General features: G+C 43.1%; 2 pseudogenes; both read left to right on the top strand.

Moving 5' to 3' along the window:
- Positions 1 to 31,566: 31,566 nt before the first annotated feature.
- LOC147722262 (28S ribosomal RNA) lies at positions 31,567 to 32,596 on the top strand (annotated as a pseudogene).
- A 14,363-nt stretch (positions 32,597 to 46,959) lies between these two features.
- LOC147722261 (28S ribosomal RNA) lies at positions 46,960 to 47,992 on the top strand (annotated as a pseudogene).
- The last annotated feature ends 24,097 nt before the right edge of the window (positions 47,993 to 72,089 follow it).

Genomic DNA, 72,089 nt, shown 5'->3' with positions numbered 1-72,089 from the left:
TGCTAAACATGTGGTCACAGTCTACACTGACCATAGGAATTTCAAATTTTTGAAGTCTGCAAGAACATTAACTCCCAGACAATTGAGTTGGTCCTTGTACTTTGCTGTATATGACATCGTTATTACTTATCGACCTGGTGCCCAGAATGGTAAGGCTGATGCCTTGTCCAGATTGGGCACAGAAAGAGTCACAGAAGAAATTCAAGATCAAACGATCATTCCAGTGTAGAACGTAATTGGCGCAGTTTTGCAAGAAACTTTAGGAGAAGAACATCAGAGTAAGATGTCAAACGAGGAAATGACAAATTGGGTTAAGGAAGATCCAAGGCAAGAAATTCGAAAAGGTTTACTGTACCACGATGGAGCACTATTTTGCCCTCTCCAGAACTGCAACAAAAGGCCTTAAAGGAGTGTCATGACAGTATACTGGCTGGACATAAAGGTATCACTAGAACCTCGTGAGAAGGCGTTTTTGGTGGCCAGGCATGATCAAGGATATTCGTCAATATGTAGTCACATGTGAGATCTGTGCAAGGGGAAAATCGGAGCGGCAAGCTCCTCAAGGGTTATTGCAACCTTTACCAACTCCACCTTTTCCATGGCATACAGTTACACTCGATTTGATAGTGGACCTACCCTCCAGTCATGGTTTTGACACCATTTTGGTGTGTGTTGATGCCTTTACAAAGATGGCCCATTTCATACCTTTAAAGTGGGTGCCCAAAGCCAAAACTTTGGCATGTACCTTTAGTCAACACATAGTTCGAGCACATGGTATTCCTAAAGTTTTGATATCCGATAGAGGCTCCCAATTTTTGTCTCATTTCTGGAAGGCTTTTACTAAGAGGTTGAATATAGAGAACAGATACACCACAAGTTACCATCCCGAGTCTGATGGTCAAACTTAGCGAGTTAATCAAGAATTAGAACAGTACCTTAGATTGTGTCTATTAGATCAAGAGGGAGATTGACCAGACTATTTGTGGGCAGCAGAGTTTGCGCATAACAACACTAAGAATGCTTCCACAGGATTTACCCCTTTTTTATTTAAACTCTGGTAGACATCCACATCAAGTTTTAAATTTTCTGGAAGTAGATGTTTCAGCAGTTACAGATCTGGTAGAGCACATGACTCGAGTACATAGTTTAGCCACTGAAAATCTAACTCAGGCAAAGGCAAAGTATAAACTTTATGCAGACAAAAAGAGAAGGGTGGAACCCGAGTTATAGGAAGGAGATAAGGTTTGGCTGAACACAAAAAATCTTAGACTCAAGGGAGTTAGGAAACTGCAGCCACGCTTCATTGGCCCGTACCCAATTGAGAAGAAACTAAGGGCCAGATGTAGGTAGCCCTTTACCGGTCGGTAACGGCCGAAAATCGGTAAAATCAGCCGTTACCGACCGGTATCCATGAAATGAGATGTAGGAGCTGAATATTTACCGAATCGGAAAACATGAGTCGGTGAAATTACGACTCGGTAAAAATGAGTCGGTTTTTACCAAAGCGGATTTTACCGATTACATATTTACCGAATTCTTATTTACTGAATCGGTAAATAAAAAACGGTAAATAAATGGCCATGGAGATGTAGGAAACACGAAAAATACAGAATTCACGGAAATTCGGTATTTATGAGTCGGTATTTACCATGGAATGAATGCAGGTGGTAACCAGGTGAAGGCTATAAAAAGAGTCCCAAAATGCAACAGTGGTTTCAGAATGGCAGCTTTCTACGTCATTGCAAGGCGGTTGAGACTACAGGCAGCAAAAGAGAGGGAATGGCAAAGGGAGGAACAAGTGTACAGGCAGAGGATAACACTGTTCCAACTGACAGATCCTGAAATACTCCATAGGTACAGGCTACATCCCTAAACCATCATGGACTTGATCAGAGACCTACACCCACTCCTGGAGCACCCAGCACCCAGGGCCCACGCCATACCACCCCATGTACAGGTGCTGTGTAGCTTACACCTGCTTGCCTCCGGGAGCTACCAGAGTGTGATAGCAGCAGTGGGTGGTGTGTCCCAGAGCTGTTTGTTCCGCTTCTTCAGGAGGTTCTTGATGCCATGATGCAGAGGATGGAGCATTATATATCATTCCCTGACACACCTGCGGAGCTTGCAAAAATCAAGATGGAATTCTATCAACTGGCACACTTCCCTCACGTGATAGGCTGCATAGATGGAACTCACGTACCGCTCTGTCCATCTGCAGCCACAGAACACATATACAGGAACCGCAAGTCAACGCACTCCATCAATGTCCAGGTCATATGCAACGCTGGCAACATCATCACAGACATCGTTGCTAAATTCCCTGGGAGTACCCATGATTCGTACATATTCCAGAACAGTGGAATATACACACGCCTAGTTGCTGGAGAATTTGGAAATGGATACCTACTAGGTAAATTACATTGACACACCCTGATGCCCACAGCAGATCATTGCATCATGTACATGCAACTAATGTCAATCTTTCTCCTCCCTAGGCGACAGTGCATATGCCCTGCGGTCCTTTGTGCTCACCCCCTACCTCAACCCATCCACCAGGAGTGAAAGGCAGTACAATGTGGCACACAGATCCACACACAACGTTGTAGAGCGCACATTTGGACTGCTCAAGAGCAGGTTTCGCTGCCTCCACAAGAGCGGAGGGGCACGACAGTACACTCCAATCCTGTGCTGCAAAATCATAGCGACCTGTGCAATGTTACACAATCTCACCACCAAGGAAGGCACAGAGGTGGAGATCACACATCATGAGGACATTGATGATGACACAGAACAGGCAGAGGCCCATGGTACAGTAGCGGCACCTGCCACAGATGGGAGACTGAGACGGGCGGAGGTCACACAGCAATATTTCTGAGTAAGTAATGAGACACAGACAGGCATAAATAATGACGTACGTAGTTTAATTTACACTACGCAAGTGCAATGATACCACACTATGGTTAGAGGAAATACGAATGTCCATGACTGTGTGGTCACAGTTAACACCACCGTGACCTGTACCTTGGGTGGAGGGCATTGTCAATGTTTACGTCCATGGATCACAGGGTGGGACTGATGTGGCTGTGTGTCATGGGTTACAGTGTGGCCTGTCTCTGCCGAATGACGCCTGCCGCTCCTACGTATCTCAGGGGCAGGAGTGCTTGCGCCACTCCTGCTGGTGTACTCCTCACTTTCACCAACACATGTGTCGCCTCGAGTGGCAGTCTGTTGTGCGAGCAAGAGCTCCATGGCAGAGGTCATTCTGGCCATTCCCACAGATAAATTGGTGCAGCACTGAACTACAGCATACTGCATCGCCACTGACAGTCTGCACAGCAGGGAGGTTGCAGTCGCGAATCTATTAAGGGCTTTTGTCTGCTGCCGCACATCAACACGGGCCTTGTGCCTCCCCAAATGTTCCCTGTCCAACTTGTCGCACAGGACAGTCATGCACTGTGTCATGTCTGTGATGCCAGATGCCATTGACTGCATGCTCTCTGATAATTCCCCTATGCCCTTGCCTATGTCATCCAGCTTGTTGTTGGTGGTGCGTGCCTGCCTCTGAACACCCATCATTGCTTTTGCCTGCAGGTGCTGGACTTTGACCATGGTGGCCTCCAGACCGCAGAAGATCCCCTGACCGTGATGCTCTTCAGCTGCCTCCCGTGAGCTTCGTCCACGGACACTGGCCCGCACAGCTCTAGGAGTGGGCAGCTGCTCAACGTTGGCTGACACTAGTTGGTTGCTGGGCATGTCACCCTCATTCTCTTTTTCCTCTGATGTTTCCGGTATGCGGGGGGGGTCACATCAAGCCGCCTTGACCTTTCCAGCACTGGGGATGGAGTTGTCGGGGTGGGGGACTGTGCAGGCGCTCCTGACTCCTGACTCTCAAACATAAGAGGAGACTGTGGCTGTGGTGGTGTTATGTCCTCAGGTGACTTGGCTGCCTGCTCTTCATCCTTCCCTCCGTGTGCTGAGCTGGGACCAGCTTTTTCCCTCCTCTTCTCCCTGTCATTCGCTGTGCTGCGCGATGACTCTCCTGTGGAGAGACATGGACATTGTGTCAGTGGAGTTGTTCACCTGTGTTACTTGATTAAACACACTACTATCGCACATTTGCCTGTCCCTCATTTGCTTATGCTAGTACTGTGTTGCATCCCTTGCTGTATGGTATGCTGACTGCATAGAGGTATCTACCTATGACTACATCTCCCATGATGCATTGCTGGGCATTGGTAAAACCTGTTCAGAAGTGTGATGTAGGCACACAGAGTGTGGAAGGGGATTCGGGAAAAGGGATGATGTCAATGTACATGCATCTTACCTTGTTTCTTTGCAGCTCTTGCGGAGCTGTCAGCGTCCCCAATGCCATGGATGGATTCAGGCTCAAGGGTGGATTCCACCTGCTCCTCTATGTCGGTGAGTCGTGGTGCACGGTTCCTTCCTCCCCCTGTTGCTGCAGCTTCTTTTCAGTGGGCAGCTAGTTTCTTTCTTGTTGTGATGCGGAGATCATACCACCGTTTTTTCAAATCGTCTATTTCACGGTGGGTGACACCAATGGCATTTACCTTTCCTTGTATGTCAATCCAGGTAGTGCGCTTGATGGACTCAGCAACATGCAGTGATTGTTTCCCAAAGATCTTGCTGTAATGTCTGACAGCCTCTGCAACAAGCCCCTCCAGTTCTTCAGGGCTGAATTTAGATTTTCTTCTGCGCTCAGCAGCATCCCTCTGTCCATCCTGATTCTCCATGTTGTAGTACAGGTAAGCTCAGGGAAGCCTGCACCCCAGTCTGTCCTCCTGCTCTCCTGACTGTTGGTTTCTGCACCTGCATGGGCGTGGCCACTCCCAGGTACTGGGGAGGGGTGCTTGATTCTGATTGGTTGATTCCACTGAACCTTTGGGTTTGGGTGTAGTTGGTGTTCCTGATTTGTTCACAGGCTCACATGTTTGTCAGTTTCAAATTTCCGATTCGGTATTTTACGATTCGGTATTTACCGACTCGGTATATTCCGATTCGGGGATTCCCATTCATTCCTATGGGCCATGGGCTCGTTGGAATGTATGGGTTTTACCGAATCAGAATTTACTGAGTCGGGAAATACCGATTCAGTGAATACCGATTTCAGATTCCGACTGAGTCCTAATCGGTAATTTTTACCGATTTTTTACCTACATCTCCTTTTCCGATTCTGACATACCGATTCGGTGTGAGTCAGTATTTTAGAATCGGTAAAAATAAATTACCTACTAAGCACCTTAAACTATCAGCTAAAGTTACCTAAGGCTTTGCAGGTTCATCCGGTATTTCATGTCTCCTTATTAAAGAAAATGACTACAGGATTACGAACTTGCAAACCCCCCAAATCAATTCAAACTGAGAAGTGAGAAGAGTTTGAGGTACAGCAGGTTTTGGACTCTAGAATTCGGAAAGGACAGTTGTACTATCTGTTAGATTTGAAAGGTTATGGTCCTGAGGAGAGGTCTTGGGAATTATCTTTGGAAATTCATGCTCCACAACTAATAAGAGAGTTCCATCTAAGATTCCCAAACAAACCTCGAAAGGAAGGAAGCACCTTGAGGGAGGGTACTGTCAGGACTGTAAGAACCAGCGGCAGAATAAGACAGTCAGTTAATGTAGTTTTAACAAAGTTTGGCAGACATAATAAAAAGAAATGCAGGGCAGTTAAAATCAAACCACAGGTGGACCCTAAGATGGCGGCCAAAGAGCGAATTGAGAATAGTCAGGTTAGAGCACTAGTTTCCAAGCCCAATCACAGAGATGCAGGTGAAACGCCCGATGTGTGGCGCACTTCACCTGAGGAATGAGGAGGATAAGATGTTCGAGTACGGAGCACCGCGAAGATAGTTAGGAGAAATCTTCGTCGCGCCTAAAGGATTTATTGTTGCCGAGTGCGAAGCTCGAAGGTTGCAGAAAAAAGAAGTAAGACTGTTCCGGTATCATTATCCAGAGGCGGTTTAGTGAGAGTCTGTGCATTGTCAAGTGCACATATTTACGAGGCCGCGCATTTCTTTAGTGTACTTTTTTCCGAGTCTGCGCAGATAGAATTAGGAGCCCGAGTAATGCGCAAGATATAAGATACAGTGTGTCACGGGAGCAGTGCCTGACAAATACATCGTCCGAAGTGAAGAAAAAAGAGTCAGCACAAGTTCGAAAATACAGTTTTCAGTTGAGAGAGAGCATTATCTTTTAAATTAAGTTTCATAGTACATAATTCAAGTTCAAGCCAGACAACTACGGAATAATTAAGTAGCTACCGAGTCAAATATGATATATTTATTTGCAGTGCGGTTAACTGCAATACTTACTCATTTTTAAAGAAAAAAGAAGCACAGAAAAGAAAAAGGGTTACCAGACAAGAAATTTAGTTAGAACCAGGTGAAGAACAATACATACCAATAATCAGAATCCACGTTAGAAGCAGCAGCTGTGACAGGAATAGGTGAGAACCTGTGGGAGGCATTAAGAAGTATAAATTAGAAAACAAAGATACAATTAAAATAACCAGTTAACTTCTTAGTTACAACATACAGAACAGAAGAACATAAACAACAGAAAAGAAAAGAAGAGGAGCATAGGTCACACCAAGGCTAGTTAGGGTGATTAGGAAAAAGTTAAACATAGGAACACTTGAAGACTAGAAGGGAGAGTAGTACTTGTACTTCTTGTTGCAGTGAAAATTCCATCAGTAGCCAGAGAAGAAGAAAATAAAGAAAGAACAGAAAAAAGAAGTCAGAAGACTAGAAGAAATTAAACGCAGTGTGGCAATCTCTTCTCTGTCCCATCCCCTTTCCCCCACGGGGCTCTCCTGGCCATAATGTTAAACTAGCGTGTGGCTGGGGAGTTCTTGGAAGGAATTGGAAACTTGCGACATTCTGCTCCTGTGCGAATAGAAGAGCATGCCCTTGACAGTTGGGGCTGACAACAACTTGAACAGGGAACACTGTTAAAGCAGAAACAGAAAACACCAACATAACACAAACAACTGCGAAGCATCAAGTATGTAGCCGGGGCAAGTGCAGAGGTCACCCAATATTCAATCAGAACGGGCCACGACTTGTGGTGCACTGAGGTAGGAGCACCAGAGCTGAGCATGCTCATGTGAAGAAATTGTCAATGATTGTGTCCCTTTGGGATATTCCTGCTGCAGCTGCAGTGGGGTGTGTTACATCTGCCTCATCTTCATCATCATCGTACCAGGTCTTCCACATTGCCTGAGGTGACATTGTTGCGTCCGCAGTCCACAGCACGTAACTCAATCATAAAGGGTCCATGAGTTGTGGTGCACAGAGCTAGTGGCACCTGAGGCGCTCAGGGGGTGTGCGGCCTCTGATGATGCATGGTCTGGGTTGGCTGCACTGGTAGCAATGTCAGTGGCATGCTGGCCTGTGCCATGAATCAATCAAGACTGGATTCGAATTGTGAGCCCTGCTGACCGCAGTGTAGGTCGAAGGCAGTAGTCAGCACAGACATAAATCTACGGTGCTGTGCCGCTGGGGGCCTGTGTCACGGATGCCTGCAATCGGCTTAGGAGGCCGGCAGTCACGGAGGCGGCCCTGGCAGGGTGAGGGGCGCCGCCCTGGCAGATGCATTGGCAATCCGGAAGTGAACCATGCCCAGAGCCCCGGCCTATTTTTTCACACTCCTACACTGGACTGGCGTACTCCAGACCAGCCCACTCCACTATTGCTTACAGGGCGGGATGACACAGCTACATGACCGAGGTCTTCCTCACAGCCTGAGGTAACATGGTTGCGTCCACTGTCCACAATACTGCAAACACCAGCAGTATGTGTCCACATGGACACGTCTTTGCTCTTCATACTGAGGTCTGTCCAGCAAATCCCCGCCACACTTGGCATTGTGTGCATTCTTATTAATGGGTGATTTGCCTCCTTCACACATACTTGGTTCCCACCTCTCCCCACATTCTATTATTGTGTGGCTGAAGGGTCATGCCGTTTTCGGAACACCAGCTGTCCTATTCTGCGCTGCCTCAGTGGTAGTCGGGTGAGAAGGGTCCGGGGGAGTATGGGGGTGGTGGCGGTGGGTCTTTTGGACATCTTGGGCCTCCGAGCTGCATGATCAGTGTCTCCATGACATGTGTTGGTCTTCAGATGTGGCTCTGGGCTGGACTCCCTTTCATACTGCAGGTAGTCATCCTGCTTTACACCAGTCAAAAGCGGTACAAAAGGGGGTGGTGATGGAAAGAGCATGTGAATCAATCAAACACTTACACCCAGTCAAAAGATCTGGGTTTAATCCATCACCATTCTTTAGCCCACTCTGCCACCCCAGTTCAGACAAGGCTATATGCAAATCAGTCTGAACCTGTGCCTCATGGGAACAGTCCAGCCCGAACTGCCAAGCCATGTCTTCCCTGGACCGAAAACAAGCGTCCGAAGACCGGTTTCTGGCATTCCAGCCGTCTTCAACCCAGCTTGCTTGAATCCAGTGGCAAAGTGAGCAAGGGACTCACGTCTGAGCATACACTGCCACACTTATGGCGGCCAAAAGCGGTACAGAAGGGGGTGGTGATGGACGGAGCATGTGAATCAATCAAACACTCACACCCAGTCAAAAGATCTGGGTTTAATTCATCACCGTTCTTTACCCCACTCTGCCACCCCAGTAGAGACATGGCTATATGCAAATCAGTCTGACCCTGTGCCTCATGGGAACAGTCCAGCCCGAACTGCCAAGCCATGTCTTCCCTGGACCGGAAACAAGCTTCCGAGAACCGGTTTCTGGCATTCCAGCTGTCTTCAGCCCAGCTTGCTTGAATCCAGTGGCAAAGTGAGCAAGGGACTCACGTCTGAGCATACCCTGCCACACTTATGGCGGCCAAAAGCGGTACAAAAGAGGGTGGTGATGGACGGAGCATGTGAATCAATCAAACACTTACACCCAGTCAAAAGATCTGGGTTTAATCCATCACCGTTCTTTAGCCCACTCTGCCACCCCAGTTCAGACATGGCTATATGCAAATCAGTCTGACCCTGTGCCTCATAGGAACAGTCCAGGCCGAACTGCCAAGCCATGTCTTCCCTGGACTGAAAACAAGCTTCAGAGGACCGGTTTCTGGCATTCCAGCCGTCTTCAGCCCAGCTTGCTTGAATCCAGTGGCAAAGTGAGCAAGGGACTCACGTCTGAGCATACCCTGCCACACTTATGGCGGCCAAAAGCGGTACAAAAGGGGATGGTGATGGACGGAGCATGTGAATCAATCAAACACTCACACCCAGTAAAAAGATCTGGATTTAATCCATCACCGTTCTTTAGCCCACTCTGCCACCCCAGTTCAGACATGGCTATATGCAAATCAGTCTGACCCTGTGCCTCATGGGAACAGTCCAGCCTGAACTGCCAAGCCATGTCTTCCCTGGACTGGAAACAAGCTTCCGAGTACCGCTTTCTGGCATTCCAGCCGTCTTCAGCCCAGCTTGCTTGAATCCAGTGGCAAAGTGAGCAAGGGACTCACGTCTGAGCATACCCTGCCACACTTATGGCGGCCAAAAGCGGTACACAAGGGGGTGGTGATGGACGGAGCATGTGAATCAATCAAACACTCACACCCAGTCAAAAGATCTGGGTTTAATCCATCACCGTTCTTTAGCCCACTCTGCCACCCCAGTTCAGACATGGCTATATGCAAATCAGTCTGACCCTGTGCCTCATGGGAACAGTCCAGCCCGAACTGCCAAGCCATGTCTTCCCTGGACCGGAAACAAGCTTCCGAGGACCGGTTTATGGCATTCCAGCCGTCTTCAGCCCAGCTTGCTTGAATCCAGTGGCAAAGTAAGCAAGGGACTCACGTCTGAGCATACCCTGCCACACTTATGGCGGCCAAAAGCGGTACAAAAGGGGGTGGTGATGGACGGAGCATGTGAATCAATCAAACACTCACACCCAGTCAAAAAATCTGGGTTTAATCCATCACCGTTCTTTAGCCCACTCTGCCACCCCAGTTCAGACATGGCTATATGCAAATCAGTCTGACCCTGTGCCTCATGAGAACAGTCCAGCCCGAACTGCCAAGCCATGTCTTCCCTGGACCGGAAACAAGCTTCCGAAGACCGGTTTCTGGCATTCCAGCCGTCTTCAGCCCAGCTTGCTTGAATCCAGTGGCAAAGTGAGCAAGGGACTCACGTCTGAGCATACCCTGCCACACTTATGGCGGCCAAAAGCGGTACAAAAGGGGGTGGCAATGGACGGAGCATGTGAATCAATCAAACACTCACACCCAGTCAAAAGATCTGGGTTTAATCCATCACCGTTCTTTAGCCCACTCTACCACCCCAGTTCAGACATGGCTATATGCAAATCAGTCTGACCCTGTGCCTCATGGGAACAGTCCAGCCCGAACTGCCAAGCCATGTCTTCCCTGGACCTGAAACAAGCTTCCGAGGACCGGTTTCTGGCATTCCATCCGTCTTCAGCCCAGATTGCTTGAATCCAGTGGCAAAGTGAGCAAGGGGCTCACGTCTGAGCATACCCTGCCACCCTTATGGCGGCCAAAAGCGGTACAAAAGGGGGTGGTGATGGACGGAGCATGTGAATCAATCAAACACTCACACCCAGTCAAAAGATCTTGGTTTTATCCATCACCGTTCTTTAGCCTACTCTGCCACCCGAGTTCAGACATGGCTATATGCAAATCAGTCTGACCCTGTGCCTCATGGGAACAGTCCAGCCCGAACTGCCAAGCCATGTCTTCCCTGGACCGGAAACAAGCTTCCGAGGACCGGTTTCTGGCATTCCAGCCGTCTTCAGCCCAGCTTGCTTGAATCCAGTGGCAAAGTGAGCCAGGGACTCACGTTTGAGCATACCCTGCCACACTTATGGCGGCCAAAAGCGGTACAAAAGGGGGTGGTGATGGACGGAGCATGTGAATCAATCAAACACTCACACCCAGTCAAAAGATCTGGGTTTATTCCATCACCGTTCTTTAGCCCACTCTGCCACCCCAGTTCAGACATGGCTATATGCAAATCAGCCTGACCCTGTGCCTTATGGGAACAGTCCAGCCTGAACTGCCATCACCACCCCCTTTTGTACCACCCCCTTTTACACCAGTCAAAGGCAGGTGTTAAATCCCTGCTGCTAATGGGAATATTGCGAAGTGGTGTTTTCATGTGTTCTTGCACAGGAACACCTACCCTGCATATCATCAGTGTTAGTTGTCGCTCCCATCCGTGGTGATGTTTTTTGCGGAAGCTATCGCTGGAAAACTTTCGATTTCGGCAGTTTGCACCAGTTTGAGAACGGGGCAATAATTCTTTCACCTCTTTTGCCGCGCTAAAGTGCCGATAATTTGGCGATAAGTCATTGAGAATATGCCCCGGTGTGTCTATACTACAGCGTTTCAAGAAGGTCTTCTCTGTGCGTCCCTTAAACACATGAGGTGCATTGAATCTGGTGTCCATATAGTCAGATGTACCAAGTAAATTATCTAGATATTCATAAACAAATGTGAGAGGAGTTAGCGGAAGGAAAGGCAGAACCACAGCAACTGTGTACTTCAGGGTTCTCATTTCCATATTACGAAGTTGACGAGAAAGGTATGATTGACGACGCTCCAGTGTTTTCCTTCAGCGGTGCACTCTGGCTCTGAAGACCTAACAGTGACAGACAAGAGCTGCTCAAAATATGCCCTGAAATGTAGCGTTGACAGACACGCGATGGCCAAAACAAGCTCTGACAAGACACCCCCTCCTTTGGACCGGTGACGTGCTTCATTTAGCCCTGCTGAGAAATGCAAAGCTTCCATTTGCAATCAGACTTTCTTCTTCTACATTCTTTGTGACTGGACCACACGACTGACCTTTGAGTGACCATGACTAACCTTTGTCTGGAGCTGTGGAATGGATTTTACAATGTGCTTCTCTGTAGCTTGTCCTGAACCAGCCTTTTATACACGAAAAAGAAAAACTATTCGTCACATTCTCTCATATGGCTTAAATTGTGCATCCATTTATTTAGTTTGTGTGTGCAACGGGGTGTGCATGTCTGAGTGTTTCTACTAGCATTTATTTTGATATTTTTTGGAAGCAAGTTCTATACTGAATTTATGAGGTTATGAGAGCATTCGTATTCAAATTGATGTGTTTCCAAGCTCATTAGTGGCACATTGGGCAGGATTAACATAATTGTACTCTTTCAAAGACGAAAAAGCATTCAACGTTCCTCCTCGCTATGTATGACACACAGTATGAATCAGCACACCGTCATTCAGTAGCAGTTTTTATTTAGATTTGTCCCTAGAAGATAACTGGACGATTCTGTAAAAAGAAGCATTTGAATCAGAGATAGTTACCAGGGTACATTAATGTTCAGTACAGGGAACAGTACTGATAATCTTTTTTGGGTAAATTAGCCTAGGCTTGCTGCAGGGTAAATGGGTATTTTCTGCTGCACAAGCAATGCTAATAAGTGCGGCTCTTCAATCACCGATGAGTTTAGGCACTCAATAAATCTTCATACATGCACTCTGTTACTCATCCTTGCACTTTACAACTATTCATCCACCCACTTCTCATTTTTGAAGTCGCCCACTTATCCATCTGGAATAAAAGAAACCTGCAAACTCAAAAAGCATATGGATGGTAATTTAAAAGAAATAAAATAGGAAAAAGAAAATATGGCGCCATCTAAATTTGGGAGGCATACGTGTGCAAAAGAATAGAATTAAACATAGCAGCGGTCAGCCATCTTTCAATTGTATTGTGAATGGTGTATCTTTGTTTTAAAGTTCCAACATAGCTGTGTCATCTACAATCAATGTTCTGCCCATCTTGGAAGGTAAATTCAATGGTACGCTAGGCACAATACCCTTTCAGTAAACATTGCAGTGGGTGGCCACCTTCAAATGCTAAAAGGTGCAGTGTGTCACTAATGTACCTATCAAAGGTTGCCAACATCATACTCATAAACATGTTGGCCGTCTAAGAATGGTAAAACACTGATTATGGACACTATCATTCCAAGATGCCCATCCAATTTAAAATGGAGCACACTACAGATAAAAAGAGCAGCATATGAGTGGCTTGGCTGGGCTTGCTGGGAAGCTGCAGAACGCTCTAAAAAATAGAAGATGACCTATAAATAAGGCTCCTAGTTTTCAGTTTTTACTAGTTATTACAGATACATTCATACAGTATAAATGTGGAAAATAGGTTTCTTTTAGACAATTCACCCAACTGTCAATCATGCTAGGCCAATAGCTGTGGAGATTAACAGATAGAGGAACAACATTTTTTAAAATATTTCCTGATGAAGCTTAAATAATTAAGGTAGTACAACTGGTTAAGCTGTTCTGCAATACAAATGGTTTCATATGACTGTATTGTAATGTAAATGGGCAAACCTTAATGGCCACTCAAACATGAGTAAACATTGGGCAGTTAAGAACTTTGGAAACATACCCATGGTGGCTTCACTTTAGTACACTAAGCTCAGAAAAAATAAGGATGATTATAGATAAAATAAAGAATAAATAAATATGGATAAACACAGACAGAATTGTCAAAAAAATAAATACCATCAACCCGGGAGCCCTACCTAGATATGAAAAACCTGGAAAGCTAAGAGACAGCCACCACACCAGAGATTGAAGGGCACTCATTCTTACGAAGAAGTGTATATGAGATCAGGCAAAATGCAGTTCCTCACAGGGCAATAGAACCATTGATAGAAATGAGCTAACCCATTCCCCTTTGCAATATGGTGCCATGGAGAGAAGCAGAACGTGAATGATACTCAAACAGAAAGAAGAAGCACAACCAAAAGTCCTTCTATGTACTTAAATATATGTAGAGATTTTTTTTTTATTATTTCAAGGACCTTACACACAATGACAACTTTAAAACTCTTTCCCAGAAAGTCTACCAAATATTATCACAGTATGCATTTTCTACCCCTCAGGGTTTGTCCAAGGAAGTAACCAAAACCAATATACGTGCTTTCTACCGTAATATGTTGGATTCCATATTAATAAAGAAATGCCTATCTACTGGCATCAACAGAGTGTAATGACAATCTACCCTAAAGACCTCTTGCCTTTAACATAGGCTTTTCACTATAAATAAATAAGACCTACTGTCTTTGTCATAACTTTTCATAATAGACAGTTCACTTCTGTGGCATCTGACATAGCTTTCTTTTAAACATGTCTTTAGTCATTTTCATGGCACACATGACGGTCTGCATCACTGATGCAGGCAAACATAGCAAAGAATCAAATAGGTCAATGTAGGCTAAACATCACAAATAATCAAATTATACAAAGCAAAGCTCAGCCAATTAACAAATGGGTATCAGTGCTGTGTACCACCATGACAATCAACAAGGACGGTCCAGTTATTTATTCAAGAAAGTAGGGGTGCGCTTGACCATGCACGGCTACAGTCATCCTTCTCGAGGTTCATCGCAGGCCGATCCATGTATAAACATGGGGCAGGGGGACCCACTAAGTTTATGATGCTCAGGAAGGGGTGGGTTAGGTCTGCATTGGTCAGCTAAGTGGGACTAGTGGACCAGGGAGCCGAAGGACATAGCCTTATGCATTTACCCCCCTGCAAATGACTAGCTGGTACTATCTGCTGGCAAATGGGTACGTAGAAAGGGTTCCCAAACTGCCTCAAACACTCCCTCTTGGTTATTAAGATCAAGCGTTCACAGTCCATCACTCTTGCCACCTCTGCGAGTCATTCCATGGGGCTGTCTCTAGTGACATAGGATACACAATTTGCCTGAAGGGAGGGCTGGCGCTACCCAACTTTGCGCTTGTTTGCAGGGAACCACACATTCCACTATGTCATGGAGGAGGGCCAAGTGTACCAAGGCTGTATGGTCAGTCCAGAAGTAGTCAGAGTAAACCACACCACTTCCAAGAATGGCTGGAGTAGCAGACAGTGCTATAGGATATGCTAGTCATGGCAGCGCTCAGTACCACAGCTCCATGAGGAGCATGCGGTAAAAGGCCAGCTCTGTGCAACTTTTATGGTGTCCAAAGCCAGCCATGTAACACTTTAAAGTAGTGCAATTTTTGTTTGGATTCTCGTAGCAGAGTGTCATGCTTGTGGAGGAGAGTCTGCCAGTCATTGTCAGTATAGTCTCTGGCTTCCACTAGCTGTAACTTATGCTTTGTTTGTCGCCTGATTGGTGTGGGGCAATGGTGGTCTATTAGCAGATTATACAGGCCAGTTACCACCCCCCTAAATGGTCTCCCAGGTTTCCAGATACTGTCTAATGGGGAAGCAAGGAATCTCAGGTGCTGTGGCCAGGCACCCTCTGAAGCAGTGAAGTAATTGGATATATGCCTTTGATGTGATGTTGGGAGGCTGAACTCTGATCAGAGTGAGTGAAACATTGTTAAGTTTAATCCTTCAAGCAGCTGGCCAACACTCACTATTCCTGCAGTCTTCGAAGGGGCCAATGAGACTGTGTAGCCACCAATTCGTATCCCATGGTAATGCCAGATGGGAGAAGAGGTGTTGTATGGTTTCCACTTTTCAGTAGGAACTGTTCTTTTGTGGGACAACATAATGGTGGGGATGGTGCCAGACTGAATCCATACACCCCCTCAAGATATGTTGGCCTATAGATGTGCTAGCACACAGTGTCACCATAAGTACCCCTAAACTAGGCACAGTAACAAATGGTTTTGGCAAACTCAGAACACGACAACCTTGACTCCCCAAGGAAGCATGGTAACAGATCTAGAACCGTTTTGCTCAGTCACTCGTGTTTACCCCGAGAGATACACAAAAAATACAAAGAGGGCTGTTTTCAATATTTATTGAAAGTTTGTGATTCTCATATAAAATATGCACGCTGCAATGATTAACAGACAGAAGCAGATCAAAGTGATGAGCAATATGAGAACAGTGACAAGGATGAACAATTCCATCATTGTGCTAATACAGTGTATATATGCTGGCATATAAGTACTGGGTCTAGTGTGCTCTTACTATGCGCTACCTAACATAGTTGCCTAGGGCGGGTGTCCTGCCAAGAATCCCCTACTGGACGATCTAAGTCCCCATTACATGAAAGCACTATATGTAGGTCCCCTTCTTGGTCACAAGTTGGACATCCCTCCTGGCCGAGGGTAAACAGGAATTATCTGGGCTGAGACTCTGATTCAGCAATGACCTTGCAATGACAGCAGAGTGCTTCTCTAATTTGAGCATGGAAGTGCATGTGTATTTACAATAACATCATCCATGCTTCCGCATAGAGGCTTCAGTCGGGCTGACTTTGTATACTGTCTTTGTGATAGCCATGTCACCTCATTGACGAATAACAAACAGACTGATTCCATACACCCCTCAAGATATGTTGGCCTATAGACGTGCTAGCCCACAGTGCCACCATAAGTACCCCTAAACTAGGCACGGTAACAAATGGTTTGAGCAACCTCAGAACATGACAACCCTGACTCCCCAAGGAAGCTTGGTAACAGATCTGGAACCTATTTGCTCAGTCACTCGTGTTTCCCCCGAGAGATACACAAGAAATACAAAGATGGCTGTTTTCAATATTTATTGAACATTCGTAATTCTTATATAAAATATACGCGCTGCAATGATTAACAGACAGAAGCAGATCAAAGTGATGAGCAATATAAGAACAGTGACAAGGATGAACAATTTCATCATTGTGCTCTAATACAGTGTATATATGCTGGCATATAAGTACTGGGTATAGGGTACTCTTACTATGCGCTCCCTAACATAGTTGCCTAGGACACGTGTTCTCCCAAGAATCCCCTACTGGATGATCTAAGTCCCCATTACATGAAAGCAGGGTATGTAGGTCCCCTTCTTGGTCACAAGTTGGACATCCCTCCTTGCAGAGGGTAAACAGGAATCATCTGGGCTGTGACTCTGATTCAGCAATGACCTTACAATGACAGCAGAGTGCTCCTCTAATTTCAGCATGGAAATGCATGTGTATTTACACTAACATCATCCATGCTTCCGCATCGAGGCTTCAGTCGGGCTGACATTGTTTAATGTCTTTGTGATAGCCATGTCACCTCATTGACAAATAACAAACAACAACATTTGCCCAATGTCTGTCTAGGCCTTGTATTAAATGTTCAAGGTGTCGTGATAGTGTACCTATGGAGTGGAATTGTAAGCAAAGTGGTTTCAGAGAAACTAATCCTGTACTGCCACGCAAGTAAATGTATGTCACAAGTCATCACGCAGAAAAGAAGGCAACTTAAGAAACGTGTACATTTAAAATGGCAGTATCGCTTCCCGGCTCTAACCTAGCCTCATAACAGAGGTATTTAACCACAGATTTTTTAATAGTGGGGTATGTGAGGTCTGCGATATGAACAGCATAGCCCTCATTATTGGGTTTGCAGTTTACAACTTGTAGTGCACCAACCTTGTACTTATGAAGAGTGTTGAGGGATCTGCTGCTACAGTTCAAAAGGTTTTTTCTCAATGGTAACCCACATGGGCAGGTCTGGAGTCTGAAACAGCCATTTAGAAAGCTGGGAGAGGTGATGTGACTTACAATAGGAAGACTTGTGTGGCAGTCGGAGAACTCAGGATTCTGTAGGGTCATAGAGCTTGTTGAAGTTTAGCTGTGCTCTACCATGTGGAAGAGGCCCTTATTTAGTCAAATTCCAAGATACTTAATTCCCTTGGGCACTCAATGGAGTTGAAACCCTTGACACCCGTCTCTGGTGGAGACCCGGAAATAGACAACACCTCACTCTTATCCCAATTGACCATGTAGCCAGAGAGGGTATTCATAGACGATTAAAGACCGCAAGAGAATCTCCCGGTTTGATCGGTGTCATAAAATGTCATCGTAGTATGCAAGAGCCTTGACTGTAACACCTCCTTGCATAACACAATATATCAGGTATAAGGCTCTAATTGCCAGGGCCAAGGCTTCCATGGCCAGTAGGAATAGCAGCAGCAAGTAGGGGCAACCCTGCTGTCTCCTGTCGTTGATTGGGATGCTGCATGACAGGAAGCCACCCCAGGTAAGCCTGGCCTCTTGCTGTTGGTAGATCCATCCCGTTTTAGAGATAAATTGCTGCCCTAGGTCAGACTTCTGAAGGAATTTGAACAAATAGAGTCATTCCATGCGATCAAAGGCCTTTCATGTGTCCAGGGAGATCTCAAAGGTCTCCTGGGCAAAGGACGTGGAGGTCCATAGCAAGTGTACAAGGGTTTGTATATGATTAGTTGATGAACAGCGCAACACAAAACCAAACTGTGATTGATGGATAAGAGAGGGGATGACTATACCCAGCCAGTTTGCTAGGATTTTGGCCAGGATCTTGACATTGACGTCAATCAAACATATAGGCCTTTAGCTTACGCAGTAGAAGGGATCTTTGCAATCCTAAGGCAGGAAGGTGATTGTGGCTCAGTTGGAGATGATGCCTAGGGAATTGGTGTTTTGAGCCTCTTTAAATGCCACATATAGCATGTGTGTGAGCACGGGCTTGTAGGTTTTCTAAAATTCTCCCAGAAACCCATCCTCGCACACACTTCGTAGTTTGGGAGATAGGCTATTGCCTCACTGATCTCATCTGGTGTGATGTTGCCCTCAAGGAGTGCCCAACCTTCATCAGAGAGAGTAGGTAAAGGGAGGGAGCCCAGGAAAGTATCCTGTTCCTCATGGTTAGGTGAGGTGAGGCACTGCATAGCTGATGCCATGGTGGCGGAGGAGCGGATGGAGGGCCAGGAACCTTTTGTGCTTTACTAGCATCTAATTTGCGAAGACTGCTGTTATGTAAATCCATTTGACATCCAGGAGGAATGAGCCTTCGAGTTTCCTAGCCACCTGCAGAATTGCCTGCACATGGGTCGGTACGAGGATAGATGCTATGATTGCTGACATAGCTTTTCTAAATGAACTAATCATTTGCTTGTAACCATCCCCTATACGTATAACAGTCAGTTCATTTGTATAAAATTAGTTACCAAAACGATTTACAACTCCTCATGAGATGTTCTAATAAGGATTATGACAGTGCAAAGTTTCAACCCCTAGAGTTTTTTTGAGATGGTAACCAACACCAAAACCTATCTTTACCATGTTAATCTGTGAAATGTCATGTAACAATATACTAATCTATAGTTTTCAACCCATCATAACAAGAATCCACCTGTAATTAGTTAATTTCAAAATACATACATCTGAACTGGTTCCCTAATTGTAACTTTTCATAATAGCTGCTTCAGCCCTATGGCATCTGATGTAAACTTTCCAAATTAAATAAAACAACAAGGTGCCATCATTCACCTGCTGCCATAACCAAACAAAGCAAAACCAAAGGGAATCATGGACTGCGTGTTAAACATTGCAAACACTCACCCCCAGTCAACTGATCTGGGTTTAATCCATCATCATTCTTTAGCTCACTCCGCCACCCCAGTTCAGACATGGCCATGTGCAAATCAGTCTGACCCTGTGCCTCAGGGGAACAGTCCAGCCCGAACTGCCAAGCCATGTCTTCCGTGGAACGGAAACAAGCATCCTGGGACCGGTTTCTGGCTAATCAGCTGTCATCAGCCAGGCTAGCTTGAATCCAGTGGCAAAGTGAGCAAGGGACCCACGTCTAGGCATACCCTGCCAACTTAGGGCAAACAAAGCAAAACCAAATGGGATGATGGACGGAGTGTTGAACATTGCAAGTACTCACCCCCAGCGAACTAATCCGGGTTTAATCCATCATCATTGTTAGACCTGGCATCTTTGGCGTGGTTTCCCCCTATCTTTTTGCCTCTACCTCCTGTATTTTTGATACTGTGCTGGATTTAGTTTTTGCTGGTTTGGATGCTTTGGGCCCTTTGCCACTGCTGTTCAGTATCAAAGTGCAAGTGTTCCCTGTGTAAATTGTTATTATGATTGGTTATCCATGATTGGCATATTTGTGTCACCAAGAAGTCCCTAGTAAAGTGCACTGAGTGTGCCAGGGCTGGTGATAACAAATGCTACTAGTGGGCCTGCAGCACTGATTGTGCCACCCACCTGAGTAGCCCTAAAATGTTGTCTCAGGCCTGCCACCGCAGTGCCCGTGTGCAGTCTGTGATCTGCCATGTCCTCCTGGTCAGTGTCCCCACCGGCCAGGCCGAACCCTTCCCTTTCTGTACACATTGGTCATCCCTATGGAAGGCCCAAGGTTCCCCTTGGGCAGGGTGCAGTGTATGTGAAAGGTAGAGCATGTACCTGTGCAGGTAACATGCTCTGATAGTGAATTACAGCCATTTTTGTTTTTTACTATTGTAAGGCTATCTTGCCCCATAGGCTATCATGGGGAATGCTGGCTATAGTGGCTACCAGCATATTTCCCATAGGAGCAAGATAGGACATAAAAGTCTGGTATCCCTAAACTCAGAATTTAATAACTCATCTTTTAGGAAAGGTTGGTTTAAATCCTGTGCTTGAAACAGCACTTTTAGAAAGTTGTTGTTTTCTTGTCTGACCTTTCTGTGTGCCTTGGCCTGTTTGTGAACTGACTGTCTGGTTTGTGAGTGACAGGAGCTGGGTGGCTCCCAGAGTCTGAGTGGGCCCTCCCTGGGTTGAATAGCTCCATCTGCATCTAGAGTGGTGGGAGGGGATAGCACCTGGGCCTGAATAGGGCTGTGCCTGCCTCCCACAATGCTGGCTATACCTTCTGCTGGGCGGCTGACGACCCTGCCCTTCTCCCTGAAAGGAAAGGAGAGGCCATGAAAAAAAAGTGCTCAAGAAACACCCAAAACTGGTTCGGATCGGGCTCAGAGCCCCCCTGCACAAAGGGATCAAAGACTTTTAGGGCCATAAGTGCAGGACCCCTGACTACAGAAAATTAGATCATCCTGGAATCAAGAAGGAACCTCTGCCAAGGACAGAGCTGAAACTGAAGAAGGAAGACTGTCCTGCTGTTGCTCTGCTTGACTGACCTGCTGTTGCTTTGCTGTCAAGGAGAGGGGAAGGACTTTGCTTTTGGTGCTGTGTTTCCTGTCTTGAAGGAATCTCCAAGGCCCGAGAAGAGCTGGATCCCTGTTAAGAAGTCTCAGGAACAAAAGGACTTCACCCCCAGCTTCCCTGAACTCTGCTGAGAGAGTTATATCCTTCCTAGAGTGCTCGGGCCAGTTATGGTGCCTCTGGAAGTTGTACCTGTGTTGGGAAGCTGGAAACCAAGCTTTTAAAGACTTTCTGCAAGTTTTGTCACATCGCTCGCTTGCGGAGCGCATCCCCGACAGTGCGAGGAAATTCCCGCCGCTACGAAGGCCGAGATCGTCACAGCGCCTGTTGCCGCTGCCAGAGTCGTCGCATCTTTCGTTTGTGGATGCACCAGACCGGTGCGGGAAGATTACCATCGCTGCGAGTGTCGTCGCAGAGCCTGTCGTCGCTGGGTGAGATCGTCGCACCGCTTGCTTGCGGACCGCATCACGTTGCTGCGAGTGTCGTCGCAGAGCCATCGCATCGAGGAGCTGCGAGAGAAAGATCAGCGCTGGTCCGTGCATCGTCACCCCCGAGATCGTCGCAACTCCAAAGATCATTGCATCTTGCCTTTGCAAGCTTCTTTTACTACGGATTTGCCACACCGGAATCCACGCAAGGTATCGCATCCCTAGTGTTAAACATTGCAAGCACTCACCCCCAGTCAACTGATCTGGGCTTAATCCATCATCATTCTTTAGCTCACTCGGCCACCCCAGTTCAGACATGGCCATATGCAAATCAGTCTGACCCTGTGCCTCATGGGAACAGTCCAGCCCGAACTGCCAAGCCATGTCTTCGCTGGACCGGAAACAAGCATCCTGGGACCGGTTTCTGGCTAATTAGCCGTCATGAGCCAGGCTAGCTTGAATCCTGTGGCAAAGTGAGCAAGGAACCCACATCTGGGCAGACCCTGCCAACTTAGGGTGAACAAAGCAACACCAAAGGGGATGATGGACGGAGTGTTGAACATTGCAAGCACTCACCCCAGTCAACTGATCTGGGATTAATCCATCATCATTCTTTAGCTCACCCCACCACCCCAGTTCAGACATGGCCAGATGTACATCAGTCTGACCCTGTGCCTAATGGGAACTGTCCAGCCCGAACTGCCAAGCCATGTCTTCCCTGGACCGAAAAACAAGCATCCTGGGACCTGCATCCACCTGCATACGGATGTTATTGAAAACCACTGTAAGGGCTGTTTCCGTGCTATGCTGGCTTCTAAAGCCGTGTTGTGAGTCGTCCAGCAATTGATGGTCACTGAGATAAGAAGAAAGATGAGAATTGAGATGCCTTTCAAGAATCTTAGCCGGGACCGGGAGCAACGAAATATGACGATAATTCTTAAGCTCCACGGGATCAAGGGAAGGCTTCTTCAACAGAGGCTTTACCACTGCCGTCTTCCAGGACAAAGGATACTGTCCCTTAGAGATAGTCGCATTAAGAACAGCAGTAAGAAGTGGTGTAGTTACATCTCAACAGCGTTTTAATACAGTTTTTTCGTCCGTAATAGCTTCCTTGTAATGTTTCAAAGACATCTTATGGAGTTCCCTGTCCGCAGGATCTAACTTAGAAAGCCATATCCTTTTTTGTCTACGACACACTAATCTCAGTTTTCAAAGTTTCTCCAAAAACCAAGGGGCGGAAGGTTTCAGTCTGGCCGAATAGTGTTTCCTAACTGGCGCGAGGATGTCCAATGCATCTAACAATTTTTGCGACAGCTCTATAGCAGCCTGATTAACATCATGATATCTAGAAGGAAGATAGTTGTTTAATAAACTAGTAAGGGCCTCATTAGTTCTACAGTTAAGGTCTCTTCTTTCCACCCAATGTTTATGCTCTGAGGTATTTCTCCAGGGTACATCAATGTGTTAAGTAAAAAGGAACCGCAAAATGATCCAACCATGACAGGGGAATAGGGTCACCCACAAGGAGACGAGTGTCATTGGAAAAAATACCATCAAGGGTGTGACCCGCCACATGAGTGGGACTCCTGGCCAATTGAGGGCAACCCCAGCCATTAAAAATTTCAATGAGGGATTGAGTGTCCCTACAGAGAGAGTTGTCCGAAAGAAAATTAAAATCGCCAAGGAAAGTGAAATTCAGTCTATTATTAGTAGTCACAAGACTACTAAATTTCGGGCCAAAGGTCATCCTGTATCCCGGGGGCCTGTAGCAAAGAACACCGGAGAAACGTTCCGTTGGAAGGGAATTAATGGAAAAATAAAGAACTTCAAAGGGGTCAGAAGGAGCAGAAAGCTGCTGTGTGCGGCAGACCAAACTGTCCTTATAGAGGACAGCAAGGCCTCTGCCCCGCCGACCAGTCCTATCACATCTGGCAAGATGATAGCCAGCCGGAATAGCCTCAACAAGATCTGGCCCTGAAGAGTCCGAGGCCCAGGTTTCGGGGACAAAGACCCAATCTGGATTCCTATTGGACACAAAGCCCTCAAATGCAATTATATTCTTAATCAAAGATCTAGCGTTAATAAGGTAATGATGATGGCTGATTAGCCAGAAACAGGTCCCAGCATGCTTGTTTCCGGTCCAGGGAAGACATGGCTTGGCAGTTTGGGCTGGACTGTTCCCATGAGGCACAGGGTCAGACTGATTTGCATATGGCCATGTCTGAACTGTGGTGTTGGGGAGTGAGCAAAAGAATGATGATGTATTAAACCCAGATCAGTTGACTGGGGGTGAGTGTTTGATTTGCTCAAGCGCTCCGTCCATCATCCCCTTTGGTATTGTCATAACCAAACAAGCACAACTCTTTTGAGCAAAACCTTTTCCCACAATACAACACGTGCAGGACAAGTACTCTTTTTAATTGAAAGCAGATACCTTCTGCCCAATCAAATATCTGTAGGCAAGGGAATCATCATTTAGGCTGAGACAATGCCCCTTGTTCTGTAGTCATAAATGTGCAAATATGTACACATTTACTGTTGGCAAAACAACATAAAACTCTTAATTAAAACAAAGCATCGCAAAGGCCGGAGGCTGTTGTGGGCACAATGTAATTTCTAGCCAGTGCTCTGAATTTCAAAGTGAAGAAATGTAATGAAGCGTTGGTAAACGGCAGGAGTGACTCTCACTCTCTTAACCTATTCTTGGTCGTAGTGGCCTTTACCTCCCAGTGGTCCAGCTGGTAACTGCCACTGTAGTGCTAGACTCTCCATAGAGACATCTATAGAGACTAGCCAAACAAGGTTCTATCATGGCAGCGAGTGCGATAGTGAGAAATGGTGAAGCAAACAAACACAATTGAAGATCGGGTAGTTCCTGGAGATTAAAAACCTTGTTAGGATGGCGAAAGGAGGTGCTGTCTTTTCCAGAAATTATTAACCTCCTTTCCGAATTCGACAACCCAGCACCCACTTAAAACAATGCAACAAGCAACAATGATTCAGGTCATGATATAGCACCCAGTTCACCCTCCTTAGCAGATGAAGACACAGCAGTAGACCTCAGCAAAACCATCAAATTTGTGGCCTCCTCAGCATGAATGACATTGTTACAACTAACTTTGAAAATCTGTCTGATGTGAATGAGGTCAGCAAAGAAATGAAAACAAAGAAAAGTGATTACACAACGAAAATCACATATTGGAAATATCCAAACGAAAAATATAAATATGACTTGTGTGAAGACATATTGGAAGCTTTCAAAGAACTAAGAAAACATGTCTCTAACAAGCATAAATGCTTCTATCTCAAAACCTATTGCTCAAAATGTGATAAAGAAGCTGAATACCACAATATTGAAAGCCATTATAGCAAATGTAAAGAAAGAACTCAAAAAAGAGAGCTGCAATTTCTATGCAGCTTCTGTGATCTCAGATTCGGAACAAAGATTGGAGTTTCACAACATGTTCGGCATATGCATCCAAGAGCGCAAAATGAGGCTAGACTAGCAGCTCTAGCAAGCAGCAAACCATCAAAATTATGGTCACAGGAAGAGCTATTGCTATTGGCAGAATTGGAATAAGTGTATGAAAACAAGAGGAATATTAATGCGCTGATGGTTCTGCATTTTGACAATAAAAACAGAAAACGAATTGCAGAAAAAAGTAGAGAAAGAAGAGATAAGGATGTACTGCAAGCATCGAATATCACCGGGAATGACTCTTCCGATGATCCAGATATGTAAGTGAAAGTAACAACGGAAAGGCACAGAGACTTTATCAATCCAAAACATGCAGCAAAAATCAAATACTTTGATGAACTGAATGATAGAATCGCAGAAGTCGAGAATAACACCAAAAATGGAAAGCATCACGATGCTGCTATGAATCTGATGGATAATATCATGATTTATGTCTCAGAAAACACTTATGATATAAGTCCTGATCCAGCAAATCGTAGTGAACCAATGAGCGTACTCAATAATGAGCCCATGAACTCTGCTCAAGAATGCCTCAGTAGAAAACAAAACATCAAAGAAAGATAAGAAAAATGGAAGGCTCAATCAGACACTCGAGAAAAATTATGCAAAAGCAAAGGGCAACTACAAAGAAAACCAGGTAATGTTTAAAAAAGACAAAAGAAAATTGCCAGGGTAATCACTGATGAGTCAGAAGATGCCTCTTGCCAAATCAGTGCTGATGAAATCTTCCAATATTATAAAGACTGAATTGAAAAAGAAAACAAGAAAAACCCTAAATTCATCCCAATTGATCAGATACCAGCTGAAAGGGAAATTCAAAGAGTGTGTAAAGAAATTACACTGTTTGAAATAACCAATGCCTTCGATGACTCAAATTTGAAATAAAAGCAGTGGGGCCTGATAAGATTGGCCTGATTGACTTGAATAACGGGCATAACAAGCAATCAAGTGTTGTCCAGAATCTTATCATCTTGATTATTGATCAGAAGAGTACGAGAAAGTATTAAAAAGAATCGGTTGATATTGACTCTAAGAACGTACTGATTAGCAAACTTTAAAAAATCAGCAATTGGCGACCAATTCCTATTCCCAAAAATACTAACTAAAAGATCTTTTATTGATTTGAATGCGAGAAAAAAAGGCTTCATGAAGGTAAAAATCTGACTCTTTGCAAAATATCACGAAAGAATAGAAACTTATTAGCAGTGGTGTTCATAGACATCTCAAAAGCCGTTGACTCTGTCAGCCAATGTCACATTTTACAGACTCTTGAAAGGCACAGAGTTCCTTCATACATCAGAGACCTAATAAAAGACTTATAAACTGACTCAACAACATTTTCCGAGGGAAAAAAACAATGAAGCAACTCCAGAAATACTTCTATGGAGCTAAGGTATTCCCTTAATAATTTGAGGTCCAAGAGGAGGAGGAATAAAGGAAATACAAACTGAAACAACTTCTTGTCTAACCTATCTAGCTTAACTATTGGCAATAGCTCAGCTTCTAATAAGTTGATGTACAGCACAGATACAGGAGAAAAGAGAAGGAATTAACTTCCATTTAAATTGTGTTTTATTTATCAGAACAACATTATTTTTCTCCTTTTTTTGTATATATATTTCTGTTTTTGTATATAAAAATATTTTTTTCTCAAAGTACAAAACATACAATTGTTTACTATGTCATAAAAAAAGAGAAATCACATTCTATTTTTTCTCCAATCCTAAATGTGTGTATAAGTTAATGACCCCCACAGACAAATAACATAGCAAAAGTAAAATAAATCTTACTCATTCCCTCATACAACCTTTCTTACTTTTCATTCCAATCAGACATACTGGCTCTCATACTGTGCAAAATTGCTCACAAAGCAAAACGAAAACACATCTGAGACAATGGTCAATTTGTCTTATAAAAGTACATTTAAAAAGGGCATCAGTCCATCTTTTTAATTTTGGAAGAATCCTTTCCTAGGTATTGTTCTTGAAATGGAGTTATTCAGATGTGTGCAGCTGGCCTACGTACGGTTCGGTGAAAGCATGATGTTATCACTTTCATCAGGGCCAAAAATACAATTTCCTTAAATAAAATGGGGGTTCTAGATATATGTTTGGAACAGAAGGTTTATTTTGGTAGGCGTGGTTTATTTCACACCAAGTCAGAGTAGGGCCGACCTGTTTGCGATCTGTAAATCTGTAGCCGGGATAAATTTTCTTCCAAAATATAAGTGATGATTTTGTCTTGGAAGTGGAAGACGTGACTTAGTAAAAAATTAAAAGTTAGCCTATTTATGGTTATAGGATTATTTATTGTTTTCACTCCTGTATATATATTCCTTTTTAGCACAGATCTGCTAATATTAATTTGTAAGCAGCAAATCTTAATAGCGCTGCTATCGTCTCCTCATGTTTCAGTCTCACAAAAACCCATTCGGCAGATTAGAAGCAGAGCTATTGCCAATAGTTGAACTAGATAGGTTAGACAAGAGGTTGTTTCAGTTTGCAACTCCAGAAATAACAATGAAATCTGGGGTTAAACAAAGTGACTCTTTATCCCAACTGTTGTTTAACATTGCCATAGATCCTTTGATTTGTGATCTTCAGAAAGACGACAAGGGCATCACATTTGTCTCTGATGTCTCATTGAGCAAATCATTGCTCTAGCCTTTGCCGATGACAACGCACCACTCAGCAACACCTGGGAAGGAACAAATATGAAAATCATTGAAAATGTCTGTAAAACAACAGGTTTAAAACTTAATGGGGAAAAACACATGGATTTTACATAAGTCACCATAAAGACAAAATCCTGGTTAACAACCGTAAACTATGGCAATCTGAAAAACAAAATATTGAAAACATTCATCCAGGAGAAAGTGAGAGATACCTCACTTTGATCCACACACCGGCCATCCAAGCAACAACAAAATTGCCAATCTACCACTTAAGCCCACACAGAAAATAGAAATATTGTGTCAGTACTTGATACCTAAACTGTCTTTTAAACTGGAAATGACAAGAACAGAAGCTAAAACTTTAAACATTCTGGATCAAACAATACAAAAGTATGTCAAACATGTCCTACGCCTACCTGCATACACATGTAATGGTCTCCAGTATTCGAAAAGATCCTTTGGATGCCTCAGTGTACCAAAACTATGTGCAACAATTGGTTTAAACAAAGTCAATAGTTTATTGTATCTCAGGGAAGCTCCAGTTCTGTACACAGCTCATTCATTCAAGTATGCAGGAGACATAATCAATTAAAACATTTATAACATCATCAAAACACACAATCTCAACATTTTAGACAGTAGATTTCTGAGTTATGATTTGAATTTGTTAGTAACATATGATTGGAGAAAAGAGGAATTTGAGAAATGGGCAAATCTCTGTCCCAAGTGAGGGTGTTAAATACTTAGCAAGTAATCCAACCTCAAATTTCTGGATCAGCAAGTATAATAAAATGAAAGAAATTCAACACATAGCTGAGCTGATGTTGAGACCAAATGGTTTGTATACTAAAGAAAGCATCAATAGGGGAAGAAACCGTACATTTGCTATATGTTGGTACTGCAAAGATGTTGACAAAACAATTTCACATATTTCAGGTGCATGTCCCAAAACCAAGGACATAAGGATTAAAAAGCATAACAAAATTCTGGAATTGCTCATTGATGGAGCAAAAATATGTGGGTGGATGACATATTGGGAACCTCATGTTAAAAATATCGAAGGTGAACTATGAAAACCAGATGTAGTGTTTGCCAAAGATGGTACTGCTGTAGTGAATGATGTTTCAATTTGTTATTAAAACTCACAGAATTCCCTTGAATTAGCAATCAAAAGTTAAGTTACATACTATCAGGATCTATCACAGCGAATCAAAGATCTTACCAACTATAAGACTGTAAAATGTCAAGGCTTTATTGTTGGATGTCAGGGTTTTTAGCCTCAATGTAATGATGTTGCTCTTGCTGATTTAGGTCTGCAAATGTCGTTCCCATTCAAGAAGAATATTTTCCTGACTACTTTAATGGATACTCTTAAAATGTGGCAAGTATTCATGGACAATTAAATATGAAGCTAAATGCTGAGATGTACACTATCCTGCAGCACACATCATTCTTATAAAACATATGTTTTAAAATGTTGATTCACTAACATTTAAATGTGGTTAAACAGTTACTCACCTAGCTCCTCTCAAAACTACTCTCAATGCAGCAGCTAGAATGGTCACTACAATCAGGAAATACTACCACATTTCTCAGAGAACTAAAATGGCTCCTAGTCGAATTGCGTGCCAGTTTCAGAACTGCCTGCCTCACACACAAAGCTCTGCACACAGGAAAACCTGAGTATTTGGCTGCTAAGCTCAAAAGGGATGGTCAGACAAGGAACCTCAGGAGCTCCAGCACCCTACTACTCATCCCTATAAAAACAAGTAAACAAAAAACAAAAAACACGTAAACAAAAAGCAAAATCTGGAACGCTATCCCAGTCGGTATCAGGACAATCTCATCCTTCACAAAAAAAAAAAAACTAAAAGTCCTTTTCCTCAACCACTCTCTCCAGAATGGAGAGCCGCCATCCAAATGCAAATCCCTGCTTGTCGTCTGTCCCAGACATTGCTGCTATAAGACTTACCTCCTCCATGATATTGGACCCGTACCTGCGGCCCCTCCACCTAAGTGGTACAACCCCAAGTTAACGTGCTCTCTAGGAGGTTATCGCAGGACTCACGGACTACCTCAATGCTGCTCAGCACACTTGGAGGTCCGCACCTTTATGTAGAATACTGCTTTATTGTGTCCACCCAAAGACAATGTGCACTCTATGAGGTTATCTCAGGACTCAAGTACTACCTCAATGCTGCTCAACACACACAGACTTTCCGAACCTATATGTAGAATACGGCTGTATTGTATGAATCTTACTCAAAAACTGCTGTGAAGAGCTCCGATATCCTCGGGTCAGGCTAGCGCTATATAAAACTCATTAATAAATAAATGAATGAAACATAATAGTTTATAGTTGACACAAGAATTAGAATAGATGTAGATTTTATAGATGTGAATTTTCTAGACTTTTTATAGATGTGGATTTTCTAGTTAGATGTGCAATTTATAGATGTGTATTTTTATGTGCTTATAACAATTTAGATACAAATGTGTACCTCATGATTATTGAAATGTCTTGAATGAAGACTAGGTCTCAAATAATTACATACACATAATCACAACATAACACACATTGATTATTGATGTCCTGCAATTTTATATTGTTGGAATAGACCTGGTTGATGTAGTGTCTCTGGCTTATACGTGATCCCAGTTGTAGTGAGGACAGTTTACAGTTTACAGTTCTTTAGCGTTGCTGTCCCACCGTTCCAGTCCCAATTCCATCCTTTGAAACAGGGGGTGCCGCAAGGATCCTCGCTGAGTCCCACGTTGTTTAATATCTACGTGAGACCGCTGGCTGAGGTCGTCAAGCAATGGGGCATGACTATGGTCTCATATGCTGACGACACTCAGCTAGCGGTTACGATCAGCGGGGATGCGGACCGGGATGCCCCCAGGTTTCAGAGCGGACTTAGGGCGGTGGCGAGCTGGATGAAGAACAACTGTCTCCAGCTCAACGCTAAGAAAACAGAGATCATGATCGTAGGTAAGAGATCGGAGCTTTGGGGGGACAGATGGTGGCCTACGGAGCTGGGGCCGGCCCCCCTCCCGGTCACGGAATTAAAGAACCTAGGAGTATGGATGGATCCTTCCCTCAGCTACGTTGGCCATACGAAGAAAATTGCGGCCTGTTGCTTTGGTATCATACGGTCGCTTCGCCCGGTTTTGAAGTTTTTTGACCATCGCACCAGGCAGCTGATAGTCCAGGCTACAGTGTTATCCCGCCTGGACTATGCCAGCTCTCTTCTGGTAGGGTCCAACGTGGCTGAGGTTACCCGCCTCCAACGCGTCCAGAACGCTGGGGCAAGAGCCATTGTTGGCCTTCCCCGTACCTGCTCTGCCTCCAGCACTTTGAGATCACTGCACTGGTTGCCTATCAAGGCCAGAATTCAGTTTAAAGTGCTGTGTATGGCGTTCAAGATTTTGAAGGGAGCAGGTCCCCCCATTCTTGCGGACCTTCTGTCATGGTATGTGCCTACTCGGCCCCTGAGATCCTTGGGTCAGGCACTTACTGTGGTTCCCCGTTACAGGCTGTGTCGGGTTGGTGGCCGTTCCTTCCGGGTCAGAGCAGCCGAGCTCTGGAACTCCCTTCCTGTAGAGTTGCGACTGTTAGATGATCTGCTAGTCTTTCGTAAAGCCTTGAAAACCGTTTTATTTTAATAAATTCACTTTTCTCCCTTCTGTTCTGTTTCTTGTGGTGTTGCATTTTTACCTGCCGTGCGCCTGGACGCCCCTTAGCTGGGGCAGCAGTGCGCATTACAAATTTATGTAACATAACATAACATAACAGTGTGCCTGTACTCCAGAGCGCACAAATGTTGTATTGTTGCGAAAAAAAAAAACGATTTAACTCTGATGGGCAGCATAATAACCTAGAATGAGCCACCACGTGGTGGTAAAGAAATTACCAAATGCCTCATCATTCAATTAGTGACACGCATGAATGGTTGAACGAGATTCCCAGTGTCCCTACCTACTATCAGGTAAAACCACAGCCAAGAGAATGGGCTTGGCAGAATCAGCGGGGAAAAAAGTCAATGTTGAGCTTGACCATCGTCTGGCACTGTGAAAAGACATGAGAGGTGTAGGATAAGTGGGAGGCTATCAGGTGGCAGGTGAAATACCACTACTAGTTTTTTAACTTACACGGTGAGGCGGGGGGACAAGCCCTGTGGGGCTCTTGCTTCTGTCTCCAAGCACCCACTGCCCACTGGGCATGACACGTTCCTAGGACACTGGCAGCTGGGGACTTTGACTGGGGTGCTACACCTTTCAAATGATAACGCAGGTGTCCTAAGGCATGCTCAGGGAGGACAGAAACCTACTGCGGAGCAGAAGGGCAAAAGCTCGCTTGATCTCAATTTTCAGTCTGAATATAGACCTTGAAAGCGGGTCCTCATGATCCTTCTGACTTTTTGGGTTACAAGCAGGACATGTCAGAAAAGTTACCACAGAGATAAATGGCTTGTGGTGGCCAAGCGTTCATAGCTACAGTGCTTTTTGATCCTCCGATGCATGTCGGCTCTTACTATCATTGTAAAGCAGAATTCACCAAGCGTTGGATTGTACACCCACTAATAGGGAACGTGAGCTGGGTTAAGACCGTCATGAGACAGGTTAGTTTTACCCTATGATGATGTATTGTTGCAATAGTAATCCTGCTCAGTGCGAGAGACACTGTAGGTTCCGACATTTGATGTATGTGCTTAGCTGAGGAGCCAGTCGGGTGAAGCTACCATCTGTGGGAATATGACTGAACGTTTCTAAGTCAGAATCCCCCCAAAACCATAACGATACCAGAGTGCCATGGAACCTCAGTTGGCCTGGAACAGCCGGCCTCTTGGGGGCCGGAGCACCACTTGCTTGGGGACCGGATCACAGATGGAATGGGGCTGCCTTCAACGCCCTTAGTAAATTGCATGTTCGTGGGGCACCTGGTGCTAAATCATTCATTGACAACCTGATTCTGAGTCAGGGTTTTGTAAGTAGCAGAGCAGCTACCTCACTGCGATTTATTGAAAGTCATCATCTAAGCCAAGCTTTTATCTCTGTCCGTGGGAGCCTGTGTACACCCTCCTCCACCACACCTGGGGTTGGGACATCTTCCATCAGGCTGGTGGGAGGGACATGGAGGGAGGAACGTGGGCCTGAGGAAGGCCACCTCAACCATGTGACGGCTGGCACAGGGTCTTTCCCCTCCTGACCTGCACCACCGGGGTCACCATCTCTTGCAGGTCAGCAGGGTTACCAGATTGGCTGGGCTTGGATCATCTCCCTCTTTCACTGATCTCGCACAAGTCAAAAGGAGGCGAGCAGCCCTGGGAAAAGAGCCTCCTGAGCAGTAGCCTCAGAGCGCCTGGCAAAGGATACTGTCCCTTATAGATAGCCACATTCAGAACAGCAGTAAGAAGTGGTGTAATTACATCTCAACAGCGTTTTAAATCTTAAGGGGGCATGGATCTAGAGGAGAACCCGACTTAACACCTTCAAGCAATCTGTCCGTATCCTCATGCGCTAAAAATGGAAAGGTGAGGAGCCTAGGGAGTGTCTCAGAGGAAACGTTTCTTCCATTACTGAGGTCAAAGACGTGGACTGTCCTACATAGGCACCTTCAAGAGCCCAATATATATCTCTGATCTTGGAGGTGAAGAAATCCGAAATTTTGTCACAAAATGACTGTGAGAAGTAAACGGTATGGGTTGTTGTCAGAACAGTAAGGGAATTAATGACCTTAAACAGTTCCTAGAGGATTAAGACAAATCCATCATCTTTGAATAGTACAACCGTTTTTCGTCCGTAATAGCTTCCTTGTAATGTTTCAAAGACATCTTATGGAGTTCCCTGTCCGCAGGATCTAACTTAGAACACCATACCCTTTCTTGTCTATGACACACTAATCTCAGTTTTCTAAGTTTCTGCAAGAATCAAGGGGCTTAAGGTTTCAGTCTGGCCAAATAGTGCTTCCTAACTGGCGCAAGGATGTCCAATGCATCTAACAATTCTTGCGACAGCTCTATAGCAGCCTGATTAACATCATGATGTCTAGAGGGAAGGTAGTTGTCTCAAAATCTAGTAAGGGCCTCATTAGTTATACAGTTAAGGTCTCTTCTTTCCACCCAATTTTTATGCTCTGAGGTTTTTCTCCAGGGTACACCAATGCGATAAGTAAAAAGGAACCGAAAAATGATCCGACCATGTCAGTGGAATAGGGTCACCCACAAGGGCACGAGGGTCATTGGAAAAAATATCATCAAGGTTGTGACCCGCCACGTGAGTGGGACTCCTGACCAATTGAGGGCAACCCCAGCCATTAAAAATTTCAATGAGGGATTAAGTGTCCCTACAGAGAGAGTTGTCCAAATTAAAATTAAAATCGCCAAGGAAAGTGAATTTCAGTCTATCTAAAAAAGGTTCCACAAGGCTACTAAATGTCTGGCCAAAGGTTGTCCTGTGTCCCGGGGGCCTATAGCAAAGAACACCGGAGAAAATTTCTGTTGGAAGGGAATTAATGGAAAAATAAAGAACTTCAAAGGGGTCAAAAGGAGCGGGAAGCTGCTGTGTGCGGCAGACTAAACTCTCTCTCTCTGAACCTATTCTTGGTCGTAGTGGCCTTTACCTCCCAGTGGTCCAGCTGGTAACTGCCTCTGTAGTGCTAGACTCTCCATGAAAAAAGTAGAGATAGAAGAGATAAGAGCCAAAACAACAGCACAGGATGTACTGCAAGCATCGAATATCACTGAGAATGACTCTTCCGACGCTCCAGAAATGTCAGTGAAAGTAACAACGGAAAGGCACAGATACTTTATCAATTCATAACATGCAGCAAAAATGAAACACTTTGATGAACTGAATGATAGAATCGCAGAAGTAGAGAAGTACAACAAAAACGTAAAGCATCACGATGCTGCTATGGATCTGATGGATAAGATCATGCTTTATATCTCAGAAAATACCTATGATATAAGTCCTGTTCCAGCAAATCGTAGTGAACCAACGAGCGTACTCAATAATGAGCCTATGAACTCTGCTCAAGAATGCCTCAGTAGAAAACCAAATATCAAAGAAAGATAAGAAAAATGCAAGGCTCAATCGGACACACGAGAAAAATTATGCAAAAGCAAATGGCAACTACAAAGAAAACCAGTTAATGTTTAAAAAAGACAAAAGAAAATTGCCAGGATAATCACTGATGGGGCAGAAGATGCCTCTTGCCAAATCAGTGCTGATGAAATCTTCCAATTGTATAAAGAAAGAATTGAAAATGAAAACAAGAAAAAACCTAAATTCATCCCAATTGATCAGATACCAGCTGAAAGGGAAATTCAAAGAGTGTGTAAAGAAATTACACTGCTCGAAATAACCATTGCCTTCGATGACTCAAATTTAAAGAAAGCAGTGGGGCCTGATAAGATGGACCTGATTGACTTGAATGACGTGCATAACAAGCAATCGAGTGTTGTCCAGAATCTTATCATCTTGGTTAACGATAAGAAGAGTACCAGAAAGTAGTAAAAAGAACCGGTTGATATTGATTCCTAAGAACGTACTGATTAGCAAACTTTAAAAAATCAGCAATTGGCAACCAATTCCTATTCCCAAAAATACTAACTAAAAGATCTTTTGTTGATTTGAATACGAGAAAAAAAAGGCTTCGTGAAGGTGCAAATCTGACTCTTTGCAAAATATCACGAAAGAATAGAAATTCATTAGCAGTGGTGTTCATAGACATCTCAAAAGCCTTTGACTCTGTCAACCAATGTCACATTTTACAAACTCTTGAAAGGCACAGAGTTCCTTCATACATCAGAGACATAATAAAAGATTTATAAACTGACTCAACAACATTTTTCATTCTTTCTTATTTTTATTTTCAGAACCAGTAAAGACAGCAGTTAAGGCATCAAAATAGTAACACAGAGTACGATCACAGCTTTGGAGAAAGTCAAAAATTGCAGAAAACTCAACATGTCAAACTTATAATGTACATACAAGAGAAGCATATATCAGTAAGAGATAAGGTCGAGATGAAGGAAGAATAGAAAGAGTGAACAGAAGGAAAGTAGAAATATAGAGAGAGAGACATATGAACTATTTCATCATAGCTTTACGGTATAAGTGACCTCACCCTGGTCTTCCATGTGGTTATAGGCATCCAGATCGCATTACCACGCTTAGCAGCCTTGATCTCTCTTGTAGCATAAATGGCATTCTCGAGATTGAAAACAGCAAGAAGGCGGGCTAGCCACATTTGAAAACTTGGTGGGTTAGTGTCTTTCCACCGTGCTGCTAATATGACTCTTAAGACGGCGGTTCCGATAAATAACATTGCTTCCTCCACCGTATTTAGGTTGAGTGTACTGTCATATCCAAGCATATAAAGAGTGGGAGAGTTAGCAAGCTTGTGCCCGAACACCTCCTCCCAGAAATCAGACAGCATTTTTTTTAATTAGGGTTAGCTCGCTGCAGTCGCTAAACATATGTATTAATGTTGCGGGCCGGGTAGGCATCTGGGCCAGTGATCATACTCCCTTTTGCCCCAAGCATACAATTTTGCGGGAGTAAAATATAAGTTAAATATGGTTTTGTAAGTCTGGGCTTTTAAGCTAGCTGACATAAGAAGACAAGATGTTAATTGTAGGCTCATATCAATGTCTATATTTGGATTGCCCAATTTATCTGCCCAGATTACTTCCGTTTGCTCTACATCATCTTGGAGTTTTTCCAACAATAGTCCATAGATCAAGCCAATTCTAGTCGTCTTTCTAGCAATGGTTTCAATAATTTCAATTCTGCCCGTGCTAACACTAGGAGCTTTTAGCTTGAGTATAGTATGCACCTGAATAAGTTTAAGATAGTCTCCATTAGATAGATGAAATTTTGCCTGTTAATCTGAAAAGGTGGTATCCTTGTTTTTCAACAAGAAGTCCCCTACGGTGTAAATTCCTAAAGATTCCCATTTTTTTTAAATGACGTCAGTCCCTAGGCCGGGAAGAAGATTAGATTGTCAAATGGGGGTGTATCTATTTGTTTTTAAAATTTGCATATACTTAGTCATTCTAAACCATATTCTCCAGGCATTGGAAATGATTTTAAATTTACTCTTTTTATAGTAACTTGCTTCCACTTGCCTCAAAAAAAGACCTTTAGCTTTCTGCCCAAGCGACAGCTCGTAGATAGATGGAACCATTGTAGCCTCGGTTTCATCCACAGAGGGGATGGAGTATAAAAGTAGGGCCATTTATTGTAGGACCGAGGCCCAGAAGTAAAATAGCATATTTGGGACCGCTAAACCACCCCTGTTCTGGGGGAGTTAAAGAAATTTCAAGGACCTCCTGATTTTGCCATGTTGCCACATAAACTTGGACATAAGTGATTCTAGTGTTTTTAGAATATTGTCCTCGAAAATCAAAGGGATAGCTCGAAAAATATATAACACCCTAGCGAGGATATTCATCTTTAGAAAGTTTCCCCTGCCGATAATAGAAAGATGTAGGCTGTTTACTCGATCAAGGTCTTTCCTTATGTGATTCAGTAATGGCTCATAATTGAGCTTGGGTAATAGCTTAATATCTGGGCTAATACTGATACCTAGATATGTAGCTTTGTCAGCTTTCCTGTAATCAGTACACACAATGTTATCCGTACAAAGCATAATTGCCTTTCCTTTATTTAGGGAGTACCCAGAGTAAAATCCATACGTATGTGCTAGATTCTCTATTTCCGGCATTGCTTCTGTTGGATCGGGTGTTAGTACCGCAATGTCGTCGGCATAAGCCAGTACCTTGGTTTCAAATTGGCCAGTCACCACTGGTTTAATTTTTTGTCCTTCACGGAGCTTCAAAAATAGGGGGTTTATATATAGGGCAAATAATATTGGAGAACAGGGGCACCCTTGCCTTGTACCTCTAGATACATTAATCATACCTGACTCAGAGCCCATTATCTGTAATTTGGCTTTGGGATCACGATACATTGTCATTATGGAGTTAACAAATTTGGGGCCAAAATTGTTGCATGTCAGAACAGGCCAGAGAAAGTTCCAGGAAACAAGATCAAATGCCTTTTCTGCATCCAGAAGGATCATCGACATATGGCCCCCATTGCGGACATTATATCAAATAAAGCGATGGCCCTTCGGGTGTGGTTGGTAGTGCCTTTACCCGGGATAAATCCATGCTGCCATGGAGAGACCAGATGTTCGACAACCCTCCCGAGCTGGATGGCCATAACTTTCGCGTATAATTTGGAGTCAGAATTAATTAAGGAAATCGGGCGATAAGATGACAATTGGTCTGGAGGTTTCCCTTTTTTTTGGAAAGACAATTATGTTTGTCTCCTTCCTAGATTCTGGAGAAATACCACTCCATTGGACCCCCAGGAATAAGTCATGAATAAGTGGTCCTAAATAATGGCTCAGGATTTTGTACAACTCAAGTGGTATTTTGTCTGGGCCTGCGGCTTTCCCAGAGGCAAGTGAGGACAGGGCAAGCTGTACTTCAGCTAGGGTAATTTCCTTCTCAAGGTCTTCTAGGGTATATCGTCAATGAGCCTACTTGCCTCAGGGTTATCGAGAAGATTACTCAGAAAGGTATCTGATTCAGCCCTGCTTGCTGTACTATCATCTTGGTATTAGTTCTGATAATATTGCTGAAATGCGTTAATTTTGCGTGTGTGTCTGCCCTCCTACCTGTATAGATGTGATAGCATTAAATACGTTTTTCTGGCAGGTACGGAGCGAAAGTTGCTTACCAATCCTTTCACCATTTTCATATACATCTTTCTGATGTACTTTAAAAGTCTCAGCAGCTTTTTGACTCAGACCCGAGTTAAGGTCAGTTTTTAATTCCAACAGCTGATACATAGCATGTTTTCCATCATTTCCTTGTGCTATTTGTGTGACATGCTCTTTCTCTGCCCTAGCCAACTCCGAAACCTTTAGGCTAAACTCCCTATTATTTTGCTTCCGGACACTTGCTTGGTAACTCATTGTTTTGCCTCTGAGAGCGGCTTTAAAACAATCCCACACCACACATCTTGAGGAGCTGTATCGGTTAGTATCGAAAAAATTTTGGGCCCAGCTGGTAATGTGATTAATGTATTCTTTATTGGCCAGGAGTTTTCTATCAAATGTCCAAACCGGGTGTTGTCTCTTTGTGGATGTGAAATTGATTGTCAGAGTTAATGCATTGTGGTCTGAGATAATTTTAGGATGTTTGGTGATTGTGGCTCGCGTAGACAGATCAGTTGTTACAAACATAAAGTCTATTCTAACATGCTTGCTATGAGGGCAAGAGAAGTAAGTATAGCCAGGGTCAGGGTAGTTCTTAGCGTTCCATATATCAACTAGGCCCAAGCTGTCGACAAGCCTGCTAACTTATTTTAAACGTATATGTCTATTACACGGTGGCCTGAGCGAGATGTTTAGATCTCCACATAAAATGAGTGGCCCCTGCCAGGCTGCAAGTTCAAGTTCGAGTATCTCGAAGATAGCAGGGTCGTCTTGGTTGGACCCGTAGATTGAGCAAATAGTAATACCAAGGGCCAGTTTGATAATAACCCATCTGCCCTGTGGGTCAGCCAATTTACGTGTCGCTTGGCCAAGAGAAGCTTTAGCCAGTATGGCTATCCCCCGAATGTTAGAAGTTTGTGAGGTACATGCTAGTAGATTATATCCCCAAATTCCTAACAGCGCCCTCTTATCCCAGGGCAGGTGGGTCTCTTGGAGACATATAATATCTACGGGGCTCTGATTTATTATTTCACTCAGGCGCTGTCGTTTATCTCTAGATAAAAGACCTGAAACATACCAGGTTTGAATGGTCAACCTCCCCATAAGAGTGTTTTAGATGATTCCATGTGTATCTGCTGCTTAGACTCATGATGATCTTCATAACATACTTGTTCTACCTTGGTTGAGGTACTTTCTCGTGCTAGAACTAATAAAAAAAAGTGACTCTTATCTTGCATTTGGTTCTGTTTTTTTAATTTTTAAATGAACCCCCCAACCCTCCTTCCCCACAGCAACCAAACTCCCACCCCCACCCCCTGCCTCCACCCCCCAAAAAGGCATTCAGACTCCATGAGAGTCTGGATGATGGTGATGCAGCACTGCACTCGAGCATTACAATAAAGCAATAAAGCATATACAAAGAAAGTTTAGCCCCAGAAGGTTGCCGGTTCATACTTATTGAGTAGGACATTCCAAGTGTCCAGGCAATATTAAAAAGTACTAGAATACGTAAGAGTGTAGAACACCCCCCTCAACCCCCACCGTCCTAGTGATTTGCGTGAAAAAGATATAAAACATATAAAACACAACACTCCCCCACCTCCAACCCCAAACACAAGAGATTAAGCATTTGCATCTTATTCTAGCCCTAAATGTTAAAGCTAGTGCCTGAAGTGACATAGTTATTATTTAGTGTGGGCATAATATGTATGGTGCCAGTTTCTGTTTAAGTCCTTTTAGCTCATCCAGATACTCTTTGGCCTTGATCTCTGACATGAAGAATTTCGTTTGCCCTCCATGAACAACCATGAGCTGTGCTGGATTGTTCAGATAGGTCTGAGCTTTTTAATCTTGGAACGGCTTGATTAACATGCGGAGCCGCTACCGCCTTTCATTATCCCAGTCCCAATTTTTTAGCTCAGGCAGGGAGTCTCTGAATAGATTAGCCACAAAAGCACAGACATCCTCGCCTTCTGCCATCTCAGGAACGCCTAGTATGCGAAGGCTGTTCCTTCTTTGACGATTTTCGAAGTCCTCAAGCTTCCACCGATCGTCAGCCAGTTCTGACTCATGTAGCTCAATTTTTTCATGATTCAAAGCTACTTCATTTTCATTGGAGAGCACCCTGGCTTCAATTCGGTGATTCTATCTCTAAAAGAGCTACAAGTCTAGGTAAGTTTGCGAACAACCCCTTGCACTTTGCGTAGGGCTGCTTGGGCCCTTCGTCCATCTTATGCGGTTTCCTCCCGGTGGGCCGCGCCCGCTATAGCTTGTAGAACAGTGTCTAATGTTGTAGGGGAGGACAGAGCTATCCTGGCACGCTGTAGGTAGCATTGCAACAATGCAGCACATTTTCTGAATTCGGGGTAATAGACTACTAGATCGGAGAAATAACCCCGAGTATGATAGACACTCGAGAGGCAAAAATTTAAGTAAGATATGAACACCTAACCGAGTGGCACTTCAACAACTAGGTGCATATATAAAAGTTATGCCTGCTAACTTTCCTCATTATGGTTCCGTGAAAGGTGTCAGGCGGTATGTCTGTGTATTAATGGAGCCAGTTTAGAATGGGTCGGACTTAGATTGGAGACACAATTAGTGAAACCAGCAATAATTTACTATCAAGGCTGGTGTACGCTTAGAAAGGAGTGTGACCTAATGTGTGAGAGAATGCAGCGCCGGATGTGGCGCGCGAAGAGCCAGTGATGTGTGGTAGTCTGAGGAATATCTTCCCCATACCAAACTAAATCCTTTTCCTTTTACTACAGAGCGGTGCACCCACTACCTGAGCTGGTGCCAGGTGAGGTGGGGCTGTTCCCTTCCATCTAATGGGTGAGTAAGAAACAATATATATTTATGGCAGATTACTACTGTCCTCAGAAGGCTGGCATTTAAGAGCCATCATGCGGTTCATGAAATAATTGTATCATGACCCATGCACGTCGGTAGGATTACTAACTGTGCTTTCTTTGATCTTTCTTTTTTTATGTATCTATAATCTCCCCTGCTGAATACTGGGATCTAAAGTCAGAAGGATGAGTATATATCGCACTTTTCAGGTGATATCTTTTTATTTTTATTTCTGTATTTAGCAGTAGCACTAATGGCCCTGAGGAAGCAGCAGGAGACCGTGTGGCTCCAAGTGACTGCAGAAACATGTCGACCTAACATTATCGTTGGTAGTCATTTGTTACACTACTACTTGCACTGTTTTTATTGATTTGGGAGTGAAGGGGTGCATATTAAAGGTTTTTTTCCCCTATCACTATCCAATTTTAGAGAAATTCTTTTTTCTTTTCACTTCATCACTTTCACTTATTTCAGCACTGCTATTCAGTTCCCTGCAAGACACAACTTATTCACATCTGAGTTTGTGTTTCTGGTACACTCTAGATTTGGTTTATAACACCTGCCGGTCTGTTGCGGGTACCAGTTCTCTTGATGTGTAAGAGATCCCAGATGATGAAGGGCGGTCTCGAGGGTGGACTGATGGGAACTCGTTCACGTTGAGTGGCTTTCCTTCACAAGATTCCTTACTTGTTTGTCAACACCTTTGTTGTTTTCTGTTAGATATATAATTTAGTTAGTCCTTTGACTCACTGCTATTCTTTGTTGGTTTAATTGTCAGGTAGGTGGCATAGCAGTTGTGGTCGTTAAACCTCCCCTGGGACCTCCTTTTGGTGTTATAGAGTAGGGGTGGACTCGCCAAACGAGGGGTGCGTGATGTGCTGGGTGTGCTTTGTACTACATGTGGGGAGTGTTAGCTGGTCGGTGAGGGAATAATCCGAAGCAAGATCGCCACCACCTTGCTGTCTCTTTTTCCGCATTTGTGTGAGCTTCGATTTAATGGTGCTAACCTCTGCCCTCTTTCCGTTACTGTTGCTGCTTTCATCCGTCAAATAGGACATAGATTCAGTTTCAGATTCATCTGACCAATCCCCCTCAGCCTAAGCTTCATTAGAAAACGGAAAAAAGTCACTTACTTCTTTATCCAAATCATGGTTAAGATTGTTATCCCTTTTGGGGGGGTTCACTTTTCTCATGTGATATCTGGGGGTCGCTAGAAGTTAATGCTGTGTCTTGTATTTCAGGTATGCTTTTGGTCGACCCCCCATTCAAGGATAAGTTGGCGAAATTAGAAACATTTGCCTCAGTGAGTTGATCGATAACAATACCCACATCCCCGATGCCTGGACGTGAGTCCGGAGAAGAGCTAGCATTCAAGCATCCTGACTGTACAATTGCCCCCACAGTACTTACGGTTGGAGCGGATGTTTGTGGCTGCTCAGTGCTGGAAACAGAGTCTTTTTTTGAGCTTTCCTTCAGTCATTTGAGAGCCAGCCGCCTGAGAATCATTATCGACGTCTTGCTGTTCATTCTTGTTGACCGCTGGGACAGGTTCTGATGGATCACTCGTAGATGCTGCCTGCCACTTCTTCTCACGCTCCGGAAGTTCTCCGTGATTTTTTCGGAGCAGGTCGCTCAACAACATTTTCGAGGGAAAAAAACAATGAAGCAACTCCAGAAATACTGCTATGGAGCTAAGGTATCCCATTAATTGTTTGAGGTCCAAGAGGAGGGGGAATAAAGGAAATACAAACTGAAACAACCTCTTGTCTAGTTTAACTATTGGCAATAGCTCTGCTTCTAATAAGTTGATGAACAGCACAGATACAAGGGAAAAGAGAAGGAATTAACTTTCATTTAAATTGTGTTTTATTGATCAGAACAACATTAGTTTTCTCCTTTTTTGTATATATATTTCTGTTTTTGTATATGAAAATATTTTTTTCACAAAGTTCAAAACATACAATTGTTTACTATGTCATACAAAAAAGAGAAAGCACATTCTATTATTTCTCTGATCCTAAATGTTTGTATAAGTTAATGACCCCCACAGACAAATAACATAGCAAAAGTGAAATCTTACTCATTCTCTCATACAATCTTTCTTACCATTCATTCCTCTCAGACATACTGACTCTCCTACTGTGCAAATATGCTCACAAATCAAAACGAAAAAACCTCTGAGACAATGGTCAGTTTGTCTTATAAAAGTACATTAAAAAAGGGCATCAGTCCATCTTTTTAATTTTGGAAGAATCCTTTCCTTGGTATTATTCTTGAAATGGAGTTATTCAGATGTGTGTAACTGGCCTAAGTACGTTTAGGTGAAAGCATGATGTTATCACCTTCATCAGGGCCAACAATACAATTTCCATTAAACAAAATGGGGGTTCTAGATATATGTTTGGAACAGAAGGTTTATTTTGGTAGGTGTGGTTTATTCGGCACCAAGTCAGAGGAGGGCCAACCTATTTGCGATCTGTAAAACTGTAGCAGGAATAAATTTTCTTCCAAAATATAAGTGATGTTTTTGTCTTAGAAGTGGAAGACGTGACTTAGTCAAAAATTCCAAGTTAGCCTATTTATGGTTATAGGATTATTTATTGTTTTCACTACTGTATATATATTCCTTTTTAGCACAGATCCGCTAATATTAATTTGTAAGCAGCAAATCTCGATAGCGCTGCTATCGTCTCCTCATGTTAGCTTCCATCTCACAAAAACCCGTTCGGCAGATTAGAAGCAGAGCTATTGCCAATAGTTAAACTAGATATGTTAGACAAGAGGTTGTTTCAGTTTGCAACTCCAGAAATAACAATGAAATCTGGGGTTGAACAAAGGGACTCTTTATCCTAACTGTTCTTTAACATTGTCATTGATCCTTTGATTTGTGATCTTCAGAAAGACGACAAGGGCATCACATTCGTCTCTGATGGCCTCATTGAGCAAATCACTGCTCTAGCCTTTGCCGATGACATCGCAATACTCAGCAACACCTGGGAAGGAACAAATCTGAAAATCATAAACGAATTCTGTAAAACAACAGGTATAAAACTTAATGGGGAAAAAACACATGGATTTTACATAAATCACCATAAAGACAAAATCCTGGTTAACAACCGTACACTATGGCAATTTGAAAAACAAAATATTGAAAACATTCATCCAGGAGAAAGTGAGAGATACATAACTTTGATCCACACACCGGCCATACAAGCAACAACAAAATTGACAATCTACCACTTAAGCCCACATAGAAAATGGAAATATTATGTCAGTACTTGATAACTAAACTGTCATTTAAACTGGAAATGACAGGAACAGAAGTTAAAACTTTAATCATTCTGGATCAAACAATACAAAAGTATGTCAAACATTTCCTACACCTACCTGCATACACATGTGATGGTCTCCAGTATTCGAAAAGATCCTTTGGGGGCCTAAGTGTACCAAAACTATGTACAACAATTGGTTTAAACAAAGTCAATAGTTTATTGTATCTCAGGGAAGCTCCTTTTCTGTACATAGCTCATTCATTCGAGTATTCAGGAGACATAATCAATCAAAAAATTGATAACATCATCAAAACACACAATCTCAACATTTTACACAGTAGATTTCTGAGTTATGATTTGAATTTGTTAGTAACATATGATTGGAGAAAAGAGGAATTTGAGAAATGGGCAAATCTCTGTCCAAAGTGATGGTGTTAAATACTTAGCAACTAATCCAACCTCAAATTTCTGGATCAGCAAGTATAATAAAATGAAAGAAAATCAACACATAGCTGCACTGATGTTGAGAGCAAATGCTTTGTATACTAAAGAAATCATCAATAGGGGAAGAAATCGTACATTTGATACATATATATGTTCTGCAAAGATGTTGACAAAACAATTTCACATATTTCAGGTGCATGTCCCAAAACCAATGTCATAAGGATTAAAAAGCATAACAAAATTCTGGAATTGCTCATTGATAGAGCAAAAATGGTTGGGTGGACATCATATAGGGATCCTCATGTTAAAAATATCCAAGGTGAACTATGAAAACCAGATGTAGTGTTTGCCAAAGATGGTACTGCTGTAGTGATTGATGTTTCAATCTGTTATTAAAACTCACAGAATTCCCTTGAATTAGCAATCAAAAGTTAAGTTACATACTATCAGGATCTATCACAGCAAATCAAAGATCTTATAAACTATAAGACTGTAAAATGTCATGGCTTTATTGTTGGATGTCAGGGTTTTTAGCCTCAATGTAATGATGTTGCTCTTGCTGATTTAGGTCTGCAAATGTCGTTCCCATTGAAGAAGAATATTTGCCTCACTACTTTAATGGACACTCTTAAAATGTGGCAAGTATTCATGGACAATTAAATATGAAGCTAAATGCTGAGCTGTACACTATCCTGCAGCACACGTCATTCTTATAAAACATATTGTTTTAAAATGTTGATTAATCAATATTTAAATGAGGTTAAACAGTTACTCACCTAGCTCCCCTCAAAACTACTCTAAATGCAGCAGCTAGAATGGTCACTATAATCAGGAAATACGACCACATTTCACTAGCATTCGGAGAACTAAAATGGCTCCTAGTCGAATTGCGTGCCAGTTTCAGAACTGCCCGCCTCACACACAAAGCTCTGCACACAGGAAAACCTGAGTATTTGGCTGCTAAGCTCAAGAGGGCTATTCAGACAAGGAACCTCAGGAGCTCCAGCACCCTACTAACTCATCCCTATAAAAACAAGCAAACAGAAAACATGTAAACAAAAAACAAAATCTGGAACGCTATCCCAGTCGGTATCAGGGCTATCTCATCCTTCACAGAATTAAAAAACCACGTAAAAGTCCTTTTCCTCAACTGCTCTCTCCAGATTGGATAGCCGCCATCCAAATGCAAATCCCTGCTTGTCGTCTCTCCCACCTAAGTGGTTCAACCCCTAGTTAACGTGCTCTCTAGGAGCTTATCTCAGGACTCGCAGACTACCTCAATGCTGCTCAGCACACTTGGACTTCCGAACCTATATGTAGAATACTGCTTTATTGTGTCCACCCCAAGACTATGTGCACTCTATGAGGTTATCTCAGGACTCAAGTACTACCTCAGTGCTGCTCAGCACACGCGGACTTTCCGAACCTATATGTAGAATACGGTTGTATTGTATGAATCTTACTCAAAAACTGCTGTGAAGAGCTCCGATATCCTCGGGTCAGGCTAGCGCTATATAAAATTCCTTAATAAATAAATGAATGAAACACAATAGTTTATAGTTGACACAAGAATTAGAATAGATGTAGATTTTATAGATGTGAATTTTCTAGACTTCCTATAGATGTGGATTTTCTAGTTAGATGTGCAATTTATAGATGTGTATTTTTATAGATGTGTGCTTATAACAATTTAGATACAAATGTGTACAATCTGATTATTGAAATGTCTTGAATGAAGAATAGGTCTCAAATAATTACATACACATAATCACAACATAACACACATTGATTATTGATGTCCTGCAAATTTATATTGTTGGAATAGACCTGGAGCCTCTAGTGTCTCTGGCCTATACGTGATCCCAGTTCCAGTGAGGACAGATTACAGTGTGGCTGTACTCTGGAGCGCACAAATGTTGTATTGTTGGAAGAAAAAACGATTTAACGCTGATGGACAGCATAATAACCCAGAATAAGCCACCACGCGGTGGTAAAGAAATAACCAAATGTCTCATCATTTAATTAGTGACACGCATGAATGGTTGAACGAGATTCCCAGTGTCCCTACCTACTATCAGGTAAAACCACAACCAAGGAAATAGGCTTGGCAGAAGCAGCGGGGAAAAAAGTTGATGTTGAGCTTGACCCTCATCTGACACTGTGAAAAGACATGAGAGGTGTAGGATAAGTGGCGGGCTTTCAGGTGGCAGGTGAAATACCACTACTTATAGTTTTTTTACTTACCCGGTGAGGCGGGGGGACGAGCCCCGGGGGGCTTTTGCTTCTGGCTCCAAGAACCCACTGCCCACTGGGCATAACACGTTCCTGGGACACTGGCAGGTGGGGAGTTTGACTGGGGTGGTACACCTGTCAAACGATAATGCAGGTGTCCTAAGGCAAGCTCAGGGAGGACAGAAATCTACTGTGGAGCAGAAGGGCAAAAGCTCGCTTGATATCGATTTTCAATCTGAATATAGACCTTGAAAGCGGGGCCTCACAATACTTCTGACTTTTTGGGTTTCAAGCAGAACATGTCAGAAAAGTTACCACAGAGATAAATGGCTTGTGGTGGCCAAGCGTTCATAGCGACAGTGCTTTTTGATCCTTCGATGGATGTCGGCTCTTACCATCATTGTAAAGCAGAATTCACCAAGCGTTGGATTGTACACCCACTAATAGGGAACGTGAGCTGGGTTAAGACCGTCATGAGACAGGTTAGTTTTACCCTATGATGATGTATTGTTGCTATAGTAATCCTGCTCAGTGCGAGAGAAACCGTAGGTTCAGACACTTGGTGTATGTGCTTGGCTGAGGAGCCAGTGGGGTAAAGCTACCATCTGTGGGCATATGACTGAATGTTTCTAATTTAGAAACCCCCCTAAACACTAACGATACCAGAGTGCCGTGGAACCTCAGTTGGCCTGGAATAGCCGGCCTCTTGGGGGCCGGAGCGCCACTTGCTTGGGGACCGCATCACAGATGGAATGGGGCCGCCTTCAACGCCCTTAGTAAATTGCATGTTCGTGGGGCACCTGGTGCTAAATCATTCATAGACAACCTGATTCTGAGTCAGGGTTTTGTAAGTAGCAGAGCAGATATCTCACTGCGATCTATTGAAAGTCACCTTCTAAGCCAAGCTTTTATCTCTGTCCGTGGGAGCCTAAGGACACCCTCCTCCACCACACCTGGGGTTGGGTCCCTCTGCCATCAGTCTGGCGGGAGGGACATGGAGGGGGGAACGTGACCCTGTGGGAGGCCACCTCAACCATGTGTCGGCTTTCCCCTCCTGACCTGCACCACCAGGGTCACCATCTCTTGCAGGTCAGCAGGGTGACCAGATCGGCTGGGCTTGGACCATCTCCCTCTTTCACTGATCTCGCACAAGTCAAAAGGAACTGAGCAGCCCTGGGAAAGGAGCCTCCCGAGTAGTAGCCTCAGAGCACCTGGCCACCCTCACTGTCATTGGACTGCCATGGGACACGGTCGTCCTGGGCCATCTAGTTATGGGTCATCCCGGGCCACCTGGTTGCCTAGCTGCACAACCAGATGACCCGGCAGGCTCGGCGACCAGATGGCCTGGAGGGCGGTGCGACCAGATGGCCAGCCGGCGGGCCAGACTAACTCCAAATCTTGTCCTCCCCCAGCATTCTGTAAGCCCAACTTCATGGTGGCTTAATAGTCAAGGAAAATGCGTCTCCAGGCAGGCCCGTGGGGAGAGGACGTGGGCTGGGCTTAACCCATCCCAGGCTCCCCATGGCTCCAGGAAGGTAGAAGGCACCCACCTGAGTCAGCACGCTGAACCTAGGATATGGGGTGACATCCACTTGCGAGGGCAGGGCTGCTGCAGACCCAGGAGGACTCCCTTGCTCCCCGCTAGCTCCTGGGCAAGGAGCAGGGGGAGGCCAGCCCTGTGTGAAGGCAGAACCCCTGGGTCACCGTGCTGGAGCAAGATCCTGGGAGAGCTCCCAGAAGCCCTCAGCAGACGATGCCTGGGCCCAGTCTGGAATGGCAGTGACTGTGGATGTTCCGCGCTGCCCAGGAGGTGCGATCGGCAGGCCCGGCACAGGGCTTACCCTGCTCCTAAGGGCGAGATTTTCCTGGCAAGGCCCAAGAAGCATCCCTCTTTATCTCTGGCTGGGAGGGAGGCCGTGCTTGTACCCTTCGGTCAGAGTTCCAGCGTGGCCGGGGCTCCAATCTGCGAGGTGGGCAGGGGGAAATGGGCTCCATGGGCATGACGGCCAGGGGACGGTTCAGACCGGATCTGATCAATCATGCATGGTTGGGCCTATGTGGCGACTTTAGGCTGCTTGGTTGGAAGCCTAACGGTAGCCTAACTTGCAACTACCCCGCTGGCCGCCTCCCCTCAATGAGCTACGATCCATGACAGGGTTCTATCCCCTTACTAATAGACTCGATTATTATTTGTGTCATTTACTTATCCCCACGTTCTCATCCATCTCCCAGGTACCTGACCCATATGTGCAGGTCCCACTGGAGCAGACTGCAGGGCACCTTAGGATATCACTTAGGGTAAGCCCTTATACTCTGTGCCCTTGCTCATGTCTCCCGTATAAGCTAGCTTCTCACTACCTTTTTAACTTTTTAACACAATCATTTGATATCCACAATGGAGATATGCATGTGATTAACTATCAGCTGATTGATTGTTTTTATATTCACAAGTGTGTCTTTGAGCGTAGTTTGTATATAACCTGTATCAAAGCAAACACAGTACTGAATTTATTTCTGTGTTATGTATTTTCCTTTAGGTCGCTTCTAATTGGCAGGACCTGTTGGCCAGCCCTATTACGACCTCATGGAATAAGGTTGTAAATACACTTTTTTCTTTAGTTTTTCACTGTGTAGTACTGAACACCTAGGTCCTGAAGAATTGCCATTTGGGCAAGAAACATGTCGACCTGACTAGAGGGTTGTAGGTATCTTGCTCTGTACCTTCTCAGCACATATCTCCCTTCCCACCATTTTAATCAAGGGCGTCAGTCACGCCAATAAAGCTCATTGTGGACTGACCCACCTTTTTTAACTCACCACTCTCCCACGACTACACTTTCACTGCCCTCTTACTTACAAGCACCATATGGCTGGAACAAAAGATCTCCGATAAAGAGCGCCTTTACGGGAGCCCGTCAGACATTGCAGCCCCAGTCTGACGAGGAGCAGAACCCATATGATGAAGCATGACATCTAGCTTGCTAGGTGTGTGAGGGTTTTAGATCCAAAAAGGGATTTCCCCCCCTTTTTTCCTCTTCTTCTACGCTCTCTACACTCACTTCTCCTCTTCACTCACCTTGAGGAACTTTGTACCCTTCTTGTGTTACTAGTCTCTCGGACACGTACACTGGACCTCCGCTCTTGGTTCCACCCCTTTTGTTGAGATAGGTTGTGAATCACGCAAAAAATTGTTTCCAAAATATATTTTCTTTTAAATTCTCTTTTACCGCCAGAAATGTTTAAAAGAAGCTGCCCACAATTTTGTGCACAGTGGTACACCAACTTCCATGGTGACCACATGCAGCAGGAGTAGCACTTGAACACTGCCATCTACAGACCGAAGTAAGTGTATGTTTACAAATTAACAGCTTCCAAAGGATTACATTTAATTCATAAGTACTTACAATATATTTATAACTTATTTACAGCATTTACTGTATTTGAAAAGCTGCCCTAGTCTACTGCAGATATTCCTAAAATAATCTTTCTTTTAAAAAGTAAGTGAATAAAAGAACACAATGGGGCCCATTAGGATGGCGAGCGGATCGCCCCCCCCAGGCTGGCAGCAGCCACCGCCGGCCTGGCGGGGGCGATCCACCCGCCATCAGTGCCGGAATGACCCCCGCCATATTAGTATGGCTGAGGGGTCCGCGGCAGACTATTCCTATCCCGACCGGTGCTTGCCTCAGGGAAAGTGCTGGATGGTGGTTGGGGCAATTTTACTATTCTTACTCCCACAGGTGCTAGCCTCATGGAAACTGCTGGATGGTGGTGGGGGCAAATTTACTATTCCTAGTCTGACGTCTGTTTGCCTCACAGAAAGTGCTGGATGGTGGTGGGGGAACATTTACTATTCCTACTTCGAATGCTTCTTGCCTCAGGGAAAGTGCTGGATGGTGGTGGGGCACATTTACTATTAATACTCTGCCGGCGCTTGCCTCAAGGAAAATGCTGGATGCTTGCGGGGTCAAATTTACTATTCTAATTCTGACAGGTCCTTGCCTCAGGGAAAGTGTTAGATGGAGGTGGGGGCAAATTTACTATTCCTACTCTGACTGGTGCTTGCCTCACGGAAAGTGCTGGATGGTGGTGGGGCAAATTTACTATTCCTACTCCGACCGGTGCTTGTCTCAGGGAAAGTGCTGGATGGTGGTCGGGGCAAATTTACTATTCCTACTTTGACTGATGTTTACCTCAGGGAAAGTGCTGGATGATGACGGGGGCAAATTTACTATTCCAACTCCCACAGGTGTTAGCCTCAGGGAAAGTGCTGGATGATGTTGGGGCAAATTTACTATTCCTACTCAGACCACAGCTTGCCTCAGTGAAAGTACTGGATGGTGGTTGGGGCTAATTTACTATTCCTACTCTTACTGGTGCTTGCCTCAGGGAAAGTGCTGGATGGTGGTGGGGGCAAATTCACTATTCCTACTCCGACCAGTGCTTGTCTCTGGGAAACTGCTGGATGGTGGTGGGGCAAATTTACTAGTTCTACTCTGACCTGTGCTTGCCTAAGGGAAAGTGCCCGATGGTGGTGGGGCTAAATTTATTACTCCTTCTCCCACACGTGCTAGCCTCAGGGAAAGTGCTAGATGATGGTGGGGCAAATTTACTAATCCTACTTTGACTGTTGTTTGCCTCAGTGAAAGTGCTGGATGGTGGTGGGGGCAAATTTGCTATTCCTACTCCAACAGGTGCTTGCCTCAGGGAAAGTGGTTGATGGTGGCGGGGCAGATTTACTATTCCTACTCTGCCAGTGCTTGACTCAGGGAAAATGCTGGATGCTTGTGGGGGCAAATTTACTATTCCAATTCTGACAGGTGCTTGCCACAGGGAAAGTGTTGGTTGGAGGTGGGAGCAAATGTACTATTCCTACTTTGACTGGTGCTTGCCTCAGGGAAAGTGCTGGATGGTGGTGGGACAAATTTACTATTCCTAATCTTACCGGTGCTTGCCTCAGGAAAAGTGATGGGGCTAATTTACTATTCCTACTCCTACCGGTGCTTGCCTCAGGGAAAGTGTTGGATGGAGGTGGGGGAAAATGTACTATTCCTACTCCAAATAGTGCTTGCCTCAGGGACAGTGCTGGATGGTGGCGGGGCAAATTTACTATTCCTACTTTAACCCGTACTTGTCTCAGGGAACTACTGGATGGTGGTGGGGGCAAATTTACTATTCCTACTCTGCCAGTGCTTGGCTCAGGGAAAATGCTGGATGCTTGGGGGGTGCAAATTTACTATTCCAATTCTGACAGGTGCTTGCCTCAGGGAAAGTGTTGGATGGAGGTGGGAGCAAATGTGCTATTCCTACTCTGACTGGTGCTTGCCTCAGGGAAAGTGGTGGATGGTGGTGGGGCCAATTTACTATTCCTACTCTGCCGGTGCTTGCCTCAGGGAAAATGCTGGATGCTTGTGGGGGCACATTTACTATACCAATTCTGACAGGTGCTTGCCTCAGGGAAAGTGTTGGATGGAGGTGGAAGCAAATGTACTATTCCTACTCTGACTGGTGATTGCCTCAGGGAAAGTGCTGGATGGTGGTGGGGCAAATAATCTATTCCCACTCTTACCGGTGCTTGCCTCAGGGAGCGTTTTGGATGGAGGTGGAGGAAAATTTACTATTCCTACTCCAAATAGTGCTTGCCTCAGGGAAAGTGGTGGATGGTGGTGGGGCAAATTTACTATTCCTACTCTGCCGGTGCTTACCTCCCGGAAAGTGCTGGATGGTGGTGGGGGCAAATTTACTATTCCTACTCCAACATGTGCTTGCCTCAGGGAAAGTGGTGGAAGCTGGTGGGGCAAATTTACTACTACTACTACTCTGCCGATGCTTGCCTCAGGGAACATGCTGGATGTTTGTGGGAAGGCAACAACAAGGGTTTTGGCTTGAGCGCAGTAAGGCTACGCCAATACTAAAGTAAACAAACAAGATGCCAGTGATGCGCAATTGCTCAATGATTCAAAAAATTGAGATATGAATTACTCAATTTCAAAGACCACTCTTTCAGTCCAGATTCTATGAAATCATATACATTTATTTGATTTTTCTTTCTTTCTTTTTTAGTTTTTTTGAAAAAGAATTTTTTGTTTTTACGTAGAACACGATACAATGTTTAAGTGGCTTCTACTTAGTCTAACATGATTTTCATCAATATCTGCGGAGGAACAAGGTTATTAGTGATGAAGGTAGTGTAGGAACAGAGATTCTGGGGGGAAAATCAAGGAACAAAATACGTTAAATACACTAGAGACGATACATTGAATTAATAGACATAAAACAGACACCAGACAAAAAAGGAATGGTCAAAGGAAAAGGGTAAAGTGAGGAGAGTATGTGGTGGCCCTGCGCTAGTCCTATTTATGGGAGCAGGTACAACCAAATCCACTGAATGGAAAACAACAAAGTTCGCTTCAATCAAAAAATTTAGACCATCAACTATTTAACATTTAGAGTGTGCAATGACACAAGATTGGTCTAAATTTCTAGATGAGGGAGATCGACGCGTTTCGAATCCCATAGAATAGTGGGATTCTCTTCAGGACCATGTGGACATAATCTGGAAAACATAAATAAAAAAATCGTACTGTCAGTCAAACAACTGAGCAACTCTCTACTTAACATTCAGTCTAGCACTCACTCGGCTCATACCTGTGCTTCCCTTGATGTTTGTTTGTCCCAAGAAGAGGGCGAGGGTGAGGGTTGTTGTACTGGAATATTAAAATTGAAAAAAAGAGGGGGTAATCATGAATCTACACCCTCGAATGGAATGGTCCGTTATAAGAAAAAAACATTGATGGTACTCACTTGGATGTTTTTAGACTCGATCTCTTCGGGTCAATCTAATCAGCAGAATATTGTGCCGTTTTATTGGGGGGGGGGGGGAATTTTCGTATGTTGAAGATTTTTCCTGAAAAAACCAAAAAGGGTGAAAGTATTCAGTACTCGGTTGAGCTGTTAACATTCTATCCTATGCACGCTATGCTGAAAATGTGCATTTTGGTGGTTGATTCATGTTTAAGTAATCGGTGGGGGGTCCCGGGTGCTGGATATTTTGTATTACACTGCTTATCATGTATTATACTGAAAACGGCGATCAGTTCAGGACTTAACCGAAAGACCTCTTTGCTCAATTGTTTTAGACGAGAGTTAGCGACGCATTTTGGTGGTTACTCCAAATTAGACCCGATATATGCATTCTCGTTGGGTGTGAATCATCGAGAGTTATGTAAAAACATTGGAATAGTACTCATTCTCAAAGAGTCCAGGGGTAACTTGTGATTGAATCTCACAAAACTTGCTTGATATTTACATTAGATTGGACCACGAGCTTTGGTGGACCATGCTTCTTTAAAAGCTCAATTTAAACCTACAGCGTGTTCGTTTTCCTAAAAAAACGGGTCACTAAGGACTTCCGATTTACGCCTAGCACGGCTTGCATTGTTTAAACAAACCTCTATCCTTAAATGAGATAAACCTTGCTCTGGTTCTAAGTTCTTACCCCTGGCTTAGAGTCAAGAGTCCATTTTGGAAAAGGTGATGGACAGAGTATCTGAATGATGCAGAATACTCCTACCCAGTCAAGAGATCAGGGCTTGATCCATCACCGTTTTTTAGCTCACTGCACCATCCCAGCTCAGAACCTGGCTACATGCAAATTAGTCTGTTCCTGTCCCAGTGCATGATGGGAACAGGGCAAACCAAACTACCAAGCCAATTCTTATACTGGGAAGGAGACAACCTTCCGGGGACCGGTTTCTGGCATTTCAGCCGTCGTCGGCCCGGCTTGCTTGAATCCTGATGGTGCAATGAGCTAGGGACTCACGTCTGAGTATACCCTCCCACACTAAGTGTGGATAAAATCAATTTTGGAAAAGGTGATGGACAGAGTTTCTGAATGATGCAGAATACTCCTGCCCAGTCAAGAGATCAGGGCTTGATCCATCACCGTTTTTAGCTCACTGCACCATCCCAGCTCAGAACCTGGCTACATGCAAATTAGTCTGTTCCAGTCCCAGTGCATGATGGGAACAGGGCAAACCAAACTACCAAGCCAATTCTTATACTGGGAAGGAGACAAGCTTCCGGGGACCGGTTTCTGGCATTTCAGCCGTCGTCGGCCCGGCTTGCTTGAATCCTGATGGTGCAATGAGCTAGGGACTCACGTCTGAGTATACCCTCCCACACTTAGTGTGGATAAAATCAATTTTGGAAAAGGTGATGGACAGAGTTTCTGAATGATGCAGAATACTCCTGCCCAGTCAAGAGATCAGGGCTTGATCCATTACCGTTTTTAGCTCACTGCACCATCCCAGCTCAGAACCTGGCTACATGCAAATTAGTCTGTTCCTGTCCCAGTGCATGATGGGAACAGGGCAAACCAAACTACCAAGCCAATTCTTATACTGGGAAGGAGACAAGCTTCCGGGGACCGGTTTCTGGCATTTCAGCCGTCGTCGGCCCGGCTTGCTTGAATCCTGATGGTGCAATGAGCTAGGGACTCACGTCTGAGTATACCCTCCCACACTTAGTGTGGATAAAATCAATTTTGGAAAAGGTGATGGACAGAGTTTCTGAATGATGCAGAATACTCCTACCCAGTCAAGAGATCAGGGCTTGATCCATCACCGTTTTTTAGCTCACTGCACCATCCCAGCTCAGAACCTGGCTACATGCAAATTAGTCTGTTCCTGTCCCAGTGCATGATGGGAACAGGGCAAACCAAACTACCAAGCCAATTCTTATACTGGGAAGGAGACAAGCTTCCGGGGACCGGTTTCTGGCATTTCAGCAGTCGTCGGCCCGGCTTGCTTGAATCCTGATGGTGCATTGAGCTAGGGACTCACGTCTGAGTATACCCTCCCACACTTAGTGTGGATAAAATCAATTTTGGAAAAGGTGATGGACAGAGTTTCTGAATGATGCAGAATACTCCTACCCAGTCAAGAGATCAGGGCTTGATCCATCACCGTTTTTTAGCTCACTGCACCATCCCAGCTCAGAACCTGGCTACATGCAAATTAGTCTGTTCCTGTCCCAGTGCATGATGGGAACAGGGCAAACCAAACTACCAAGCCAATTCTTATACTGGGAAGGAGACAAGCTTCCGGGGACCGGTTTCTGGCATTTCAGCAGTCGTCGGCCTGGCTTGCTTGAATCCTGATGGTGCAATGAGCTAGGAACTCATGTCTGAGTATACCCTCCCACACTTAGTGTGGATAAAATCAATTTTGGAAAAGGTGATGGACAGAGTATCTGAATGATGCAGAATACTCCTACCCAGTCAAGAGATCAGGGCTTGATCCATCACTGTTTTTTAGCTCACTGCACCATCCCAGCTCAGAACCTGGCTACATGCAAATTAGTCTGTTCCTGTCCCAGTGCATGATGGGAACAGGGCAAACCAAACTACCAAGCCAATTCTTATACTGGGAAGGAGACAACCTTCCGGGGACCGGTTTCTGGCATTTCAGCCGTCGTCGGCCCGGCTTGCTTGAATCCTGATAGTGCAATGAGCTAGGGACTCACCCATCACCTTTTCCAAAATTGATTTTATCCACACTTAGTGTGGGAGGGTATACTCAGACGTGAGTCCCTAGCTCATTGCACCATCAGGATTCAAGCAAGCCGGGCCGAAGACGGCTGAAATGCCAGAAATCGGTCCCCGGAAGCTTGTCTCCTTCCCAGTATAAGAATTGGCTTGGTAGTTTGGTTTGCCCTGTTCCCATCATGCACTGGGACAGGAACAGACTAATTTGCATGTAGCCAGGTTCTGAGCTGGGATGGTGCAGTGAGCTAAAAAACGGTGATGGATCAAGCCCTGATCTCTTGACTGGGTAGGAGTATTCTGCATCATTCAGAAACTCTGTCCATTACCTTTTCCAAAATTGATTTTATCCACACTAAGTGTGGGAGGGTATACTCAGACGTGAGTCCCTAGCTCATTGCACCATCAGGATTCAAGCAAGCCGGGCCGACGACGGCTGAAATGCCAGAAACCGGTCCCCGGAAGCTCGTCTCCTTCCCAGTATAAGAATTGGCTTGGTAGTTTGGTTTGCCCTGTTCCCATCATGCACTGGGACAGGAACAGACTAATTTGCATGTAGCCAGGTTCTGAGCTGGGATGGTGCAGTGAGCTAAAAACGGTGATGGATCAAGCCCTGATCTCTTGACTGGGCAGGAGTATTCTGCATCATTCAGAAACTCTGTCCATCACCTTTTCCAAAATTGATTTTATCCACACTTAGTTAGTTAGAGTCAAGAGTCCTCCATGGGCGTCGTTTTCCTATACGGGAACGCCGTGTCTTTGTTCCGGTTTAGCGAGTTCAAATAGGGATCCGTTCCGGCTCGAAAGCATGCTGGGACTTGTAGTTTAATGTTAGATTCTGCAAGTTTTTAGGTTTTAGTTTGAATTTATTGCCATTCCGATTGTAATCTGTTGATTTACAGAGATAAAGACAATTTATGGCAACTTTTTCTTGGAATGAGTGACTCGCTTACAATGCGGTAAAATTTGGAGTGGTTGTTTTTTTGAAAAAATCATAAAGTTGTTTTGATTTGGACGGCCAGCAAGTCCTGAATGGATATGATCCCTGAACATTAGATCAGGTAGTGGTTTCTTTATGAAAAGTCGATTTCTTTCAACACAGCATGTTGGGCCGATGCCCCACGAGGGGTCATATAGTCATTTTAATTGTCCAGTGGTTCTGTTTGTTCTCTCTAGATCAGCCATTCGAGTCAGAATTGTTATGGATGTAAAAAATGCCTTTCATGGTGCATTATCACAGGTTGTATAATTCAGACATCTCGTTTAAACCTCGAGTTGTAGTATTAAATTTCAAGATGAGCATTGCTTCCCGCTGTCTTAGTTTGGCCTCCAAATCTCTGCCTCTCAGGTCAGTTTCAACTTTTGATATTATTGTCCATCTGAAATCGAAATCCCCGTGGGCTTCATCAATCCAGTGTTGTACTAGAGGTGCTATAACAACTTTTTTCTTTATTCAGGATTTATGTTGTGATATTCTTTGTCTAGCTTCCTGGTTGGTTTTCCCTATATATAACTTATTACAGGGGCAGAGGATTCCATAGACCAGGTTTCGCGATTTACAGTTTGTGAAGTGGTCATGTTTCCACAATATATCTTCATGTTGGAACACATTGCCTTCAATTGTGGAATTGCAGCACAAGCATGTTCCACATTTCCTATGTCCTGTGATTGGAGGAAGATTCACATAGTCGCGTAATGTAGGAACTCTTGTTTTTGGTACGGCTGCTCGCACAATTTGATTGGCGATGCTCTTATCCTTTTTAAAGGCAAAGAGTGGCGTTTCCGTGAATTGCACATCTAGATCTTTTAGCAAGTGCCAGTTTTGGTGAATCACTTTTTTGAAAAAGTTGGATGATGGGCAAAAGGTGGATACACAAACTGTACGTTTCAGATCTTTCTTTTCTTTCTTTTTAAGTAGCTCCTCACGTGGTGTCCACCACGCTCTCTTTATGGCTTGCTTCAATAGTTTAGATGGGTCCAATAATCTCTCCTTCAAAGCGTTGGCGTGATCCATAAACTCATCCTTAAAGGTACAGTTTCTTCGAATTTGAAGAAACTGACCGACGGGTAAGTTCTGTTTCAAACTTCTCGGATGGTTGCTCAAATAGTGTAGAGCTTTGTTGCGATCTGATTTTTTCTTGAAGAGAGTCGTCACTAATTGACCATTGGTACAGTATACTTCCACATCTAGAAAAAGAAAGTCTGGTAGTCGATGATTGAATGCTGAATTTGATGTCTCTCGTCCGGTTGTTCAGCCATTCATGGAATTCTGAGAGTTGTTCTGTAGTGCCAGACCATGTGGAAAAAATATCATCAATTAAACGGACCCAGCCTCTGATCCATTTTTGAAATGGGTTATTGTTGTAAACATATGTATCCTCATATTGGTTCATGAACAAGATTGCAAGTTCCGGGGCAAAAGGACAGCCCATGGCGACTCCTTTTATCTGGAAAAAGAAGTCGACTTTGAACTTAAATTTTTTTTCGTCAAAGCCATCTTAGCTAGTTCCAGAATGAATTCTGTAGGTATTTTGAAGGGACGGTCTCTCTTGTCCAAAAAGTTTTTTCTAAAACCTCTAGTGCCTGGTCTTGGGGGATTTGTGTATAAAGTGAGACAATATCCATGCTCACCAAGAGGTCTTTATTCTCAGTAAATGGTAAATTCTGGAGTTTATTCAGGAAATCCGTCGTATCTCTAAGAAAAGATTTGACGGTGCCCGTGAATGGTTTCAGAAAAAAATCAATAAATTTTGAGACTGGCTCAAAAAGTGAATCACACCCAGAAATAATTGGGTGACCTGGAGGCGATCTCTCGTTCTTATGTACTTTCGGAAGTACATAGAACAGTGGTGTTCGTGGGTGTTTATTGACTAGGTAATTAAATTCCTGTTTTCCAAGAAAACCTTGTTCAAGTCCTCTATTTAAGATTTTACATAGTTCATTCTGGAGTTCCATAGTTGGATCTACATTGATTTTCCGGTAACACTCTTTGTCTAGTAGTTGTCTATTAGCTTCCGCTATCTATTCAGTTGTTCCCCAGATGACAATGGAGCCGCCTTTATCGGCTTGCTTTACTATAATATTCTCATCATTTTTGAGAGAATGTAATGCTTGTTTTTCAGCAGTAGACAAGTTGGATTTGACATAGCACTTTTTCTTTTTTTCTTGGGTCGCAATCGCAGACAACACTGTTTTTTCAAAATAGATGACCTCCTTTGGTACTTTGTAGGCTGGTGGGCAGAAACTAGATTTCTGAATGTTTGTGGGGGCAAAATTACTATTCCAATTCTGACAGGTGCTTGTCTCAGGAAAAGTGTTGGATGGAGGTGGGAGCAAATTTACTATTCCTGCTCTGACTAGTGCTTGTCTCAGGGAAAGTGCTGGATGCTTGTGGGGGCAAATTTACTATTCCAATTCTGACAGGTGCTTGCCTCCGGGAAAGTGTTGGATGGAGGTGGGAGGACATGTACTATTCCAACTCTCACTGGTGCTTGCCTCAAGAAAGTGCTGGATGATTGTCGGGGCAAATTTAGTATTCCTACTCCCACAGGTGCTAGCCTCAGGGAAAGTGCTGGATGATGATGGGGCAAATTTGCTATTCCTACTTCGACCGCTGCTTGCCTCCGGGAAAGCACTGGATGGTGGTGGGTGCAAACTTACTATTCCTAATCCGACAGGTGCTTGCCTCAGGGAAAGTGCTGGGTGATGGTGGCGGCAAATTTACTATTCCTACTCTGACCGGTGCTTGCCTCAGGGAAAGTGCTGGATGGTGGTGGGGGCAATTTTACTATTCCTACTCCCACTGGTGCTAGCCTCATGGACAATGCTGGATGTTGGTGAGACAAAGCTACTATTCCTACTCTGACTGTTGCCTGCCTCAGGTAAAGTGTTGGATGCTTGTGGGGGATAATTTACTATTCCTACCTTTACCGAGGCTTGCCTCAGGGAAAGTGTTGGATGGAAGTGGGGTCAAATGTACTTTTCCCACTCCAACTAGTGCTTGCCTCAGGGAAAGTGCTGGATGGTGGTAGGGGCAAATGTACTATTCCTTCTCTGACCAGTGCTTGTCTCAGGAAACTGCTGGATGGTGGTGGGGGCAAATTTACTATTTCTACTCTGACCAGTGCTTGCCTCCTCAGGGAAAGTACTGGATGGTGGTAGTGGCACATTTACTATTCCTACTGCAACAGGTGCTAGCCTCAGGGAAAGTGCTGGATGATGGTGGGGCAAATTTACTATTCATACTTCGACCATTGCTTGCCTCAGGCAAAGTGCTGGATGGTGGTAGGGGAACATTTACTATTCCTACTCCTACAGGTGCGTGCCTATGGGAAAGTGCTGGATGGTGGTGGGGCAAATTTACTGTTCCTACTCTGCCAGTGCTTGCCTCAGGGAAAATGCTGGATGCTTGTGGGGGCAAATTTCCAATTCCAATTCTGACAGCTGCTTGACTCCAGGAAAGTGTTGGATGGTGGTCGAACACAATTACTATTCCTACTCCAACCGGTGCTTATCTCAGGGACAGTGCTGAATTTACTAATCCTACTCTGACTGGTGCTTGCCTCAGGGAAAGAGCTGGATGATGGTGGAGGCAAATTTACCATTCCTACTCCCACAGGTGCTAGCCTCAGGGAAAGTGCTGTATGCTTGTGGGGGCAACTTTACTATTCCTACTCCCATATGTGCTTGCTTCAGGGAAAGTGTTGGATGGAGGTGGGGGAAATTTACTATTCCTACTCCGACTAGTGCTTGCCTCAGGGAAAGTGCTGGATGGTGGTGGGGGCAAATTTACTATTCCATTTCCAACCGGTGCTTGCCTCAGGGAAAGTGCTGGATGGTGGTAGGGGCATATTTCGTATTCTTATTCCGACCAGTGATTGCCTCAGGGAAAGTGCTGGATGGTGGTGGGGGCAAATGTACTGTTCCTACTCCCACAGGTGCTAGCCTCAGCGAAAGTGCTGGATGATGGTGAGGGCAGATTGATTATACTTAAGTTAAAAATTAAAAATGTAAACTGTAAATTTCACATTTTTATTTTGGTTCTTTGTCAAGCATGCTATTAAAAAGTGTTTTTTTACAATTCTCAACAGATAAAATCATATTACCCACCAGTGTAGAGAAACAGATCCTTTACCACAATAATCAAATCAAGCCCATCAACACTGAAGAAGCCTAACTATACGATAAAAATGATCACAAACTACAATTATTATTTTTTTGTAGGTTTCAAGTTAAGAAGCATTTCATTTGAAAAAGTATCATTCCAATAAAAATTGGAGCATCACAAACAAAAGCAAAATTACTTTTTTTTAGTACATAGGGACTAAACTTTTTCTTTGCAGGTTATTGGCAAAACTGCAATTTTCAAAGCAGAAAACTAAGAAAATTTCTTCACTTTTTTCAGAATCAAAGAAGCTAATGCTCTAAACAGCTCAGAAAGAACAACTGAAAGAAAAATACAAAGAAAACCAGCATCTACACCAGGACTTTCTGTCCACACAACAGAAAAACCTAAACAAAGAAAACCTGTTTCATTCTGTCTAGTTTCTCCAAAAATAACCTTTTTTCATCAACGGTATCAAGGTAGCAAACACTTCCAAACCAACATTAACAAGCCAATGCAATTAAATCCTGGTTCAATTTTGTTAAAAAAAGCTGTAAAACAATTAATGTATACTAACTTTAACCTTGCAGGCAAAATATTTTTAAAAGCAACAGCACATAAAATCACTTAAAAAATATTTTCAATTGTTTCTTCTTTCTACAGAGAATGGCAGCAAGAAACAAATCAAGCCAAATATTTGAAATCAAGCAGGGGAAATAGACTGTTAAGTTACAGTGTCTATGTTTATTGTAAGGAGGGATTAACTGGGCTCAGGTGGCATTGGAGGTGTGTGCATTATTACTCATCCCATTGCACAGGCAGAGCAGTTACTCTTGGTGACACTGTTGAAAGGACCACTGAGCATATGTACTCTGCCTCTGCAATGGAGATAGAGGTAGGAGAATATATAAATGAAATGTAAGCCCTGGCATTCACCTCCAATAAACCCTGTGGCTAAGTTTTGAGGGAGGTATCACAAAACATTCCTATCCATGTAGCAAGTTGTATGCCCACAATATCCACTCTAAGCAGAATTGTACAACATAAAAAAGGCAAGTAACCCCCTATGTGTAACACCCCAAACCTTCTCTTTGATATTAACATTCCACCTGAACTTACAGTAACTGGTACTCATGAAAACTTTCTTTTGCATGACAACTAAAACCCTCTTAAAAGAATTATAATCTTCAGCACACCCCATAATCTTGTTAAATCAGAGACTATTGATATTTGGATGATGGATGGGACGTTTAAATCCACACCCCAACTATTCACCCAAATATATACTATTCACGACTACATTAATCATACAGTGGTACCCTTAGTGATAAAAACTAAAACCATGACCAAAAGTCCTAGAAAAGGGTTAATTGACTCTGAATTACCTATGATTAACACAAGTACCAAAAGGTTCACAGAGTCTCAAATTAAAGGACTTTTTTCACTGTTCACAGGCTTATTGGAGACAAATTAAAAAAAACATCCTTAGTTGAGGATTAGATATCAGACAGTAAACTGCAATTTAAATTGAAGAAACTAACAGCACTTTGCTTTGTTCCCCCTGACAGTGTAGATGAATACTAAACCTATATTACTGAATCTGACTATTAAACTGCAAATGAGGACACATTGGCACCCCTTCTAAATTACTTTGAAGACACTTGGATTGACCATCTAAGCAGGTCGGGTCACAGGAGGAAACCATGTTTCCATGTAAAGTGGTGGAACTGCTACCCGACCTGCTTAAAGGGAAGAGCAAAAACAAATAATGCCATAGAGGAATGGCACAACTCCAACAAAAAATGTATAGATAAGACACATCCTAACTTCTATAATTTTTGGGAAATTTTGAAGAAGGAGCAAAGTTTTTATGAAATGAGAATTGCGCAATCATTGACTGGTAGTCTGAACCCACGAATTTCAAAAAGAACAAAAGAAATGTCAGAGCGACTATTGGGTGCAATTCAACAATTTTTGTTGATGGTGGCTTCGGACTACCTAGACAATATTGCATACATCCTACATTTCTAATCTACACTAACCCCTAAGCCACCTTACTTGCCTGTTTTGACAATTAATTTCCCTAATTCAATTGGCATTTTTCTAATAACTTTTAAATTATAAATTAAAAGTTGGGTTTCTTACCTTCAGTTGTCTTCTGTTTTCAACTCTTGGACTTGTGTACAATACCATATTTCACCAAGAGTCTTGTGCAGTCAGGTAATCCATAGTAAATAATCCATAATCTGTGATGCCAGCCATTTCCCGTGTTAAACTAACCAAAATGGACACAGTTTGGCAAAGCCATTTTTTACAGCAAAAATTGTACTGAAAACTGTACTGTGCTCACCTACAAAAAACACATCTGGAAAAAAAATCCAGAAAAAGAAAACTTGTTTGGCAAAAACGCAACAAGAAATCCATTGTTGCAATCCTCTCTCAATCAAAAACAAGCAAAAAGAACACGAAAACAAATGTTATGAAAAATTAGCTACAAAAAAATCCATTGGTGCTATCCTCTATCAACCAAAATCCAGCATAAGTTCCAAAAACCATATATCCATGTTTTAAAAATATCCTAAAAAGTATTTCTGTGATCCTTTATATCTGTGTCCATGTTCCTTCAATCTATCCGAAAAACTGCATCAACGCAATTCCTTAATTTCAAAACCTGTTGAATCAAAAATATTAAAAGGTATTGCTTTCCTAAACCATGGTTTAATAGAAAAGGTAATCATTCTTTTGAAATAATTATAATTCTATTAAACCAAAAGTGTTACGAAAGCAATAAGCCCGACGTGGGTCTACAACTGCTACCTGCATAGGAAACATTTATTGGGTTAAATCATGCACAAATATCAAAATACAACTACCCTATTCTTACAACCTCCCTCCTCTCTCCTTACAACCAACTATGCCACCCCTAACCTATTTTTAAGAATTTTAATTTGCCTTACCTGTACGCAGCTCTTCTTTGCATCTGATCCTGACCACAACGATCTCCGTCGAAACTTACGTACAAGCCGCAACGTCATCTCTTTTTGTAAACAGGAAAAAGGACAATTTCTCTGATTCGTTCCAATGGGAAACCATGGTAAAATCTACCAAAAAAATCAAAAGTATATGTTAAAATGCAGTTTAAAATCCATTTTTATTTTAAAAAAATACCTTTATTAAATTTTTTAAAAACATTTTTTGATTCTTTTTTAAAACTGTATTATCATTTTTTATGTAATAGTTTCCTATGATACTATTACTGTCAATTTTTTGTTTTGTAAAATATCAGTTATATTTATGTTTTAAACATTTTCTATATCTATTTATGCTAAATTATGTTGCACATATATGCTTTTATTTATATTATTATACTTTTAAAAGATTATCATTTTATTAAATAAAATTTAAAATGTATATATATTTTAATACATTCCCCCACCCAAAACCCCTGTTTCCCGTGCATCAGGTCCCAGAGACTAGATGGGAAACCCTTTTTATAAATCTTTTTTTAATTATTTTTTAAATGTTCAAACAGTAAAACTGCATATTAATTAATTCTCATGTATTAAAAGTAATGTCTGACTATTAAAGCACTTCCCCACCCAAAATCAATGTTTCCCAATCATCCCGTCTCAGTGGATAAGTGCAAAGCACATTTAATTTTTTTGGGGGATATATATTATATATTATTACCTACTGGCGGTCGCCAGTAGGTAGTTATAGTTAGGACCTAGTTTCCATAGGAAATCCACAACATTCTATTTGGAATAACTTTGGCGCCGGTGGACAAATCTTCGTGAATTTCTCCAAGAAAATGGCCTGCTCAGTTCTGCTCCTTCCCTGAAAGTTTGGGGGTGATTCGTCAAGTGGGGGCTGAGAAAAAGGGGGGTCCCAAAACATTTTCCCCATGCAATTTTCCATAGGGACCTTTAGCCAGGGCTACAGCCCGAACGGCTGAACGGAATTACACAAAATTTGGCAGGGAGGTAGAGTTCGGTTCGCAGATTGTGCTTTTTGTTATATGGTTTAAATCCGTTCAGTAGTAGAAAATCATAGCGATATCTAGAGACGGGGTGCAGCACGCGTACGGAAATTTGTTCAATTACGAGAGCGAGCTGCCTGCTGATTGGCTGTTAACTGTCTGTCAACGCTCGAAACCAGTAAGTGTTTGTGGCAATTTTGTGCCTCGGTAGAAACGTGTAACAAGAAAACAGTAAAGAAAGTTGGGAAAGAAGGGAAGGGGGTAGGCTACAAACATTTTGAAACCAAAATACAACCTTAAGTTAGGGTCAAAGAGGGGAATGTTTAGAGACCTCTGTGTCCCAGACCCCCATTACAACAAGGTCCTGGTAGTAAGACTTTTTTGATTCTATGATTCTTAGATCACACTACTTAACACATTTAATTTTTCACAAATCGTTTTTGATTCCTTGCAGTAGCATCTACATCTATTAGGTCCTGACGAATGCTGGATAGTAATTCCTCACGGCAGAAACATGTTGACCTTCCTGCATCATGCAACGGGATAGCTATATATTAACAACTACCCCGTGTTCTTGTTTTTATCATTGACACTGGAACATCCTCAATAAACATATTTTTGTTCCACTGCTCGATTTTTATTATCACTTTTTCTTTTGCACTGCACCTCATCAGAATCACCTTTAGGATAACTTCAGGCTTGAGTACACCATTGGTATCCACCTCCATACCAGTAATACATGGTCAGGGCGATGGTTGGATCCTCTTACTAATCTCATGTGACAATACTCCACCATTAAGGGTGGCCTGATGAGAATTTTAAGCCAATGTTATAATAACTAGAGGTGATACTGTATGGCCTGTTCCTTCCAGCTCCCACTCCTTGACACCATTCACTAGACCCCAGTGTCCCCTTTCTTGTTATACAAACATTTTGATCCTTTACGCTTGCTCAGGGGGTTGTACATGGATGTTTAGGCTCTATTTTTCTTTTTTTTTTTAAAGGAAAATTGTGGATTACGCGTACGGAAATACATAGAATTACGAGCAGGAGCTGCATGCTGATTGGTTGTGAACTGTCTGTGAACACTCGATACCAGGAAGTGTTGGCAGCCATCTTGTTCATCGCTAGAAGCGAGTCACAAGAAAACAGTAAAACAAAGTTGTGAAGCAAGAGAAGGGGGCAGGCTAGAAACATTCTGACCCTCTAGGCTTGCTCAGGGGGTCGTACATGGATGTTTAGGTTCTTTTATTTATTTTTATTTTTTTAAAGAAAGATCGTGGCGTACGCGTATGGAAATCTGTGAAATTACGAGCATGAGCTGCATGCTGATTGGCTGTCAACTGTCTCTCAGCACTCTAAACCAGGAAGTGTTGGCAGCATCGTTTATTTTGAAGTATGCAGGGGTCACGGGTCTCCTACATTCTTTAGGGACCGCCATCTTCCTGGGGCAGTAATATTTAAAATAGGGGGGTCTGTAATGGCACGGATTTCCCAGCTCCGGGGACTTCTACTTCTCTGGACTTTTAAATGTTGGGAGGGGGGCGCACGGCCTCCTTACTGGAACCCTTGATGGCCCTGGGGACCATTATTTCCCAGGGTCGGCTATTGCAGTGTCTCGGGGTGCGCGTCCCCGGGACACTGCTGTTTACTATGGTAGGGCGGGAGCGCCGCAGCTCCCACTTTAGCACAGCAAACCGGTTTCCTATTTGAAAGAGAGAGCAAGCTAATCTGCTATGTCTTTCAAGTAGGAAGGCAGATTGCTTTTCGTTAGAGAGAGCAGCATGTAAGCTCTTCTCTCTGAGAAAGAAATGCCGGCTCTCGAAGGATGCGGGGAGCCGGCTGCGACCGTGGGGGCATTGGCATTCTCTCCACAGTCCCCAATGTTATTGTTTATGTCCCGGGGATGGGGTCCCTTTGCAGCTCCTTAAACATTTGTTGATATAACTTTTCCAAAATCTTTTTTTGTGTTGGGGAACAGAGTATTACTCCAGTGACTTTGTCATCCAAGTATCTTTTTTACTTTTTGTTTATTTGAATTCCGCTTTATTTACAGTATGTTTCTACCTTTCTTCGTGAGTTCTACAGCGTAGCGTCCGTTGCAGTGTTCTTAGCTTTTTTGTTCTTTTGGTAACTTACTAGTTTGTGTTTAAGATTTGGTGATCTATTTGTGTTGCTTTCCTTTGTGTATCTTTTATGCAGCTTTTTTTGTGTATGTTGTATTGTATCTAACTTTATTTATTCAGTGCTTCATCCAGTGTTCTAAATATAGGAGTACATCTGTAGACATGTAGTTTACTCCTTTCCTTTGCCTCTCTCAACCCTAATTGAGAACGTGATAGGGTTGGGTCAAACTAAGGCAGTGCTGTCGTTAAGTTTGCAAAACAGTAGGTAGTATAAATAAATAAATAAAGCACTTGACACAATGCAGAGTAACACTATATTTATTGTATTTAATTTTAGAATATTTTGAAAATAATATACACTCATGTACAACATATTGGTTTAATTGTAAGATATTTCATATAAATCATCAAATATGCTGTTATTACAGTGAAGATAAAATTAAGTGTTTATGTTTTTGTACAAGGACCTACAACATAGGAAATTCGGTATGGAAAATCAACAAAATTTGAAATACGGTTTTGACATTAGTAACAGTGTCATAGACGAGCTAAACATAATTTTTATAAGTAGGGAGAATGAAGAGGAAGATATAAATGCTGTAGATATCAGGTGTGATTTTCTAAACTAAACTTTAGATGCTGATTTTGTGGAAGTATTAGATGAGATTGAGTATGACCACATGAATTTGTGTAAACAAGAAATTGAAGTAAATCATCCCAAGCATAGTCAGCAGAGCTTAGCTTGAGGAACTATGTAGGAGTTTCTAAGTTCCTTAGCATACATTTTAGTTGCCCATGACGACGGTACCAGTACGCATTACTACAACGCTGACATGCCATGAGATTAATGAGGTGGGATTCCAAAATATTATCTTTCTGCTGTACTTTATGCATAAATTTATTTTCTGAAACATTTTGCACATGTACACGTGTTTTCAATACATTGTTTTGTGCATAAGAAGTCCAGACAAATCACTCTCAAACAAAAGATAGAACAAATATGAAATAAATGTTGAAATCTTGGATTTTCTGCAAATAACATTGATGTCTGGTATTCAGATGCAGGAATCTGCACAGGTCGGTCATCATATCGTCCTCTTATTAGGGTGGGAAGGAACTGAAGGAAAGAACGATCTTACAAGCTTTTTTTGCATACAGTAATTGTACTTCCCTTTGCTTCTTTCATTTGGAATAACTCTATAGTATTCCTCATCACTTCTTTAGAATGAAGTGGATGAATACTGTAATGTTTGTAGATTTCTTCAGTTATGGAAACATGCAGTTTTTCAATTTGTCCTGATGGGAAGTCAGTATCTTCTACTGTTATTTATTCTTTTCCAACATACACATTTTTGTGATATAATTTTTTTTATAGCAGATAGAACAGAACATTGCCTTTTTCACTTTTCTAATATCTGCTAATTTTTGCCATATTTTCTTACTCTTAGTAGGGACGCCATTGACAAGAATAACTAAATGTTCACACTGTAAATTTTCGACACCAATTCTCTGTATTTTAAGTAAATCAAGATTGTATTGAATGTTTTCTGTAGTGCTAGCGTGTCTAGTTGTGAACTGTACTGAGGGTAGACTTGATTGAAGGCACTTCTAAGCACACATAGTGAAGAGAAATTTACATGAAAGCTGAATTAAAGTTGGGAACTCCACTGTGTGTAATGTAGATCGAAGGTACTAATTGATACAGATATTAAGAAATGCTATTTTGTACAGTTACCAGAATCTGAGGACAGAGTACAATTGTCTCTACGTTAAGAAAGCAAGGGTAGATCCAATGGTGTACTTAATGTACAAGGAAAGCTGAATTGAAGGTGTGAATCCGGCTGTCTGCAGTGTACATTTAATGGTGGACTGTATCATCTGTAAACACGATTGAAATGAAAGATGGAACATGTATGGAATGCATTGTCAAAATATGTATGTTTCAGGGACATAATAGTTTAATTGTGCCCTGTGTTGTTTGTAGTGTAGACTGTCATTCAGTGTTCTTTCGGACTTGTAAGACAAATTTTGTTATTGACTAAACCTATAACTGATATAAATCAAGTAAGAACAATTGATAACCTTAGCCAAGTAAGGTAGCAAGTGTGCACATTTTTAACTGCGTTTGGGTGGGGTAGTAGCTACATCAAAAAGGTTCAGTAAAGTGCCTTCAGTTTGAATCAGAATATGAAATTGAAGAATAGTTGATAACCACAATGAAGAAAGGCATGAAGTAGGTTTGTGTATGTGTGGATGATATTTTGATTGAGTGAAAGATAAATAAGGTGAAAAGTAAGAATTGCTGAAGATGTGCAAGCTATCCATTTCCTTGTAAGGGAAGTGGGTGTTTTTGTTTTCCAGTCTATTACACCGACGGGGTGTTGGATTCTGCAGTGGGAGCCTGAGAAATGGGTACTATATATAAGGAGGCAAACAAGTACACACACGGTGCGGTAGAAAGGACGCAAGTGTGCAAATTACCCACTGCTATTCATGGGTAGTAGTAAACAAGAAGGTTCAATGAAGGGCCTGTAGTTTGGATTTCAATTTCAAGAAGAATAATTGATAACTTTAGTGGAGAAAGGCTGCAAATGTGGAAACTTCTACAACAAAAAGGTTTATTAGAAGGCCTTGGCTTTGAATAAGAATATGAAATTGAGGAGTAATTGATAATCCCAGCGAAGAAAGAAAGCAAGTGTGCATCTAAAGCAACAAAGTTCTGTGGAGTGTGTGATGATGTGTGGTGCAAGCAGCACGGATTGGTAGGAAAATCTTTAAAATCTTTAAAATCCAGTTTTCTAATAAATATTGGTTGTCTATTTTCAAAAAGTATGATGTATTTTTTTCTAAAGAAGTCATCTCATTCCATACGGTGACATGGTGATGGTTTGTGGTGCACTGAGTTAATAATACCTTTGGCGCTGAGCTTGAATGTACCCTGTGATGATGTGTGGTCGGGGGGAAGTACAGTAATTGAAGTAATGTCTTTTGTTGATTGAATTCTGCATCAATTCTATTTAAAAGGGACAGTGTGTCTCACTGTGACATAAACGTTTTCACTCTTGTTGTATGTTCCCTGTGCAGTGTGGATTGAAGGCAGTTGTTAACAGACATAGATGAATGTTTTTGTCACTTATTTGACCAAATTGTGAAACACTTATAGTCAAATTTTGTCTGCATTAAATTAATGAAGGTTGAATTCCAAGTGTTTAAAGTTTATGAAAATTTTAGGATATTGTGCAATGGTCTGTGTTTTAAGTAAATCAAGATTGTATTGAATGTTTTCAATAGTGCTGGCGCTCTTGGTATCTAGTTGTGTACTCTACTGAGCGCAGAATTGATTGAAGGCAGTTTTCAGCACACATAGTGAAGAGAAATGTACATGGAAAAGTGAATTGAAGTTGTGAACCCCGCTGTCTGTAATGTAGATCGAAGGTAATAATTGATAGAAACATTGATGAATGGTATTTTGTACAGTTAACAGAATCTTAGGACAGAGTAGAATTGTATCTGCGTTAAGGAAAACAATGTTAAATGTAATGCTGTTCTTAATGTAGAAGGAAATCTACATTGAAGGTCTGAATGCAGCTGTCCGCAGTGTAGATTGAAGGCAGTTGTTGACACAAGTTAAGAGTATCTGTGGACACAGTATAATTGTATCTGTCTTAAGGAAAGTAAAGCTCAATACAATGGTGTCTTTAATGTAGAAGGAAAGCTGAATTGAAGTTGTGAACCCGGCTGTCCACAGTGTAGATTGAAGGCAGTTGTTGAGACAAAGATCGATGAATGCTATTTTATACAGGGAACAGAATGTGAGGACACAGAATAATTGTCTCTGTCTTAAGGAAAGGAAGGCCGAATGCAATGCTGTCCTTTATGTAGAAGGAAAGCTGATTTGAAGTTGTGAACCCAGCTGTCTGGAGTGTAGATTGAAGGTAGTTGTTGACAGAAAGATCTGTCAATGCAAGTTGCCCAAGTTAAGAGTATCTGTGGACGCAGTATAATTGTGTCTGTCTTATGGAAAGTAAAGCTCAATACAATGGTGTCTTTAATGTAGAAGGAAAGCTGAATTGAAGTTGTGAACCGGGCTGTCTGCAGTGTAGATTGAAGGCAGTTGTTGAGACAAAGATCCCAGAATGCTATTTAGTCACAGATAACATAATCTAAGGACACAGTATAATTGTCTCTGCCTTAAGGAAAGCAAGGAAGAATACAATGCTCTCCTCAATGTAGAAGGAAAGCTGAATTCAAGT

The sequence above is a fragment of the Lissotriton vulgaris genome, chromosome 4_1 (genome assembly GCF_964263255.1).
Source record: "Lissotriton vulgaris chromosome 4_1, aLisVul1.2, whole genome shotgun sequence".
NCBI lineage: Eukaryota > Metazoa > Chordata > Amphibia > Caudata > Salamandridae > Lissotriton > Lissotriton vulgaris.
Note: the sequence above shows the minus strand (reverse complement) of the source record. Positions and strands in the feature narration are given on the sequence as shown.